The 72,089-nt window shown below is 40.1% G+C and overlaps 2 protein-coding genes and 1 long non-coding RNA gene across 5 annotated transcripts; 2 read left to right on the top strand and 1 right to left on the bottom strand.

The window, feature by feature from the left end:
• The first annotated feature begins 29,179 nt into the window (after nt 1–29,179).
• On the top strand, nt 29,180–42,417 carry BMT2 (base methyltransferase of 25S rRNA 2 homolog). Its single transcript, XM_048499575.1, has 5 exons — nt 29,180–29,455; nt 33,450–33,591; nt 37,141–37,308; nt 38,378–38,492; nt 39,025–42,417. Exons 1-5 carry the CDS (start codon nt 29,293–29,295, stop codon nt 39,652–39,654), a joined length of 1,218 nt encoding a protein of 405 aa, XP_048355532.1. The 5' UTR covers nt 29,180–29,292; the 3' UTR covers nt 39,655–42,417.
• Nucleotides 37,816–43,462, bottom strand: LOC125434345. Its single transcript, XR_007244770.1, has 2 exons — nt 43,209–43,462; nt 37,816–38,508 (listed from the first exon to the last, which is right to left on the bottom strand). It is a non-coding gene; the product is annotated as an uncharacterized LOC125434345 (long non-coding RNA).
• A 110-nt stretch (nt 43,463–43,572) lies between these two features.
• On the top strand, nt 43,573–59,523 carry TMEM168 (transmembrane protein 168). Of its 3 annotated transcripts, none has more exons than XM_048499573.1 (5): nt 43,573–43,853; nt 46,705–47,986; nt 50,315–50,457; nt 55,475–55,749; nt 58,666–59,523. In XM_048499573.1, exons 2-5 carry the CDS (start codon nt 46,850–46,852, stop codon nt 59,211–59,213), a joined length of 2,103 nt encoding a protein of 700 aa, XP_048355530.1. In that variant the 5' UTR covers nt 43,573–43,853; nt 46,705–46,849; the 3' UTR covers nt 59,214–59,523. The 3 variants fall into 3 exon arrangements, with proteins under 3 accessions (XP_048355530.1, XP_048355529.1, XP_048355531.1); XM_048499572.1 differs by having other exon boundaries at nt 43,573–44,343; XM_048499574.1 differs by having other exon boundaries at nt 43,573–44,949.
• The last annotated feature ends 12,566 nt before the right edge of the window (nt 59,524–72,089 follow it).

Here is a 72,089-nt window from a genome sequence, read left to right as displayed (position 1 = left end):
TAACAAAAGAGACTGGAATTTTTTTTTATTACAAGCCCAATCTCCAGATTTACTTGGGGCTGAGTTTGCAGGCCCACAGGATCAGGGGAAAAGGTGATGTGTTGCTGACTGGCCTCAAGGCAGTGGCACAGTCAAGAAATGGCCAGAGAAGCCTTCACACAGGTGTGGGCTCCCCTGTGCCTCTCCCTTTGTTCAGGTCAACCAGGAGCAGCCTGACATGTTGTTACTTCATTCTTAGTCACAACTTGTTGGTTGTGTCAGCATGGGGTTGCATCCACTTTCAGAAGAAACTTGGCTTGTGTGCTCTCCCCTCCAGGAAGGGATGCCCTTAAAGGATTTTGGGGTGAGGACTTGCAAAGGGACATGCTCAGCTCAGGGGCAATTGTGGCATCCTCACTCTGAGGCCCCTTCCGCACATGCAGAATAGTACACTTTCAATCCACTTTCACAATTGGGAGCGCAGCAAAAGAGCAGCAATTTATCATGTACTGTAGCAGTATGAGAATGATTCTTGGCCAGATTTGATGTTACAGTATCCATGGATCTGTTCAATGTATCTCAATGCCATTTTAGAGCTAAACGCAAGCATTCTGTTTCAGCACTTGAAAAGGTGTGGAGGGGGACACAATACCTAGTTCCAGCAAGCTGCAGGCCCAATCAAGATTTAACCCTTAAACATTTTTTAAAAGCCAAGGACAGTTATAAAACAGCATTGCCACCCATGGGTTGGACCCACAGATACCATAACATCTAGCTTGGCCCACGGTTCCAGAAAGTCCTATTAATTTCTTATATCTGATTCTAACCCGCTAACCCTGTAGTGCTAAACACATTTACTAAGGTAAGCAAATTGAATTCAATAGAACTTCCCAGTAAACATGTTTAGGATTGAACAGCAGCTTGGATAAAAGTCCAGTCCCTTTAACAGAGGCTCATTGTATGGAAATGGTCAGCTGAGGCTTTTCATGGCATGGAAGAAAATATTATCAAGTAAATAAGATCCCATTAAGTGTCTATTAAAGGAACAGGATCCTTCATTTTGACAACCATAACTGCATGTTGCCTTGGACAAAGCACTTTCTCTTGTAATCAGCACACAGTCCCTCCTATTTGCAATTGATATAATAATACTGCCTAGCTTAGAAGGCTAATTGTAATAATTTGTAAAAACTGATGAAGTTAATGCTTTGGACATTGAAATACTACATAAATTATTATTAACAATTCGGTTTATTGGTACATTTCTAGCATCATGGGGCTCCCATCTGGATTTTATGTTACAAGCCCCCAAATGATTAGGAGAATGTCTCTAATCGTTATTTTAAAAAGGGTCAAGGTTTATCCTACCTTGGTGCAATAGCATACCCTACTCTACCTGGGTATGGGCTCAGGAACTCCCTGAGGAATACACAGGCAAATCCCCACTGGGAAAATAAACCTTGTGCCCCCCCACCCCCGGGTTCCATAAGATACAGCACCTTTTCATCCTGGTCTCTGCCTTCCCACCTCAGCATGCGTCTGTTGGGGGGCTCAAAGTTAATCCCAGGATCAAAAACTATATTTCCACGAGCCCGCAATCTACTCTGAGGCTCTTTTCGATTGGCTGTTGTGTTGGGGTGGGAACACGACCCTGCAGCCCCACCCCTCTTCTTGAGGAAGTTTTTTAAAAATTTCTGGCTGCGCAGCTTTGTAGGAACACAGGAAGTTCTATTTTTTAACTTTTTGGCTGTGCAGCTTCATTGGTACACACACTTAGCGCTAGCTCTCCTTCCCTTTGTAGGGTCATGCCTACAAAGTCATGACCAGCACAAACCACCCCCCTTTGCGCACTCTGTGCTCAGCCTACTGCGCTCTGATTGGTACGTGACTCCTAAGGTGGAAAAACTGAACCGTATTGTTATTCTGTTGCCTCCCCACCAATGTGGCCTCAGCCCACATTTTTAAAAAAGGTGTACCTTCTTGCTGGTTTTTTAAAAATACGGGGTGAGGGGAAGAGCATGTGCCAGGGCCAGGATGGAGCCGAGTTGGGCATGAAAGCTGTGGGGACTCCTCGCCCAAACCAGGACTTTTACCGTGAGTATCACGCATTTTTTTGATCGAGGGGAATCACCCATCATAAAACAAAAGAAGACTTTATTGAAGAAATTTAAGAAAAATTATTAAAACAAGGCATATAGTTCAGTGGCAATGAAATGACAAAAATAAAAATTGACTAGCAATTTTAATTATTGGACCCCTAACACAACACAGCTGGTTCTTAAAACAAATAATTCCACAGCACATTACAAATAATACATCATACACATACCTTCTTGGCATCAAAGCAGGAGTAGGGAAGAAAGGGTAAAGAGATAAGGACTCTTTTCTCTAAGTATACCTGCAAAAAAACCCACTTTGGTCATAACCTCTTGACCTTAACTTACCAAAGGATTGCCACCATGGAACTTTTCATGAAGATCATGAGTTCCCCCTCCCATACCAGATTCACAGCTGAACTGAGTGAGCTAATTAACAGGTCTGACTAGTAACTGCCAATTTATGGTGTGGGGCTGGGGGACTAACACCTGCAGAGAATAGTGAAATTAACTGTAACTAACTGGAAAAATTCTTTTAAGATGGCTTCTCTCTTGATGAGAAATCCTTGTCAGTATATATGGTTTTGCAAACATGTTACAATTTTGCCAAATTAATTCTGCAGAATGCTGACTGTTATCTGCAGCTATACAAAGGAATAGAACTACCTTGTTATCTTTCCAAACCAGAACAGTTCATTCAATTCAAAGCCTATTAAGAATGTCATGGGCAAAATTCAAACTAATGAAAAATCATATAAAGTACTCAGTTTCAGAGGAAGACATTTGCATTCATTTTGACATGATAGGTCCAAATAGGGTTGCATGGGGGGACTAAATATTGAACTAGAAACAGATAGGCACCCACACACCCCAGCCCCACAGATACTATATGACCCTGTGCTAAACTCTCAGACTTACCTTCCTTTCATGATAGGTCCAAATAGGGTTGCATGGGGGGTCTAAATATTGAACTAGAAACAGATAGGCACCCACACACCCCAGCCCCACAGATACTATATGACCCTGTGCTAAACTCTCAGACTTACCTTCCTTTCAGAACTATGAGCTCATTACTCATGGAACACTTACCTCGGGCATTTAACTACACAGTGGGGCTGAAGTGTCATCTCCTTGAGTTTCTCTGTTTACATGCAAGGAGGCAGCCTAGTCATCTCCACAGCTAGTCTCAACATGTCTCTGTTTCCTGGTTCATTTAACTCCATACCAGAGATGGAGCTTCTATGGGGACATATGGGGATATATGCCCTGGGCGGACCACTGTTACGTCATGTGGGGCAGAAAATCGCCCCCAAACCCCTCCTCGTTCCCCCTCAGCCCACCTTGCCCCTGCCCCGCCAGACTGATAATTCAGCAGGCTGAGCTTCCCCTGGCTGAAGGAGCAGCATGGCGGGGCCACCATTGGGTGCCCCTCAGCCCCGCCCCGCTAAGCCTGGTCCACTGTCTAAGGCAGGGGTGGGCAATTATTTTTTCCATGGAGAGCCGGGCCCTCCTCCCGTCCAGAGGGGGCGTGCTCAGGTCAGCCCTTCCCGCTCCTTGCCCTTCTGCGGCAGTTTGCATAGCAACTGTCACTCACTCTCGCCACCCTCCCCACCTTTTCCTCTCACGGCACTTGCGCAATGTGGCAGGGCTCTGAGGGTGGGGAGAGAACTACAGCTTTTTAAAAACTCTCTCGCGATCCTCCCCATCTGTTCCTGACACTGCGCCGTAAGTACAGAAGCAGTGGGAGACTCCCAAGAGAGGGGAAGTCTCGCACGAGCGCGTGAATGACCAAGAGAGGCTTTTTAAAAATAATCCCAGTCTCGCTCCGTTTCTCCCGGCCGCCATTTTGATGACGGGTTTTTCTAAAGCAGGGGCCAGCCAGGGTCATCGGTGGGCCATATGTGGCCCGCGGGCCGTATAATGCCCAGGTCTAGTCTAAGGTAAGTGGAGGGGGGCACAGCCTGGGCCTGTGGGGGCCTAACAGAGGCCTTCCCATCTCCCAAAAAGCCAGCTGGGGCAAATGATCCCTGGGCAAACGAGCCCTCCCAACTTCACCCTCACCCCAGCAACCCTCCCTGGCCCAGGGATCCAAATATGCCTGGGCAAAGGAGCTTTTCTGCCCTCCCCCCACCCCAAGCAACCTTCCCTGGCCTAGGGATCCAAAGATCCCCAGGCAAAGGAGTTCTCCCCCCCCCCACACACACACACACCAGCAACTCCCAGAACCAAGATTAGTAATGGTCCATGCAACACAGCAGAAATACTTTCAAAATGTTTAGCAATTGTTATAACACTTTAAAGTGTTTTAAGTGTCATATGACTTAAAATGCTTTCAAAAGGTTTTATTACTGCTGTAAAAACGTTTTATGGTATTATATCCAGCACCCGCAATTGCCCCCCAGCATTAGAAACACAGCACAGAGTGTGTGTGTAGTAACCCATTAGCCGGAGTACCATCCTATGTAAGGATCTGTACCATCTGTAAGACACTTTCATTTATCATCTAAGCTTACAGAAACTGAACAATTTGAGCCTGTGCCTGAAAACAAATACTGCTTATCCGCCAAAGCTCTTTTTGTAAATATATATTTATATATATTTATCCATTATCCATTCCTCTTACCAAGTTATTCATCTCCTATTCCCATTATCTATTTATCCATTATCTATTTATCCATTATCCATTCCTTTTACCAAGTTATTCATCTCCTATTCCCATCTCCTCTCTCTGTTAAATAAATCATTTAATCTGTTCAAGTTTTGCATCTGTCTCAGTATTATTATTTGTGCCTTATAAAGGGGTTAGCCAAGAAAGGTTTTAAAATAATGGACCTCCTTCACCTTCTGGGTGTATAACAGGACTAAGGGAAAGTTCTTCTCATCACCCAACAATACCATTTTTGAAGCAGCTCAGTCCCTGAGGTGAAAAAGGCAGGAAAAACCTGACAAGCCTGGTCAATGAGTGGTTTCTCTGCCTTGGTGATTTTGGAAGGTATAGGGGTCTGTTTCACCAGTCTGGAAATGCTATTTTACCAGTAGGGTTTAATCACACATGCAAATCAAGCATGATCTGGAAACATAAATTGCCAGTCTAATGAATTGGGATAGAATACACATTCTGGCATAATCCCATTGCAATTTTAGGAAGAACCAAGCCTCAGGGTTTACAAAGCTGCAAACTTAAGCATGTAGACAGAGAAATAAATCCCACTGTGTTTAGTAGGACTAACTCCCTCATAACTGTGTTTGGGTTTGCACTGGAAGTTATATCAAGCAAACAATTTGTGATGTTGGACCCTTGATCTTCATCACTTTGATACTTTGAGTACCTTTCTATGGCCAGAACAGGCCTCACTCATATTTAATCCCTATGCCTTTTTAAAATTCGTTAACATCATGATTTTTATCTATGCTTACACATGCACCTTTCCCTTTACTTTATTCCAAAACATTACTTGTCCATCTTGTTTCTAAGGAAGTGAGATATTATCTGTACAAATCCACTTAAAATATTTCTACACGTATAAAGTCATACTTTCATTTTGAATTTCTTTTTGATGTAATGTAATCATTTTTCCTTTGTTCACTTCCAAATCCTAGCCAGAAAGGTATTTCCTTTGAAGTTACACTTCAGGTGGGTGTGCAGCAGACAACTATTCTTAGGTGCCACTCTAATGGCTTGCTTTCAGTAATAAGTATCTTAAACTTGGTGAAGGTAGCAAAGTAGCATACTTTCCAGTTTCCAGTATCTCTGTACCAAGAAAGAAAGAAAAAAACAGGTCTTACAGACATCAAACAACTTTCAGGTTAGTATATGCATGCTTTTATGGTCTAACTTGGTTTCTCTAAACACTGAATTGTATAGCATTAACTAAACCCTCTTTCAGAAGGAGTTTGATAGGACTATTTAAAAATTCACTTGCAAGGGTTCTTCATCATGTATGTTTCTAGAAGTTATTCTGATGGTCAAACCAAACATGTACTAGGCTTTCCATGTCTGGAGCTCCTAATGATTTTTAAAACTCACTTTTCAGGTGTGCTCCACATGCTCTGGACCTAGGAGTCTCAGCATGCATCTACATAAAGCCAAGTAGGATCCCAATTAATTTGTGTATTTTAATTATTGGTAATTTTGTATTGTTAGCTGCCCCCAGTCTGACCTTGGTTGGGAAGGGGGAGGATATAAATCTCATTAAATAAATTTTAAAAATGTGAAAAGACTATTTGGCTACAATATTTGTGTGTAACATATAGTTTGGTTCCAAGTTTATCTTAATTAGTAACATGGAAACAATACTTATAGGGCTGTTGTAAGGATAATGTATATTGAGCTCGTTGAACATTTGAAATATGCTACATAAATGCCAACTTGTATTCTAATAGCAAAGTATATTAGAATATTATTATTTGGACATTTATTTATTTGGATACTTAAATTTGGTGACTGGATCTGTAAACAGGCAATGCAGACTAGAAAAGGGCCCTAGGTTTGTAGAAAACTGTGAAATTAAAAAAAATAAACATTGGGGCATTTCAAAATCCAAAAATGATAAAAGGAGCACCTGCAGCTTTAAGCAATGGATTCCCTCAGTCACTGTTGCTACATAGTCACAGATTCTAGCTGTGACAGATCTAGCAGGCAGATACAGAAAAGTCCATTTTAAAACCCTCACAGAGCCTGAGAGTGTAAGTTGGTTTAGAAGCACTTAGAACTTCAGACAAATTGAAGAAGTTCAACTCTGATTCCATGGAGAAAGAGTTCAACTCTTAGTTCCAAAGAGAACAGACATGTCTTAGTGTCTGGGAGAGACTTAAGATTTTGGCAGGAAGAAAGTATTGGGAAAGAAAGAGTCCCTAACTCTAGCCAAGAAGGGAATTTACATCTAGGCTCTTGGAACAGAGCTAATCAGTCTTCTGTTCAGAGTGGGAAGAGCTGAGGGAGCTGAAAGGGAAAGAGCTTGTGTCAGAGAGGTACCTATTCTCTTGTCAGGAGGGTAAATCATGCCACGTGTGTGACAGAGATTTCCTGTCCCTAATTCTCTAGTAAGATGTATTTACAATGCTGTGAAGTAACTGTAAAATTTGAAATGTCTGAAGGGAAAGTGAGTGATGAAATATTTTGAAGTGAAACAGGGTCAACTAAAGAGAACACGCATATAACAAAGGTTTTATTTCTTAGGTAATTTAGGGAACGTCCATTGCTTTCAGGTATTGCAAGAAGGGAGAATTTTCCCCTCATGATCCTCAGCCTTCACACCAGCCTTGGAGTTTCTGAAATATAAAGGCAGGGGAGGAGGCAGGCCCTTGTCCAGCCCTATTTTGGCCTTTGAGGGAGAACTCATGGGGCTAGGCCTGGTTAATGTTGCCACCTCCAGGTTGGGAAATTCCTGGAGATTTGGGGATAGAGTCTGGGGAGGGCAGGGTTTGTGGAGGGTAGATTCCTCAGCAGGGTATAATGCCACAGAGTCTACTTTCCAAAGCATTCATTTTCTCCAAGAAGACAGACCTCTGTTGTCCGGAGTTCAGTTGTAATTCTGGAGGATCCAAGTTACTCTAAGGTCGAATTCTCACTTGAAATTTGCACGCAGATCCAAACCTGTTGTTGTGAAACCGTGTGCTCTTCATCGGAGTTTCTCCCTCCCCATCACAGCGAGCACACACCCCGTTGCAGAACTCTTAGCAATCCCCACTGCCAGGCGAGCTCGCTTCGCCCGTCTCCCTTGATTGGCTGGCATGCCTTGATGGGGCAGGACCTTTTCCCACTGCAGAAATGTTCATTGTAGGGGTGTGATCAAAAAACCAACATGTAAAAGTTTAACTGTGCAAACAGTTAATTGTTACCTGTGTAAAACATTAACGATTCAAAGTTACACATTTGGCTGTTTAACGTTTGCGTTCCCTTCTGCTGGACAATCGCAAAAGCGGAAACAAAACTAAGGAAAGGCTGTGTGTGCAATCGCTGATTGATTGCCCGAATTCCGTGTCACAGTCTAGGGTGGGAAACGAGTCAGGGTTTCAACCCTCATCCCTCCCCTTGGATCAGCTCTGAACTGTGTCAATGGGGTCTATGCCACTGGCAACCAGGTCCTGCCGGAACATGGATTAACGGGGAGAACGAGCGCCAGAAACGGCATCTGCCACGCAAGCAATGGGGAGGTCATTATTATTATTATTATTATTTATTGAGCTTTTATACCGCCCCATCCCCGAAGGGCTCTGGGCGGTGCACAGCATAGAAGGCGACAATGTAAGCAGTTAAAACATTTAAAAGCAGCGAAAACATAAAAACCTTTCTAATAAATATAACAAGTTACAATAAGATAGGTGGCGTTCAGCAATCTACCATTTTGTTCCCTCCCCTCCCCTGGGGGGGGGGGGAATCCCATGTTCCAGTCTAAAAATTCCCTGGTTAGTTTGTGTTCTGAAACCTGGCTAAGACGGTAGTGGGGATTCGACCTTTGGGGGAACTGAGCTCTGTATTTGGGAGAGCTGTGATTCCAAGAGAACTGCTGCCACTACAGCTGCTAGGGGCAGGAGGCAGGTGGGAGGGTGATGGGGCAAAAAGAAAATGATGGTGTGGATGCAGGCAGAAAGAGAAAGAGTGATTGGTTGGGGCAAAAAGCATTATGATATGGAGCAGAAAGGGAAATAAAGTGACCAGAATTGAGGAGAGTAAGAAAAGGAGTGACAGGAGTGAGAAACTGAGGGAAGTGGGGGACAGGGAAGGAGGCAGATTTGTGAGACATGGGATATGTGCTCTCACAAGTTTCTTGTGGTTCCCAGCTTGTTATCCATAATCTTTTGCCAACAACATTTTTGTAAAGAGTTTCTTTACAAATTTGCAAAAACTTTGTACATTATTTTACTTGTTAGTATTAGATTTCATAAATTTATACTGCTAAATTAACAATATACATTTTTAAGTCTTACATAGGAAACTATCCAACAGAGTCTAATTTTAGCATGATCTGATTTTTCTCTGGTTGCCTTTCCAAACACCTGGGCCAGCCACATGGGTAATTTAGATTGTACTAAAATGTGTAGTAATGAAGCTTCCCAAAGGGAAAGTAAAACTATATATAGATCTCTCTCTCTCTCTCTCTCTCTCTCTCTCTCTCATTCATACAGACTTGTGGTTAATATGTTGTCTAGCATGACTCCGTCCTAATAAAATCTATGCTAGCAAATGAATGAGGATTTGAGGAAGAATTCAACAAATGGTTGTATTTTGTTTAAATGTGCAAAGGTGGCATTATACCCTACTGAGGACTCTAACCTCCCCAAACCCTGCCCTCCCTAGATTCTATCCCCAAATCTCCAGGAATTTCCCAACCTGGAGTTGGCAACATTAACCATGAGTACCTTTGGATAAGAAGCAATTAGACACAGTAATTATTAACTGCTGTTTACTGTTACTGTTGTTTACTGTTCACTGCTTCAAGTGTTTCTGCCATCTCAGTCATGACACCAAAATTATGGAACTCCCTCCCCAGGTGATTCGTCCCCCCACCCCCTGACTGTCTTCCACCAGCAGCTGAAGACATTTTGCTTTTGTTTGGCATTCACTCAGTGACTTCATATTTCCTATTCATATATGTGTGCCTATGTGTTTGTGCTGCGTTGAATTGTTTTATATGTGTTGGGGAACCTGCGCTGGGTACAAAGGTGCACAGAGAGTTTTAAAATAAACAAATGTTTGAAGTGCAATAACTACTACTTTTCCCAGGAAGGTAACACTAAGTCACATTGGTGATATGGCTGTCCGACGCTCTCGCCAATGGTACGTCCTGAAATATGCCCATTTCCACTCACTCCATGGCCCTTTCCGCACGGGCCATTTACAGCGCCCTAGGGATGGCAAAAACGCCATCTCTAGGAAGCTGTTCACATGGGGGCACAGCTGCATCACAGCTGCACCTCCTCACTCCCCCGCAGCGGAGCGAAGCTGCTGTTTCCAAACCTCGCTCCCCGAGTGAGGTTTTCTGGAAACAGCGGCTGGAAGGCGCCATCCCCCCCTTTTCTGAATGACTTATCTTCCTTGTGACCTTCCGGCATGTTGCCCAGGCCTGGGGACATGCCCCCCCGCCCTGTGACTCCAGAGCTGTCGAGCAGGGGAGGGGGCGTGTCCCCTGGCCTGGCCGACGTGCCGGAAGCTCACAGGGAAGGTACGACGATCGGGCGACGGCGCAGCTCTGCACCGTCTTCCCTGCCTTTACCGGAACCGTTCGTGCAAACAGTCCCGGGGGGGGGGGGTGTTGGCATTGTATACGCCAACGCACCCCCCCAGTGTAACCATGCGGAAACGGCCCTTGATAAGGATGGAAGGGGCATGCTGCAGAGCTCAAGTAGCCCTTAATCTCCAGGAAGCCAATTCTTGCAAATGGCATTCTAGCAGGCACCATCCTGACCCCTCTGGTCAAAGAAGAAATCGGAATTTGATGAGCATGTTGCCCAAGGTAAAGGAACATTTACACTGTGACTGGGTGTGGCTTCACTTATGTAAGAACCCTGTCTTTGGAGTAATACTCAATGAACAATCTGAGTAGTTTTATGAGTAGACTGCTTAGGATTATTCTTACATTTACTCTAATATTGTAAAGGTACATGTAGAAGAGTGAATTTTTCAAACAAGTTTGCAAACAAGCTTGCAAAATATGTATCATACTTGTCAGGGAGACCAGGATTGGCATCAGATGTCTGAAAAGAGTACAATTATGCCACCTGTTTAAAATGAACCAGATAGGCAGCTAGCATGCAATAGCAAAGGACTGAAGAAAAGATAGGTGAGGAAAACCAGCTAAAATTCTTGCTGGGATTGACAACTGAAGATCTTTGGCCAAAAACAATATAACAAACACAATGTTTGTGTGTTTGGTTATGTTGTCTTCGTACCTTAAAGAACCTAGGAAGATAGCTGATATTTAAATATGTAGACCAACTGTTCTTTTTTTCCCTTCAGTGCCTTAAGAAGCCCAGAGGATAGAAGAAAATTAATCAGAAATAGAAGATGATCAGAATATATAACAGGGTACTGCCTCTTCATTCCTGTGTGTAAAAGCAATTAATGTGCCCAGAATGCCTATTAATTGGAGCACATTTTTATTACTACAGAGTGCAGCTACATACACCAACTTGACTTCCATGCCAGGCTGATGCTGTGCTGTTATTACACAGTGTAATGAAAGGGGAACAGCAGAAGTGAATTTAATACTGTAGGAGTGTAACAGCCCCAACTACACATCAAGTCAAGACACCCTTTACTGGCATATCAGCATAAAGATAGACAAGGGGGGGGGGTGTCATACATAATAAAACAGAGTTTGAGTATTGGCTGCAGTGCTATAGAACTCCTACTCTCTGTTTGAAGACACACTGCAATGATGAGACGTAGAAATCTGGCTGTTGTCTTGGTTATATTAGCAACCTCATTATTCAACAGGTATAAGATTTTTTTGTTGGTCTGACAAACTTTTTTTCTTTGCCAGAACCTGTTGCAAAAGATTTAATCTGGTTGTCTCAGAGGCCCGTTCCGCACCGCAACAGTGCGGGGGTGCGTCGGCATAAACAATGCCAATGCACCTCCCCCCCGGGACCATTCGCATGGACAGTCCCAGGAGAGTGGCAGGCGGCAGCACAGCCTTCGCAGAGGCTGCGCCGTTGCCAAACGCCTACCTTGTCTCCTGGCTTCCAGCTTGTCACAGAAGCCAGGGGACACGCCCCCGCAGCCTGGAGCAATGGCTCTGGAGTCGCAGGCCAGGGGGGCGTGTCCCCTGGCCTCTGCGACAAGCCAGAAGCCAGGAGACAAGGTAGGCATTTGGGAAAGGGGGGGAAATGGCGCCTTCCAGCTGCTGCCGTTCGCATGGCAGTGGTTGGAACCCACTGTTTCTGAAATATCTCGCTCAGGGAGCGAGGTTTGGAAACAGCGGCTTTGCGCTGCTCGGGGGTTGCAAGGCTGCCGCTACTGCGATGCAGCAGCGGCGGCCATGCGAACCCCTCCCCAGGGATGCTGTTTTTAGTGTCCCTGGGACGCTGTATTCCACCTGTGCGGAAACAGCCATAGACTGTCTGCCTTGCAACAAAGCTGATGGTAGTATGTTACATCTTGCATGAGTAAAGGCTTGGCACTGATTGGGCTCTTTTAGGTGTATTAAATGCTTCGCCATTACAAGCTACCTTGGGGTAGATTCCAAAGTAGAGCGGGGAACAGAATTTACTGGCTTCTCTGGTTAGGTACTCTTGGTCAATCTACCTCCTTTTCAAGCTCTGAAGGATTTCATTGGCTGCTTGGTAACATTGCCAAAGCCTTGAGTGACCAACCTAGAATAAGTATTTTGGCTTCTATGCAAGCCCACCACTCAGATCTTTGGAGGGCAGGCAAAGCTTCATACATTAGACTTGGGACCTCCAGGTTGAAGCATAAACATACCCAGAACCTGAAGGTCACTAACCATGCCCTGGTTTCAAGATGTTGACCAGCTTCCAAACACAAAGCAGCATACAGCACACAATGAGGAACACCTAGTGTTTTATATAAGAAGCAAGATTGAATCTGCTCAACCAAGTGGTTCCTGGCTCCTATCCATAGTGGTACCCCATAAAGCAGTTGCTATGCCACCTTGGTGTTGAAAAATTGGATGATGGAATAGAGGGCAAGCTAATCAAATTTGCAGATGACACCAAAATAGCAAAGATAGCTAATACCCCAGAGGACAGAGTCAGAATTCAATAGGACCTGGACAGATCAGAAAGCTGGCCAAGACAAACAAAATTAATTTCAACAGAAATAAATGTAAGATACTACACTTAGGCAGAAAAAATGAAATGCACAGATATAGAATGGGTGACATCTGGCTTGACAACACTACATGCAAAAGGAATCTGGGAGTCTTAGTAGACCACAAACTCAACATGAGTCTGCAGTGTGATGCAGCAGCCAAGAAAGCCAATGTGATTCTGGGCTATATCACTAGGAGTAGAGTGTCTAGATCGAGGGGTGTAATTGTATCTCTCTATTCTGCATTGGTTAGACGTCATCTGGAATATTTTTAACAGTTCTGGGCACCGCAATTCAAGAAGGGTACTGACAAGCTGGAACGAGTCTAGAGGAGGGTAATCAAAATGATAAAAGGTCTGGAATCCATGACCTTTGAGGAGAGACTTGGGGAGCTGGGTATGTTTAGTTTGGTGAAGAGAAAGTTAAGAGGTGACATGATAGCCATGTTTAGATATTTAAAGGGATGTCATGTTGGTGAGGGAGTAAGCTTGTTTTCTGCTGCTCCAGAGACGAGGACCAGGAGTAATGGGTTCAAGGTGAAGGACAAGAGATTCCACCTAAACATCAGGAAAAACTTCCTGACAGTAAGGGTTGTTCGACAGTGGAATGCACTACCTTGGAGTGTGGTGGAGTCTCCTTCTTTGGAGGATTTTTAAGAGAGGCTGGATGGCCATCTGTCAGGAGTGCTTTGATTGTGTGTTCTTGCATTGCAGGGGGTTGAACTTGATGGCCCTTGGGGTCTCCTCCAACTTTAAGATTCTATGAATGCCCAAGATGTATTGTTAAAGGCTTTCCCAGCCAGAATCAACTAGCTGTTGTGGGTTTTCCAGGCTTTTGGCAATGGTTTGGTAGTTTTTGCTGCTAATGTTTAACCTGCATCTATGGCTGGCATCTTCAGAGGTATGTCATGGTAAAATGTGTTTCTCTCTGTGACATCAATGTCCAAGATGTCTTATATACTCATAAATAACTCTATGCTTGCCTTGACATGTGTAGTAATAAGACTTGAACATTTAGTCTGTTAGGCTGATCAATTAAAAAGATGTTCCCTGATTAATTCCCCTTCTAAGAGGCACAACTTAACATGGTAAGGAGATCTCTGTGTGTCAGAGATGCTGAGAACTGTAATCATGAAACATTCGAACATCACAATCCTGGAAGTGAGTGAACTAAAGTGGAGTGGATTAGGACATTTTAAGTCAGAAAAGTACTAAGTCTTTTATTCTGGAAATGACAACACAGAAGAAATTGAGTTGCTCTAATAGTGAGGCAAGATATAGCAGAAGCAGTCAGGGTCTATAATGCAAAGTTTGACCAAACAATATCAGACTTCATGGAAAGCCTATCAACATAATTGTCATTCAAGTTTATGTCCTAACAACAGAAACTGATAAGGAAGAAATGGGAAGATTTATGAAAATGTTCAGGAAGAAACTAATCACACACCTAAACAAGATGTGCTGATAATCATAGGTAACACAAAAGAAGGAAAAAACCAGACTCAAATATTGCTGGATGATTTGGACTAGGAGCATGAAATGAAGCAGGAAAGCAACTCAATGCATTCTATGAACACTTTGCTCATTGCAAACACATGTTTCAGGCAACCAAATAGATTATTGTAAGCTTTGGCATCACTGAATATCCCATACAGAAAACAAATAGAGTACCTAATCAGCAACAGAAGATGAAAAAGCTCTGTTCTGTCTGCTAGAAGAAGGCTACAAGCAGATTGTGGTACAGACCAATAATTGTTACTATTGAAAATTAGAATAAAGATGAAGGAAAAACACAAAAACATTCATTCTGCCAAAATACAATCTAAACAACATTCCTGAAGCATTCAAAAACCACATAAAGAACAGATTTGCATTACTAAATTCAAGTGAACAGGTACCAGAAGAACTATGGATTGAAACCAGAGATATTACCAAAGAAGAATGAGCAAAGACTATTCTTGCAGCCAAAATAAGTGGATAGCCTTGATGGATGACTGATGAAACTGTTAAAATTGCTAAAGATAGATGAGAAGGAGATGTTAAAGATTGCAGCAGCTATCAGACCATCATATATGGAATGAGAAATACCAGATGTTCAAGCTGAATTCAGAAAAGGAAGAGGTATTAGAGATAATACTGAAAATTTACAATGGTTACCCTGCAATTTCCCCCTCTCTGAATCCAGTTCATGTAACACCTGCACAAGGCAGATCCCTAAGATGCTTCCTATACCACAGTGGCTTGCCTTGTTCCAAGCATGTCTGGCTAAGTGCAGCCCTCATTTGTTTGCTGACACAACAGTACCTTCACAGATAGAAATGGATTTTTTTCAGCACTTAGACCAAAGAAGATTGCCTGTCTGCGCCCTAGATCCTAAAAGACACTAATTCACCATCTATTCGTTTTTTAAAATAATACCTCCATTGACCCAAGCATGGGAATTTCTTGCAAACCATCCATTTAAAGTGGACAACTATAAGCAGTATTTATCGCATGCAGAAAGGGCTATTACCCTCCTTCCCACCTTTGATTATTCCTCAGGAGCACCTATATGTCTGTCCCTGATTGTACACAGCCAAGGAGCTATTTTTATAAACGCCAAGTTTATCAACAGCTACAACAGCAGGAGTTCCCATTTTGTACACGTCTGTCAAAACTGGTAGAGCCATAGCACATCTTGACAAAGAAAAACATCTCAGCACAAAGTCCTAATTACTAATCAGATCTGCATTTTCATTTTACCTCTTTCCCTTCAAGTACTAAGAATGTACTTTTACATTATTCATACCCTGTGCCATAACTCATTTTCTTCTCAGCTATTACTGCTTATTGAGGAAGGGTTTTTGAATATTGTACAGTAGTTTGCACAATACTATACAGTACGTTGTACAGTAAGTCAAAACAATTTTCAATTTAATTTGCAGTCCCCATAGGACACTGCAAGTATTTGCTTATTTCTTTTTATATACATGAAAAGATAAACTATACACTTGAGGCTATACAGTTATACTGCTCAGTTGGTTTTATAATATTGTTTATAAAGCATTCTTCACTGTATACATCATACGCATGTATGTATGCAGTGGTGGGATTCAAATAATTTAACAACTGGTTGTATACAAGCACCATTTTAACAACCGGTTCTGTCGAAGTGGTGTGAACCTGCTGAATCCCACCACTGTATGTATGGATTGGACAAGGTATATATTAATCAATGAAGTTACAGAAATTCGATCTGAAATAAAAAAAATTGAACAATTCATGGGTCACTAGCAGGTAAAAAAGGCACATTATAAAACTGCTGGGTTAATCATTTCCTTAGAAATTTTGTATTCTCAGCCCTTGCATTTTTATCAATTGCCTATATTATTCTAATGGAATGTAAGGAAAGTGGTCCCAATTCAGTATATCTTAGAGTATATTGAAATGAATAGGTGCTCCTCTTGGCTACTCCATTCAATACAACAGTGCTTGCACAAGAGAATGTTCCACTGGATTATGCTCAGGATTATAGCCTTATGTCACAAATTGTTTCAACAGCTCCCACGTGATCCTCTTGTGTTCAGAAATTAGAGTGGTTATACATACTGGCATTCCATGTGGAGATGCCAAATTACTCTCTTTTTGTTGTGAGTTTAACTTCCCATACAACACCAAGAGACAGCTCTGAAAGTAGACGGTATGGCATTATACTCTGCTGAAGTTACTCTTCCAAGCCCCACCACCTACAGGCTCCACCCCAAATCTCCAAGAATTTCTCAAACCAGAGTTGGTGCTCTTACAGCAGTAGTATTGTTCTCAATCGGTCCCTTCTTTGTATTGTCGAAGGCTTTCACGGCCGGAATCACTGCGGTGCTGTGTGGTTTCCGGGCTGTATGTCCGTGTTCTAGCAGCATTCTCTCCTGATGTTTCGCCTGCATCTGTGGCTGGCATCTTCAGAGGATCCTTCTTTCTTTTCTTTTTTCAAATAATTTTTATTTTATCAACAAAAAGTTACAGAAAAAGGAAAGTTAAAAAACAAAAAATAAATATGAGAAAATATAACAATTATAGCAATAATAACTGATTATTAATTTATTATTATTTACAGCTGACAAAAAATTCAAAATTAAACTATATCAGATACAACTTTTTTTACAGTTGCACTTCTTGTGCTCACAATAGCAAGAACATTAAACAAAATGGTATAGTGGCTTGGATGGTAGGCATATATATTATATATTTTTTTTCTGTGCCCCTCAAATTTGTGTTTCTGAGGCAGTGCCTCACTTGCCTCACCCTAGTTAACTCACTGAATAGAACAGATTTGATGTACCTGCATGCTTTTCTCTGTCCTATTGTTTCCAAAGTACAATATCTGCTTGACCAGGGTGAAAAGATTTTTTTAACCACTAAAAGTAGTGCCAGTAATCAAAAGAAATATGCCCCTAACCATTGCATTAACAATGCACTGGTTAATCAGAAACAAAGGCCTAAATCAGGCTATTTTTCTTATTTAGCTTGGAGGAGAATGAAAGGAAACCTGTTGAGCATATTGGTGTGTCACTGTATCATGGGTGGGTGTCATGTCCAGTGGGTTACTGTCTTTGATATTCCTCTCCACTGAGGTAGAGGGATTCGGTTTGATTTGGGAAATCCAATTATCTCAGCTTGAGCTGTAACTTACTTCTAGACCCAGAATCTAAAAAGGAACACAATATAGATGGGGCTGGTTGGGCAGGATGACATATGTTGTAAATCTGGTAATGCAAGGGCACTGGCTGTCTTTTACTGATGCTATCAATATGCATTTGGATGCTCAGAAAATGTACACCCTGCAGTTCCTTATCCGATATGTGATACAGACATGGAAGCCTGCTTATGCATTCACTAGGCTTGGGCACATGTACATAGTTTCTTCACAATGCAAAATTCCAGTTTATCCATTAGGCTATTGCTATATAAATATTGATACATAAAACCAATAAACAGAGTTCTGTTTGTATATATTTGCTGATGTTTGTATATGTATTCAACTAGGAATTCTAATTAGACATTTTTAACATGTCAGGAATGCTAAGGCTTGCAAGAAAGACTATTCTGAAGCCTTTATTTGTGCCCTGCAGATGGTGCATACTTGTTATAAGGCATTTTGCTTATGGAAGATAATTTGGGAGATAAAAAAAAAGAACTGCAATTAACATGACCTGGATGGATGTATAAGAGAAAGTAGAATGGTTCAAATAATTTATTTGGTACTCTCACGTCCTCCTTTAAATGGGTCCTTTATTTTCCAAAGTCATTATACCTGAAAGGAATGAATAGCAAGTTATGACATCAGCTCCAAAAACAGCTGCAATACCAACTGGATCCCCTTCCCCGAGGCACATATGACAGCAAGATTGCTAGGTTTCCTTTCAAAGATATATTTTTATTTCCTCCTGAGCATTTGCATTTTGCATTTGCAGATCACTTAGTGGCTCTGAACATTACTTTAACTTCCAACAAAACAAAATGCAAGCTGCATTATTCAGGGTATAACTTAAAAACAGTGCCTTCCATCAACAGGCTTGCACTGATGGCCCTTTGATCCCTTCCAGATTTAGGAGTCTTAATTGGTGAACTTTCCCCGCTGTATGTCACAACCATATAAGTAACACAGCTGCATGGTATGAAAATCAGAAGGGCAGTGTTTTATATCCATTTTGCCCCTACAAAATGTCCCAGATAGTTAAAGCAGGACAAGGAATCTGTCTTCTTGGCAGTGATTATGATGGGTCAATGCTGCATACCAACATGTATCAGTTTATACCAATGTAACTGTTAAAGAATCCTGGGAACTAAGGTTCCTTAAATAATCCTGGAAATTGTAGTTTGTTGTGGATAGTGGGATGGATCTGAAAGTCCTCCATAGGGCTGAATGGAGTTATGCCATCCTTTTGGGTGGCAGATTCTAAGGCCCGACTCTCGGCATTCACAGCTCTAAAGGCTGGATTGAAGCTGACTACAGTCGGCTCCACCCCTTGGAACACCTTCAGCCTGCCCACACTGTGCCAATGGTACTGGGTGTGGTGCGGGAGCATCCACCCACCAGTGTTTTTGTCCCTCTGCTGGGGAAAGTGCCCTGGAGAGGGAAAATCTGTTGATGTGGGTCCACACCTCATCTGGGAGGTGATTTGCTACCCCCACTCCCAGATTGGGCCATTAGACTCACAAACTCAATGAGGAAAAATATCTGGGCATCCTAGTGTTAACATGTACCAAAAGTGTTACATTCAGAAACATGGATTGCTAACATCTTTGCATATGTAGTAACCAATATGACGGCGAAGGCATTATTTGACTGTTCCTTTCTATCAACACTGACAGGCAAAGCTGAGTTGATTCACATACTTAAGTCAGTGAAGTGCCACCTAGACACAATGCAATGCTTTGGAGGAAACGTCCTTGGGAAAAACTCTGCAAATGGCGGGGGGCATGGAGAATCAAACTGTAGCGGCACAAAAAGGTGGGTATGAGCAGCAAAAATGAAAGTGAGAGCTCTTTACATTTGGATAAGAAAAATAAAACATTTCATGCTTGCCACACAGGAAACATTTTGAAAACATTCCAGGGGAAAATGTTGCTAGTTAAGCATTTTCAAAAATAAAATGTTTTCCAAATGTTTTGAGCAAAAAGCTGTGTGGACATTCGCAGGAAACATTTTATTTTCCAACCTTAAAACAACCTTAAAATATTTTATTTGTGTTGTGTGTAATGAATCAGAGGCTATTTCTGCACGGGTGGAATACAGCGTCCCAGGGATGCTAAAAACAGCGTCCCTGGGGAGGGGTTCGCACGGCCGCCACTGCTGCATTGCAGCAGCGGTGGCCTTGCAACCCCCCAGTGGCGCGAAGCCGCTGTTTCCGAACCTCACTCCCTGGCGAGGTATTTCAGAAATAGCGGCTTCCAACCGCTGCTGTGCGAATGGCAGCAGCTGGAAGGCACCATTCCCCCCCGCCCTTTCCCGAATGCCTTACTGTCCCTCTGACCTTCCGGCGCGTCGCCCAGGCCAGGGGACTCCAAAGCTTGTAGGGAGGAGCTACGAAGCCACCTGTTGGGTATTATCAATGGCTCTCTTGAGCAAAGAGCCTTCCTGGGTTGGCTGAAAGAGGCAGTGGTCCACCTACTTCTTAAAAGACCAAATGTAGATCTTCAGGACTTTGCCAATTACCACCCTGTATAGAACCTTCCGTTCCTGGGTAAGGTAATTAAGAGAGCAGTGGCGGGTCAGCTTCAGAAGTTTCTGGAAGATATCAAAGTGTTGGACCAGTCTGTTTTCTGCCCTGGTCATGGAACCAAGATGGTCCTGGTTGCTGTTGTGGATGAGCTCTGGTGCCAGTTAGACAGAGGTAGTTCGGCGCTGCTATGTTATTAGACCTCACTACAGCGTTTGACGTGCCAGGCTAGCATCTATTTTTTGGTCTCCGGGGGGGCGGGAGAGGAGGGAGCTGGATATATTTTTGTAAATTGCCATCTGAAGTCTGTTATTTTTAGTAATGATAGTTTAAGCTGGTTTTAAGTATTTATATGATTTATTGTGTTGTTTTAAAATGTTGTTGCCGCCCTGAGCCCCTCAGGGATGAGCGGGGTAAAAATCCAAAAATAAATTAAAATATTAAAATATTACTTTTAAGTGTTTTCTAGTCTCTCTTCATTTTGAAGCAGCAATTCAAAAATGTCTTAGTCTGCATTTCTGCTACCAACCCTTTTGGGATGGAGGGGGAGAGGGAAAACCTCTGCCGGACCCCAAGGCCCAAGCTAGTTTTTTGGGATGGGTAGAAGGGAGAGGGAAGGCCTCTGCCGGGGCCCCCAAGGGCCCACCTGGTTTTTGGGTGGGAGAAGAGAGGAGAGGGAAGGCCTTGGCCAGGCCCCCAAGGCCCCGCCTGGTCTTTTGGGATGGGGAGAGAGGGAAGGACTCTGCTGGGACCCCAATGTCTCAGCTGGCCTTTTAGGGTAGGTGTGGGGAGAGGGAAGGCTTCTTATCTCCACTGCTGCACATCTCCCCACTTGTCTCTCCCCTGAGGACGCAGCTGTCAGGCCAGGTCCCAGCCTTCTGCTGGCAGTAGCTGCCCATTTCAGCTCAGAGGGTATTAACCCTGTTTGAGCTGTAGGAGAACCCAGCTGCCTGGCAGGCCCACCAAGATCCCCCATCCAATCAAAGTGATCAAAGACAATTTTGTACTGTTTACATGTTCCAGTGAACATACATACTTCTTGCATGTACATGCAACAATTTGTTTATAAGAAAAAGTAAACATGCATTCAGTTTACAAGAAAAAGCCAGAAACCAATATGTGAACAAGGGTGTGGTTTCAATAACATGTTCAGCTGTACATGTGTTGAATGCAACATGAGAAAATAGTGAGGGTGTCTCTAGAGGCATGACAGTTATCAAAAGCTTTCATGGCCAGAATGTTGTGGGTTTTCACTGCAGTGTGGCTATGGCCTGGTCTGGGCTATGATTGGATGCTGATTTGGGGGTGACAGTGCAAAAATCATAAGGATCCATGAGGATCTGTGTTTTCCAAGCAGGTTTTTGCGACACTCCAGTGCCACAGAGTGTGGGATGTGTTATTGTTGTGTTTAGACATGTGGCCAGGGGCAGCAAACCGGTCATTAAATTATTTGAATCCCACCACCAGATGTTCGCAACCAGTTGTTAAATTATTTGAATCCCACCACTGCCTATTCCCCTATTTGTATATGCATTTCTTTTTCTTTTTTCAACATTCTCAGACCCCAGTGTGAATTAAAGCCAAGCAGAAAAAACAATTTCCATTGTTCACAAGAACACTTTTGATGTGAAACAAAAAATCTAATGGTTCAACAGGGCTTGAGAACAGCCTTTAGCCAGTGAATCAGATGTAATGTCCCTGCTAATGCCAACTTGACCTTTGTATTAACATAGCTCTGTAAGCATATTTGCAAGCTGCAGATTTGCAGAATTTGTTCCCTGTAAGTTGAGCTAGCAGACATGTTTAAATTAGAAAATGCTCTTGTCAGCCACTTTGCTGCTAGGCAGAATGAATTGATGGATCACTTCAAAGGATCACAGAAATCTGCAAAATAAATATATTTAGGCCCAATGAAGCAGCTGCTTAAAACAAGCAAAAGCAGCTGATACTAAACAGAAATACCCATATTGGATCAGACCAGTGGTTCATCAAGTTTAGCATCCTGTCTTATACAGTAGTCAACTACATTCTCTGGAGGTCCAACAAGAGGGCATAGAGGCTAAGGCCTTTCCTGATGTTGCCTCCTAGTACTGGAATTCAGATTTACTACCCTTCAGAGGTGGAGGGAAAACTGTGCCCAGGGCATGTGCCCGGCAATGCCCCCTCCACGGCCCGGCCACCGCTCTGCCACGGCTCCGCCTGAGGTGTCACACCCTCCCACCCCACTGGCAGTACACCACTGCTACTCTTTAGCTATCATGGCTAGTAGCCACTGTTAGATCTATCTTCCATTAATCTGTCCAATCCCCCTTTAAAGGCATTTATACCTGTGATCATCACTACACTCTCTGACAGTGACATTTTAATTACTCATTGTGTAAAGAAGTGTTTCCTTTTGTCTGTCCTGAATACTGTCTATCAGCTTCAATGGATGTCCTTGAGCTAGCATTTTGGGAGAAGGAGAAAAAGTTGTCTACTGTCTCCACTCCATGCATAATTTTATAAATCTCTACCATGTCACTCTTAGTTGTCTCTTTTCTAAACTGAAAAGTCACAGAGTCTTTAGCTGTTCCAGATAGGAGAGGTGCTTCAAACCCCTAACCTTCTTGGTTGCCTTCTTTTGTACTTTTTCCAGCTCTGCAATGTTTCAAGATATGGTGACCAGAACTGCACATGGTACTCCAAGTGAAGCTGCACCATAGATCCAACAGGAAAATAGGCCCTAATTTATTATAAAAGTTAGAATGGATACTTTAAAAGGAAGGAGCAGAAACATGCATACTATTGTTTCACATACTATATTACTAGGAAGTAGCCCTGGGCTTTCCAGTAAGTGTACACCTAGGAGAGAATGAAGGATGGTCCCATATAATACAATATGAGTGTTTGCAAGCACATTGGTCCATTTAGAGCAAACTAGACATGGCACTTCCAGTGAAGTTTTAAAATTAAATTTATCTTTAAACTTTGCACCTGGGGCCTGGGGTAAGAGCACCCTCTCACCCCGTCCCTGATTATTCCCTCCCTGGAGAATGCACACAATGGTAACAGGCCATGAAACAATGTAGAAAACCATTATTTAAATCAAATCTTACTGACTAGTGATTTAAATCATAATTTAAATCAATCTGATTCAAATCAAATCCACCCTGATTATTATTAATAATTATGTTATTACTATACATTCTGTACACTACTCACAGTCAGCTTCTTTTAATCTTTCTCTTCATAAGGTTTCACTTTAAAACATCTTTTCATAGACCCTTTCCACAATCTCACATTCTCTTAACTATTGTAACTTTTAAGTATAGAAAATTACAAACTTGTACAATCAAAGAGATTAGTGTAGCATTTTAATAACATGATATTTTCTATAACTGTTGGCAACTTCACTAGTTGCAGCCTGCTATAAGTCCATTTTAATTACACATGGATGCATAATGTTTTTTAAAAATCGGAAAAAGGACATTTGGGTTAAAAACCAATTTCAAAGAGCGAATATAAATTCGAAAAGGCTGGCTAATTATTTGAAAAAGAGGAAGGAGAAACAGAGAATAAAAGGTATAAAAGATGGTAGTAATCAATATATAACAGAAAATAAAGCAATAAAGAAGAAATTTGAAGAATTTTATAAAGAATTATTTAGTCTAGTCCAGAATGAAAAATATGATGAGAAACCAAAAAAGGTTTTAACTCAGGAAGAGAGAGATCAAATGCAAGAAGCTATTACACAAGAGGAAATAGCAAATGTTATTAAAGATTTGAAAAACAATAAATCCCCAGAATTAGATGGGTTTAATGCTGAGTATTATAAAGAAATGTCAGAAGTATTAATTCCAGAGATGCAGGTATTATTTAACCATATTTTAAGAGGGCAGAGGGTTCCAGAGACATGGAGGGAAACGGAAATAATAACAATTGAAAAACCAGGTCGGAATCCAGAGCAGGTAGAATCATATAAGCCAATAAGTTTATTAAACCAAGATTATAAGATTTTTGCGAAAGTATTTGCAAATAGTTTTAAAAACATCCTTCCGAAGTTAATTGGACAAGAGCAATATGGCTTTATTAGAGGTAGAGATATTTGTCACCCGTTAAGAAATGTATTAAATGTAACATTACATGGCAAATACAAAAAATATGCAATGATAAAGTTAGATGTATACAAAGCGTTTGATATAGTTAGTCATAATTATTTATTTCAAACTCTAGAAAATTTTCGGTTTGGAAAACAACTTATAAACATTATACAAGAGATTTACAAAGGAGGAAGGGCAAAAGTAAGAATTAACGACGGGTGGACAGGAATTGTAAATATTGAAAGGGGAGTGAAGCAAGGATGTCCATTATCACCACATCTGTTTATATTGGCAATGGAATTTTTGGCAGAAAGGATAAATAATAATGGAAGGATAAAAGGTTATAAAGTGAATCAAGAAGAAATAAGGTTAAACTTATTTGCAGATGATATTTTAGTAATAACAGTGAATCTGGCTGTTACAATGAAAGAATTAAAAATAATTCTAGAAGACTTTCAGAAATACTCAGGATTAAAAGTCAACATGGAGAAAACAAAAATAATGGGTGTTAATGTGGAAAAAAGACAATTAGAGAGAGGATTAGTAAAAAAGAAGATTAAATATTTGGGTATTATAATAACACATAGAAAAGAGAAGATGTTTAAATATAATTATGAAGCAAGGTGGAAAAAATATTAAAACAAATAAAAGAATGGGATAAGAAGACCTTATCGATCACAGGAAAAATCAAAGCATTAAAAATGTGTATAATGACGAAAATGTTTTATTTATTTCTAACTCTTCCATTGGAAATTAAGAAGAAACAATTTGAGGAATGGGATAGAAAGCTGAAAGCCTGGGTGTTTAATAATAAAAAACCAAGAATCATGAATAAGATTATATACATGATAAAAAATTCTTTAGGTTGGGGGATCCCAAAAATGTAAGAATATTATGAAGCATTCCAGATTAAGAGTCTGATGAGTATAAACGAGGATAATGTCGAAAAATGGGTTAAGTTTGAAAATGAAATAAATAAAGGAGTTGACGTACATGGTATCTTCAATAAAGAGTTGAAGAAAGGAAATAAAAAAGCAATAGGCCCAAGAAAGGTCTTGCTAGATATATGGGGAAAATTGAGAGGTAAATTGATGCCTGGCACCCTGGATGTGGCACCTTTGGGAAGTGTGGCTGGCAAAGAAGGAAAAAAAGGGATAAAAATATTGAAAAGAAAAGGAATTCAAATTGTGGCAAATTTGATTAGGGAAGGAGGAGAAATTATGACATTACAAAATTTTATAGAGATAGGAGGAAACGAGAACTGGTTGGTTTTGAGAGGCATTTGGGAAAGGATAATGGTTTCATGGATAAAAGGAGAATGTATAATGTCAAAATGTCTGGAACTATATGGAAAACACAAAGGGAAAATTTCAGGGCATATATACAAACATATGGCAGATGATAAGAACTCACGATAAGAACATTGAAACAAAAATGGGAGAAGGAAGGATTTCTAGACATTGGTAATACTGAAAAATTAATAGACAGTTGGAAAAATATAAAGATTGAGAAATATATGGAGTTAGAAAGAAAAGTGATATTAAAATGGTATAGAACACCAAAACAACTAGCATCTCTCTATATAAAAAGCTAACAGTGTTTTTGTTGATGACAGTATACCTCAGTAACTGCTGGGCCAATTCCTCTGAAAATTCCCAGCCACTATAGTCAGCCAGGCGAGAGTGTTTTTAGATGTTCACATACCTGAAATTTCACACCTGGCCCAGGTAAAACGCCTTTTTCCTGGCGCTCCCTGTGAAGGACAAGCAGCTGCCTGTGTGTAACTGTCACCCTTAGAATGTTCGTGCTGCTTAGAATGTTCAGATATGAGCATTGAAAACAGTACATAGGCAGTAACTCGAGTGGAAGTGAAACACATACACACACATACACATGAGGGACAGGGGAGGGAGGGAGAGGGAGGGGTGGCATGCAAGGGAAGAGAGGGAGGGAGAGGAAAGGGAAAGAGTGGGAGGCATGCAAGGGAAGAGAAGTGAGAGAGGGGAGACAGTGAAGGGTGGCATGCAAGGGAGGGGAGGCAGGGGGCCCAACATCTTGATATGACCCACCCACCCTAGCGGAGGAAAAGGGAAGGGAAGGAGGGGGAGGGGTGGCATGCAAGGGAAGAGAAGTGAGGGAAGGAAGAGAGTAAGGGGCGACATGCAAGGGACAGGAGGGAGGGCCCAGGCGCCCTAGATTCCCTGAATACTGCGGTTACAGTTAAGGAAACCAGGCACGCATTACTCAGGAGTAAGCTCAGTACAGCAACCGTGACATACTTTGAATGGTTGCGTCGCACCCCTCAGAAGGTTTCCACAGAAGCGACACCCATTGCCACCAACCAAACTTACTCCCAGGTAAAGTATCATGACCAGCCAGCCTAGATGTGTGGGAGGGGTGCCTTTCCATTCCCCCCCCAAGGAATGCGGGCACATACATAAATGACATCGCACAGTATCAGGCTGCGTGTTTGCATGAGCACGTACTGCTGGCCTCTGCAATTGATTTGCTGCTACTGTTCCTTTTCTATTTCACCACAATAAGCCACAGCAACGCGTGGCTGGGCCCCACTAGTATATGATAAAAGGACTTAGTTCTAAATGCTGGCACTGTGGAGACCAAGAGGCATATTATAGCCATATGTGGATAGAATGTGCAGAAGTGAAAAAATTTTTGACAACTGTATTAATATATATCGAGAAACTGGTGAAGATAAATATTGATTTAAATAATGACTTAATGTTCATGGGTGTAATGGAAGACAGAAGGGTGGATAAACAAGATAGTTATATGTGTAAAATAATAATTAAAGCAGCCCATGCAACAATAGCCTTGGGCTGGAAAGAAAAGAAAAAATGGACATTTCAGAAATGGTTAGAATATATCTGGGAACAAGTGACACTTGATATTTTCCATATACTAACCAAAAATAAGACATGGCAAGATCTCCCTAGATGTGTGCCTTATGCTGCGTTGTGCATAGAGATGGGCCAAACAACTCTCAAAACCTTGGCATGGATAAGGGCCATAAAATATTGGCTGCATATACATTTTCTAGTGGGATCCAATAGCTATATTCCCTCTCTGTTATCAGATCACTTTATTTCAGAATGGTATACTTTGATCTTTAGAAAGGTTGAAGCTATTGGTTTCCCCTTGGAATCACTCCTTATGCTCACAAAGGTGGAAGCCTTCAGACTAGTTAAGAATAGGCTCTTGGATCTTGATTTTCATAATTTGACTCTTGCTGCCAAGACAACCTGTTCTCTGACTACATTATTAATCCCATGCGAGCGTGGAATTATGACAGCATATCTTCGTCTGCTGATTAATCCTACCCAGAGGAGAGCCTTGGCTACTGCAAGATGTAATGTGCTGCCATCAGCTCTGCTGGAGGGAAGATTTAAGAATATGGAACATTCTAAAAGAGTTTGTTCATGTGATATGACTATGGTTGAAAAACTTGACCATTCTTTGTTTCTATGCCCTAAATACAATAAGATACGCATGAAATTCCATGAATTCCATTTTCTTGCAATGTTCTCAGTGGCATGAGTGTTATAAGATACCCAATCTCCTGAACAGCTCTGATGTGCTCTTTTGTGAAACTGTTGCAAATTTTATACTGGAAATTAGTAGTTTTAACTGCATTTCTTAACCTTGTTTTGTTTTAAAATTTTGTCCTGTTTTATATGCCAATAAAGGCTTGTGTTGTGTTGTGAGTGACATGGCAAGATAGAATGAAATTTTGAAGATATGGATAATATATGTGGACTGGATGAAAGAAGCTCGAGTCAATGAAGAAATATGGGAGAAGAGGCTACAGAGAATGAACTTACTGCTGTTTGTGTGACAAAACTATGAAGAAGAAGTAATGGGGGGAGGGAGAAAAGGGGGGGAAGTATTGTTTGAAAATGTATGAAGAAGGAAATTACTATAAACTGTAAAATTCAAATGAAACAATAAATTTTTTTAAGTTTTTAAAAAATCTATCCTTTCAATTATCTCTACAAACAATTCCTGCCCTCCAGTTATTTCCTGAAACACTCCTCTCTTCAGCATACTACGCATGAACTGACTAGTAAGCAGCATTAAATAGCAACTGACAAAGTAGTGATTCTGAACAAAACATGCATACTATTTTGAGTGGCAGCAAGACAGGGAGGACAGTTTGGACAGGGTGGGTGTTTGGAAAACGTGCTATTTTTTTATGTTCTGATAGATGAGCAAAACTTTCACACAATAGACATTTGCTGAAAATTGGTCATACCGGTAGCTTGTGGCTCAGGAATCATAAAATTATAAAAATAAAATTACAAGAAAAAAAACTTGGATAGCTGGATAAGGCGAGTTATGATGAACTTAAAACAGTAATTTGCAACAGAAAACCGTCAGTATGCCTTAAGAAAGTCGGAACCATAGACCGAAGAAGGGAAATTGCCACTCGTTTGTGTGTACCCTTCCCCCATCTTTCTTATTACTGCAGTATGGGAAAATAAGCTTGTGTCTGTTCAGATCCAGGCGTAAGTGATCTCATCTTTCTCTACTATCAGTTCTAATAGCTGATTCATTAATAATGACGAGATACACCCGAATTTGAAAGAGCATTAGATCCTAATCAGTCACATCCTTCTAAGTCTACTGATTTTAAACCACAAGTAACGTTGCAAAGAAATATTTCTTTGGAGCAAGCCTTCTTGATTCGGAACAAACTTACTAAGGATTGCTCTCTGTTTCCAAAAAAACCTTGAAAAAACCATTTCCTAGGAGTATCTACTATCAAATTACATTTTCTTAAACCCCACACTCTCTGAGGAATTCAGGATGGTGATGCACGTTCAGTCCTTTCTACTGCCCGTTTCTACGGAACTGTCACTTTGAGAAACACGCCAACAAGACTTGCGTCCAGGTTTAGATGAAAGCGAAAGGGAGAACCTCGAGTGATCTATCAACAACTGCTGCTGCTGCTGCTGAAGGCGACGAGCGGCTGAACTACATTTCCCAACAAGCCACAGGGAGAGGAGGTGGGTCACATGATCACGGCAGCAAACCTGAACCTTGTCTGCCATGCCGTAGAGAGAGAGCCCTGCGGCTGATGCCGCCGCCCCCTTTGGAGCAGCAGGACGGGAGCACGAAGGGGAGGAACAGAGGGGGCGGAGCACCATCGTCATGGAGTCCGAGCCTTGGAGCCGGCTTGGGGTCCCCGCTGAGGCCTCGACCCCTTTCCCAGCCCGGCCTCAGCCCCGAGAACAGGAGCGGAAACGGCAGCAGGAGAAGCTCTCCGGGGTGGTGAAGAGTGTCCATCGGCGCCTGCGCAAGAAATACCGCGAAGGTAAAGGGTGGGGGATGGGGTTGGCCTTTTCTGCCCCGGGGTGTAGGGAAGGGGTCGCCTCTGTGTCCTCCATCAGGTAGTTGGGACGGTGAGGTTAACCAGCCACTCCCCCCTCGCCTTCCTAGGGCTGGGGAAGGAAGCTGGGCCGGGCACCGCCTCCTTTCCGCTCTGGGGCTCCAGCTCTTCGGGATCTGTGACGGGGATGGCGGGTGTTGTGACCCTTGGGAGAAAGGCTTCTCAGGGGCGGACAAGTATGGCTGGTGGCCTGTTGAGGTTCCCCCAGCTGCTCCTCTTTCTCCTGTTTTGTAAGAGTATGTCTTACTCTTAAGGGCACTGGTTGTCTTAATTTGGCACTTGATGGGCTGCTTGGAGTGGAGACAGTTGACCACTTTTTCCTCCCCCTCCCAAAATGCTATCTCAAGGACATTCATTGAAGCTAGTAGACAATATGCTGGACGGGCAAAAGGAAATGCTTCTTTACACAATGAGTAATTAAAATGTCACTGTCAGAGGGTGTAGTGATGGTCAGAAAGGGAGATTGGACAGATTCGTGGAAGATAGGTCTAACAGTGGCTACTAGCCATGTCGACAAAAGGGAGCCATCACAGAAGCAGGTGATGCTGAGCCAGAGGCAAGAGTGTGGGGTAGACTGTGGGCAGAAATGTTGTAAGGAGGATCTGGAATTAGCATGACCCTCCCTTCAAACTCAACTGCCCTTCATTGAGTTCACTAGAATAACGTAGCCTAAGATTGCACTGTTAGAGAGTCGTTTTACCTTCCCCTGCCCCTGGGCTGCCTATCTGGCTATATGTGTTATTTTTGAACATCAATATGCAAAAGAAATATTTCATTTTTAGAGATATTTCACCCATGAATATATGCTGATGTGTACAAATGTGGCAACCATTAGTTTATTTTTTCACAGGGTTTGGTGCAGGTCTGCAGAAAAAGGCTTCCCTTCCTGCTGCTCCAAAGGGGAGGGGGTGGCATCAGCCGCAGGGCTCTAATGTCATGTGCCAAATATTAACAGCCTGTACTTGGTAAATATTAAAGGTGGTGATGGCTCCAGGGAAGAAAAATCCCTGCTTTTCCAATGATGACCAGGGATTTTCTGTTTGCAGTCCTGATGGTTTTTAAAATGATATGTAAATCATCATCCATTTGAATAAGGTATAAACATCTGCTTTGTTTGTGGTGTGTGGATCAAACAGGAGGGCTGCATTTTTCAGTGGACTGTGTTCAAGTACCTCACTGCTTTGGATAAAAGAAATTGCTCTCCTGTTTGAGTTTCTGTCTTGATGATCTTATTTCTGATCCTTGATAGTTGTGGCAATATATTCTCCAGCAGTGCCATTATAACTTTGCTCCTATGTCTACTCAAGGGTCTGTGATACTTTCCCCATATATATATGGAAAGATGATGGTTCTATAAATATTACAATTGCTCTATTCGAGAATCTGTTACTTACAATGAATCTCATGTTTCTGTGTTGTTGTCCCCCTCTTCACCATTTGGGGCAATAAGTGACTGTTTGAAATAAAAGATGTTCTGGAAACTCTAAAGGGCTTCAGCCTATATTATCTTAATTGAGTGGCTGTCTCTCAGTTAGAATTTTTCTGCATTTTTCTTGCAAAGTAGTAATACAATTTAGATACCCAGGTGGATAATAAGAAGCACTTGTTAGCAATATTTCCTATTTATTTTATTTTTCTGTGCAAGACAAATTATTTTAAGGTGCATGATCCTATCTGGAGCATTATGTTCAGCTGTGGGTATCATAGTTCAATCAGGATTCCAATAGGGCTGTTTTACTTGATAGTGAGATTTATGAAGAAAGGTTTATGGAAATATCTGTGTAGAACTTAGATATATATGGAGAAAATATTTATGTAGAAAGATGTGTCAATGATTTCCAGATTCTAACATGTCAGAAAATTTTGGATGTCTAAAATGTCAGAAAAGGGACGCCACTTGGGTCCATGATCCACTGTGTTATATCAAAATAGCAAAGGGCTTCAGAATCATTTGCAAAATCAAATGGCAATATGATGCAGACTTAAATTGAGTCCAGCTGTTGATCTATCTAGTGGCTCTCCAAAGTCTTAAATGGAGGCACTGTATAGCATCACTGCCTGATGCTGGATAGCCTTGCCTGCAGAGCTTCAGTAGCCTACTTAGGAACTGCTGTACTAGAGTTTAGTGAGGAAAGGCTGGACTGGCATCTGTCAGATTGAATCCAGGACTGCAGGACATCCTACACCAGGGCTGTCAAACATGTGTTCCAGAGTCTGGATCTGGCCCACGAACCAGCTGAAGCAAACTGCGCCCCTCTTGATCTGGCCTGATAAGTCCACTACAGGCTTGCTGATTGGTTGTAATTTTCCTCTTAAGTGCTTGATGTATTGTATGTTTCTCTAGCTTAATCTCTATTATGTATTTCTGGTATACCATAAAATCTGTTAATAAACCCTTAATATCCGTGCTGCTTATTTTGAGTATTTTGTTGGATGCCTCGAGGAAGGGGAATATGGGATTAAACCTGTCAAATTCTTGCATTCAAAGTTCTCAGAGTCTAGCAACCATTCTTTTATCATTCAGTGTCATATCATTCTTTTATCATTTATCAATATCATTCTTTTATCATTTACTGACTCCTACCACTTATGAGAAAAGCAAGTTGCTTAAGTAATTACTGCTGCTGTCTGATTCACTGTAAACCAAGCTTAAATGAACCAAAATTAAATTAAACCTAAAATAAAAGTAAAAAAACAGTAGATGATGGCTGACATCTGAGAAGAGTATACATAGTAGGCAGTAATACTGTAGTTTAAGTGCCATGGATTTAGCTTGTTTCTGTTATGTAAAATAAATTGTGATTGCCAAGGTTTTAAAAATTAGTATCTTTCTGTTGGTGCAGTCATGTGTACTAGACTTGAACTGGGCAGAATATCAGTAAGTTATTCAGAAGAAATTGTGCTGCTTTCCAGTATCAATTACATCAGCATAAATTTTAGAAGATTCAGGAAACATGGCTAGAACAAACTTTAAACTTGGAAAGTAAACAGTTTCTTCTTAGTAACTTGATATTGTCTGCCTAATAAGAAAAACAAGCAAAATTTTCCGTGTGTGGAGAAGGCTCTGGGAAGAAACAAGAATGAACATGAACTATTTCTACAAGTGGGTATCTTCACTTCAACAGAATTATTGAGTATGTGGTTTTTCTTGCATGAACTTAAAAGCCAAGAACAGAAATGAATATAACATGGGGAGCTCTCTACCTGCCTTCTCCTTTAGATTATTCTCCTTTGCTCCCATTCTCAAGAGAGTCTTGGGGCAACAGCCTCTGGGCAGGAGTGATAAGAGTTCTGTTATGTGCAGTGTAGAGCAGTTGTCATTTAGTTAAGTGGTATTTTACTTTCATATCCCAAATTACTTTACTCTGTATTTACCTGTAAGTCTGAATACATTGTCTAAAAATATTCAAAATGTGCCAGGCAGAAAGAAGTTCACCAAAATTTTTCTCTGAATTTCTTTTGTGGGAAAGGCTGCTTTGAAAGTCAGTTTCAAAAGCTGTAACCATTTATAGTCTTTGGTGAACTGGTATCCAAGGTTATCTTACTACTCAAAAAGAAGTGGAGGAAAGCAGTATTTTTGGAAACAAATTCATATAACAGCATGGTTAGGACTTCAGCATTCATTAACTTTTATAATATGTTCAAATGGGATTTCTAGTAAATGTTTCATACCATCCTTCTTTCTTCATGATTAAACTATGACCCAAACTGTATTTTTCTAGGGGCAATGTGAATGTGACATATGTTAAGTAGATAACTTATGTTATCTCAGTTGCAGTTCAGTTAAATTATCTGCATTGGGAAGAATTACTTGCTCTTCCTCCATTGACGTGAATTCTTGTGGCATAGCCCTGTCTCTGGGTTTGATCACCACACTCATTATTAATCTCCATCTCTTGCTTGCCATCTTTTTGTTTAGTGGGAGACTTTAATAAAATCTGGCGAGAACATTGTGAGGATGAGGAAACTCTCTGTGAATATGCAGAAGCAATGAAAAGCCTCGCAGATAATCATTGGACTAAAACCTATGAAGGAGAGGGGCGAATTGAATGGTGTTGCAGGTAAGGCTTTTCATTGTCTTCATGGGATAATATATGAACTTTTTGGTGTGATCCTGCAGCCCCAATCTATATTTGTGAACTGTTTATGCTTGCTGAGCTACACACGTTTTGGTGTATAGCAGATTTCAGAGTTCAAGTATCTGACTTTTACTGAAACAATATTTGCATCTCAGCATCTAAAATGTACAGCCCATAAAAAGGCGTAGAAGCTAAGATTTTTTGTACATTTCTTTTCCTGCTGAATTTTGTTTGGACTATGAGGCAAGCGGTAGGTTCAAGCATGGATTACAAGTGTGCCTGAATATGTGGCACATAAACAATCTTGGTTCTATTCATGTAGCAGGGAAAATAGATCTCGTTTACAGTTTCTGGAGCAGATGTGGCCAGCAGTGCTATATACTTGGATTTGTGGATATCATTGTAAAGTAGTGTAGAAGGGTGCTATACTGAATGCAGTTTACTATACAGTTTACTATACAGTTTACACTTACTATACTGAATGCAGTTTAATTTAAAGCATCTGCATTTCAGAATCAACTGTTTAACTGTTGATTCTGGCTAATGAATGAAATGAGGAATAATATTGAATGGGAGGCTTATAGAAGTGTAAATAGGAAGTTGCTTCAGAAAAACCCACTGAGGACACAAGTTCCAGGAAAAAAATAGAACAGAGATGGGCAGGAAGAGAACATTGAAAACCCAACAGAGCCAGAAGCATTCTACAAGGAAGCATACTTTTTAAAATTAGGGACACTGCATGAATTGCATGGTACAGGTAACATAGGAATCCAGCATCCTTGATTGCTATATAAATCCATGTTGCAGTATTGATGCATTATGCATAGTTCTGATGATATCCACAGATATGGTAGTACATAACCTGAAATTCATACTCTGGTTTGTGGATGAACCTAATTGGAATTTAACTCCTCTCCAGCTTGTCCCCTTTCTCCTGGAACTGCAGAAGGATTTAATACCGCGTGTCATTTTAGTCATGTTTGTTACTTCCATCATTTTCTATATTTAAGCAGCATTCTAGAGAAATGGCTTCTGCTTAACATATCTCTTCTCAGCCCTTGAATTGCAGAAAGTCTTGGAATTTGAATTCACCATGTAGAATCATTTATTTTTGAGTACACTGATCTGAATTTTGGATTTCAAAATGTTGTGTGTCTTTCTAAGGAATGTGATGGAAGTCAATTAAGGAAAGAATATATGTGTTGCAGGATAACATTTCTCTGTACAAAGCACAAACTGTAGTCCACAGAGACCTGCTCAAAGCCTCTCTTGATTTCTAAACTTTTAGCAGATGATTCTTGTTCCATGTGTTCTGCAAGAGACATAAAGTTCCCTTAAGTGAACAGACTGTGCTAGGATTGAAAAGATCATCTGTAGAGCTGAAATTAGCAGTCCAACCCAGATATGGGGAGGGTAAATTCACTTTTCAATCTAACACAGTTGCTGGCGCAAGTGGTAGCAACTGGTGGAAGGGTAGATACATTAAGCAGCTGGGAGCTGCATGGCTCTCTGTCACCCAACCCCCAGAAACAGTTGCCATTTCCCAGTCCTGCCAGCACAGGACAATACTCCATTCCACCAGCCTTTCAACCCAAGTACATCCCCACCAGAGGGGACACATTTGGCATAAGTCCATTTAAGGCTATGAGGAATTCTCAGGTGTCTGGGGTTTTTCTTCTTCTTGGCGCCTTCCTGTGCTACCTGCATGCTCTGGAGGTGGTCCTGCAGCAGCGCTGCCTCAACCACCTGGAGATCAGAATTGGGCTGTATCACTGATCTTGACACTGGAAACAAAGGGGAAGCACCAGTAATAGGAAAACACCACTCAGTACCTCCAAGATGCAATTAAACTTCAATAATTTCTGGTGTGTTTCAGCTCTCTTCCCTAAAAGCATGTATTAAGAAGTCTAAAGAAACACAAAGCTTCATGTCTAACTGTACATTATCGTATGTACTCAGGACAACACATATAAACTTCCTTGAATGTGTGAACAGGATTTAAGTCCAGGTTCAAACAGAGGAGATTGAATACTGCATACCCAGTGATTTGGGATTAGAACAGATGTCTCTACACAACAAGCTTAGGAAAGAAAACAGATGATATAATTGGTCAAAATTATCAGTGATGGTTTAGAGGAGAACCTGAGTTACAGTCAGAACAGTAGTTTAGTACCATGCAGCACAAAATGTCAGAATGGCATCAACGCATATTTACCATTATGAAACAGTGCATACCTCAGAATCAGGAAACAGCAATAAATAATTAGCAGTAAGAAAGCTGATAGAGAAAGGAAAATGTTACCTAAACATTTTCTGGTTGGGGATCACTGGGGTGTCTTAGTTTCATTGGTCCCCTGACTGGTACTGTGGCCTGAAGGGAGGTCTGAGGATAGGTGCTTGCATGGGCCAAGCAAGCAATCCAGAAGCAATTCCAGGTAATAAATTCAGAGGGAATGAAGTTGTGTCTGATCAGCATCTGAGCTATCAGGGCAGTGGCGTATCTTCAATGGAAATACAATAGGTATGTGTACTACGTACTAAATTGGTATACAAAAAAACGCGCAGTACACTGGCTGGCAATTACTGGAACTCAAATATATTGAATCACTTGTTTAAACTAGGGAGCCCAGATTCTCTTTTTAATCCACCTTAAAGGGAAAATCTGGGGTCCCCAGTTTAAATAACATTGAAAGTGATGCTATTTCTCCCAACTGGAGGGACTGGATACAACACCATTAAATGTTTTCACAGCAGTAATGAAACATTTTGAAAGCATTTTCAAGTTGTTTTCAAAAAAATTATTTTGAAAGCATTTTAAAATCTTTTTCAAAAAAATTATTTGTGTGGCATGGCCCATTGCTGTGTTCAGATCTGTGAGTTGGGGCATGTTCTATAATGTGATGGTGACTTTGAAATGATCTGGTGTAAAAAATCATTGTTTGGTCACAGTGGAGGAGGGCGACTGCCCATGGGGGGGCGCAAAACTCAGATTTTCTCCCCAGGCTCCATTTTCTCTAGATACGCCTCTGTATCAGAGCACACAAGTAGGAAGCAAGCAAGCTTGCAGGCACATACATATGTATGAGGAGAGTATAGTGTACCATTTGGTATTGGGGAGGAGATCAGTTACAATGATCAAGTACAATAGAAAAACTTGATTTTGCTGCAAGCTTGCCATGAAGATGGAAAGTCTTCTGATTCGTGCAGAAGGAAGGAAAGTATGAAGCTGAGGCTAGTTTCTTTAGTCAGAGGAGCAGGTGAGAGATTAGAGAGAGATTTGGGTAATCCAAACAAGAACTGGCCAGTCATTGTCACAGATTTAATCATCCAGAGTGGCTCTATTCTTTCCTCATAACTCCTGGCAGACCATTTCAAATCTGACCAGGTACTATTCAGAATGTTAGTGTGTGATGTCAACAAAAGAGTCATATCAGTATTGGCAACCGTATCCATACATCATTTAGAATGTTGTAGTCTTTAGAAAATAGAGTAAATATTGTATGAAAATTGTTATATCTCCAACTTTTTTAGTGTGTGTCGAGAATATTTTCAAAATGGCGGTAAAAGGAAAGCTCTTGAAAAAGATGAGAGACGAGCAGCTCTTGCTACGCAAAGTACTCAAACCACAAGTGTTCACCTGACTTCAAAAACAGAGAATTCTTCAGAAAACTCCATAAATTCAACATCTTTAGTGGATGAGTATGTGTTTTGTACTGGTTGGGATTGAAGTTGTGTATATCATTATTTGAATTTAGCATTACAGCCAAACAGTGGGTATGATCCTTCAAAAGCCAATTTTAAGTCCTATTGATTTCAAGGCAAAACAAAGCATTGTAACCAATAGAACTTTTAAAAGTTTCACTTAAACTGGCTTAATAGCCACACCCTCTGTCCAGCAAACTGTGCAGTTATTTGATATGTGCTGAGTGGTTTAACTGAATTCATAACACAGGCACTAAACTACTTTGCCCAGAATTTTTGTGGAAGAACCCATGGCAACGAAAACTTGTATTTTACATATTCCTTGGGCATGACATTGGGTCGGACTTAAAATGTTTCTCTACTCAGCATTTAAATGCTGAATAGTACTATTGATAAATTACATATAAGCTAATATCGAATACTTCTAATGTATTTTATAGTAATACACAAATGTCCATTAAACTAAATCACAATTTGCAATATAACATGGTCTTAAACTTGATATTTCTGTACCAACCATGTGATAAATTTATTCAGATGCTGTACTTCTGAATGATACTTGAAGAGTCTTAAATTTAAGAATGTGCTGAACAGCCTGAAGGAATTAATTTTTGAATAGAATAAAACTACAGTTGATAGGAAAAAATGTCCTCTGAACTGTGTTGGTATCTTTAAAGTTCAGCTGTATTATTGACATTGTTTCAAGCATAGAAATTCTGGTGGCCCCATAAAGTTTGAAGGTTGGGTCTGATTAACTAGTTTTATTCATTCTTGTCCAATTCTCTTCCTTTTTACAGCTCCCAACCTTGTGTGGCTTTTGTGCAAGTAATTCCCATTTTAGGGTTGTCAAACGGGACCCCATCTTCCTTTTTCTCCAGAAGAAATGTTGGTTGGATTCAAACTAACAACTTTTTAAAAAACTGACAAAGAGTAGCACACAATTCAAATAAAATTGATGTCACTTCATACAACTGCAGTTAAAACATGTGTCCTACATTGCGCAAACCACATATCTACAATGTGCTTTAAAAAGGTGACTTCATAAACTGAATTGTTTTCTGTTTAGGTTGCTGCATCCTTCAGGGAAGATCAGGTTACTTGATGTTGGCAGCTGTTTTAATCCATTTCTGAAGTTTGAAGAATTTTTGACTGTTGGCATTGACATAATTCCTGCAGTTGAGGTATGAAATATTGACACTGTATGCAAACAAAAAAAAATCAGAAATCAGGGTTGACCTGTGCACAGAGTGTTAGGTTGCAGTACTGTAGTCCAAGCTCCGCCCACAACCTGAGTTCAATCCTGATGAAACTTGGTTTCAGGTAGCCAGCTCAAGGTTCACTCAGCCTTCCAGCCTTCTGAAGTAAGTAAAATGAGTACTCAACTTGCTAGGGGTAAAATGGCAATGGCTGAGGAAGGCAATGGCAAACCACTCTGTAAATGTAGTCTGCCTAGTAAACATCATGAGGTGATGTTTCCCTGTGGGTCAGTAATGGTAAAGTAACCTTTACCTAAAGTAAAGTAACCTTTACCTTTTTTCCTGTTGTTACTCAGAAAAGACCATTACATTTCACAGTTCAGTGATCTTTTGTTAAATCCCTACAATGCTCATGTGTTCTGTGACACTTTATGCTTCAAATGTATGCCTTTTATGTATCCAGCTTGTATCCTGAAAACACATAATTACATAACCACCTCTGTGCTTCTCCCTCTAGAGTGTCTACAAGTGTGACTTCTTAAACCTTCAGATTCAACAGCCTCTTCAGCTGGCACAAGATGCCATAGATGCTTTTTTGAAGCAACTGAAAAATCCTATAGATTCTCTCCCTGGGGAATTATTCCATGTTGTTGTCTTCTCCCTCCTTCTCTCTTACTTCCCATCACCTTATCAACGATGGATATGTTGCAAAAAGGCCCATGAACTTCTTGGATTGAATGGTTTGCTGCTTATTATCACTCCTGACTCTTCCCATCAAAATCGCCATGCTATGATGATGAAAAGTTGGAAAATTGCAATAGAATCCCTGGGCTTTAAACGTTTCAAGTATTCAAAGTTTTCTCATATGCATCTCATGGCATTTAGAAAGATCTCACTTAAAACTACTAGTGACTTAGTAAGCAGAAACTACCCTGGGATGTTGTATATCCCTCAGGATTTCAACAGTATTGAGAAAGAAGAATTTTCTGACCATTCTTGTTATGTCCGATCAGATGCTGAAGATGAACAACTTGCGTACAGCTTCATGGAACTTCCAGATGCTCCTTATGATTCTGACTCTGGGGAGAGCCAGGCTAGCTCAGTCCCTTTTTATGAGCTAGAAGATCCGGTTTTACTTTTAAGTTAACATTAAAAAATCTGCTTCAAAGTCTAAATTCCCTTTACTATAAAACTAAATTTGGCATACTGACATCTACTCCCAGACAAAAAAGGAAATGCAGAATGTGTTATTTTTTTCTACTGAGATATTTTAAAATTTATTCTTGTATTGAGAATTTGAAGTATGTGTGTCATGCAGAATGGCTCATGTCATAGCATAAACAGGGTTTACTCTAGTGTTTGTATCACTGATAGGTGCAGGTTTTTTTCTTCCAATGCTGTGATTTTACAAAATATGCTGTCTTGATGATATTTTTAACCTGTTGATAAGGTTGTGATCACTCTGGCCTTTTCAGAAGACTATACAGAAAAAGCTAATAGGCACTGGTAATGAATATCAAAGTAAAATATTTGAAAAGCTTGGCTGGCTTTTTAAAAACTTGAATGAAAGACAAAGATTCTTAAATTAACTAATCTGGTAAAAGAAAAATGTCTGCAAATTAGCTCTACTTTGTTTCTTTGGATTGGAGATTATCCTCTTTCCATTGGGGTGCTTCAAATGATGCAGAAAACACACATAGTGGTTGGGCTTAAATAGTTTGATAACTTCAGAGCTAGAATATTTTTGCCCCTTTATGTTTGCAGTGATACCGCTTATCCACTCTATGGATTTTCAAGCTATTTTATATTTTTTATTGTTGCATAGTGTTCTGTCCAAATATATATATATAGGGAACTAAAATGTGAAATCTACATATTACTGGAGTCTTAATCCTGTAAATAGTTACCAATGAAAAGTCAAAAGTGCTCCAATGCGTAAAAAATAAACCACTCTGCATTATATTTCTTATACAGCATGCTCTAAAATTTGGATGCTAAGAATTCCTTGAAACAATTTTGTTTAAACTGAATTTAATTTTTAATAATGCACTTCTTTACTTAATTAATACAAGTGAATCAGTTCACAGGTCTAAATTCAGACCAAGAGCTGAAAGAGAGAAATTAGCTTCATAGTATCCAGAACAGCAAAATTATGTTAGCCAGATGTTGATGCACAGTCAATTGCCATTTCAGAAGTGCCACTACAGTTTTTTTAAAAAAACTTTTTATACTCCTACCAAAACTGCACTGAAATTTCACAATTAATTTCTTAATTTGCTTTTTCATACTTTATTCTTGGTTTTATACACGATTTCATATATTATAGGGTCACTTTATATTTAAGCATAGTTTTTGTACCTCTTGCATGTAACAGGTTTTTTAAATAGCCCCTGAATAACCAAATTTGATTACTGCCTTAGCTATTAATACAATTGTATTTGAAAACAAATCATAACTATAACATTTCTATCATTCTGACAAGGGCAGGCTGATCCAGCCATATATTTGAGCACACAGTAAGCAGAACAGCATCCAGTACTTGGAAAGTAAAGTGAAGCTGTCCCACAGTGTAATCCTGTGCAGAGGAACTCTTCATAGATTTATTTGTACTGCCAATCTGCCTGTTTTTCCCTTTTTTCCATTCTACCATTTTCTGCAACCACAGCTGTTCATAGGCACTAGACCACCTGTAGCATTAAGTAATGGCTCTTGCAAATAGCCTTGCTAGGCAGCTATGAAAACTTTTTTATACAACAATTCTGTTCGCAGTAATTATTCTGGTGCAAGGTGGAGCTGCTCCTTCAAAGGTACTCATGTTGACTTCCAGTGCAATAGAGTGAGTTTTCTCCCTTTCTCTAGTAGTGGGAGTCCAGCGTCTTATCCTGTAGTTTATTATATATTACAAGGTGATAGGCCTTTAGTCTTGCATAAAAAACTGTCACTGAAATAAATTTTATTTTGCTGTCACTTTAAATGAAATGTTGCAATATGAGCTAAATAGACTAGGTGGTATCAGCAGCTGGTAGTCCTCTGAGGAGGACCATCTTTGCCATCCCACCATTGCCAACTCCACAGGCAAAAGGATGGTAGATGAGCTTGTGCCCTTGAGAATAGCACTAGCGGCCAATCTTGCAGGGCTAGGTTTGGCTCCTTGACCCATCATGTCCACTGTATTATCAACTGGACTTCCAACAACAAAAAGTAGTTGCTGACCAGGTAAATAGATGGTCTACATTTAATGTGAAAGACTTTTTACTGAACTAAACTTTTTAAAAAATGCTGAAATAATTAAAGTTAATGTGTGCTACCTCTCTCATTTGAAAAAAAAATACCGTTTACTCATTCTCCAAAATGTGTATGATGTGCTTTTATTAATATTAGAGAAAACTTGCCAAGACCCCTTGGCATTAATGCGTTTGTTATGTGTGTGCTAACATTTGTTTTCCTGTTCATTCAAATTATCTTATACCGGACTCCATGTCATGGTTAAATGTAGGTGAAATAGTTTAAAATTTGAACGGTAGAAGTCTACCAGTAATATCACCAGTGGGTTGATGAAATTGTTGTGGGTCCTTCACAAGGGGAGTAACTTCTTTTTTTTCTGTTTTGAAATGTAGATATTTCTTCCAGAGTGGGCCCCCCCCCCCCCCGCCCGAATATTATGTAAGGCTGTAATTACTTAAATAAGGGACTTCCTGCTATGCTTTATTGGATTGTTACTATGATCTTGCTTGTAGTGTTTTCAGGATGGCTGACTAGGTCTGGAAGACTTCTCAAGCTCCACCTTGGGCAAAGGAAGATACACCCAGTTCCATACAAGGAAGAAAGAATACTACCAACTTTTGCATTTGTTTTTCATTTGTTTTCCTAAGGGTTTTTTGTGAAAAAGCTCATTAAAAGTATGAACAACTTTGTGTGTTAGTGATGTGAAGTGCATTTTATCATGTGGCACTACATAGTCTTGCAGAAGGGAATACTTTGTACAGAGTACTATCATTCCCAGAGCTGTTTCCCATATTATGGATGGTTGGCCACTCCAGGTTTATATACAACTTTTTGGATAAGCTTTAACCACCAGCTTATCAACCACCAACATTACATTGTTTGGCTCCTTTTGTTTTGAAGGATTCATTTCAAGGCTTTACAAAATGTTATTTTTTTCCTATGTTGTGCATTAATACAGGAGAACACTAATTTTGCACCATGAATGGAAATGTGCATTCTTAACTGGATTCAGATGCCACCAGTTTTTATAAGGACTTCCACTGTCCCATTGCTTAATTGAACAAATTTAAGAGGCATAGTTGAGCATCTGCCTCAGTTGTCACCTGGTGCATTGCTACTGTCAATTTCAGTCAAACTTTTCAGTAGAAGCTTTTAAAAGAAACTTTTGGTCTCTGTATCTTAAAGAAAAAAAGCTTAATGAATGCTGGAGTAGCTATAACGTTCTGAGGAGTCGTTTTCATTTAGTTAAAAATAAAACTTGCTCTGCCAACCTAGCAAGGAAACTGTACAATGCTCCAAGTCGATGATCTTGATCAGCTTTGCTTCCCTGAACAGCCAAATAGGAAAGCATTAAGTGTTTTGTTTTTTAAAGATGTTTATTTGGAAAGGAAATCTGCGTTCTCAGCGGTTGCTGACGCTTAGTAGTTACGATGTCATGAAAAGCCACAGATGGTAAAAAATTTTCTCGACCCTTACTTTGCCCTCCAATGAAAGAACTTGGTCCACGCTCGGAATCACTGCCTCTGGAAGGATGCGATGCTTCGAAACGTCAAGAACAGCAGCACTAACGCCCGCCTGCCTTCCGTACGAAAAGTGGGCCAGTTTGTAAAGCGAAAATCGCGCCGAAAATCGTGGCAAAGTTTGTAAAGCGAAAATCGCGCCGAAAATCGTGGCAAAGTTTGTAAAGCGAAAATCGCGCCGCCGACCGTTAGAGCCAACTGCAGAGGAGCGCATCATATTCGACCTGAAACGGAGCCTTTGTAACCCCAGGCCCAGCTTTCCTGCTGGGACCCTAGGTAGTTTCTGCCTTCCCGAGGAGAACGAAGGCAGCGTCCGAAGAACAGAAGACCCACCCCTCTACGTCGCGAAGTTAGCCTGGTTCCTCGCGCCGGGCCTCCGGCGCCTCGAGGCCAGCTGAGCTGCGCTATTTGAGCCCTCGCGCTCCCCGTATCGGGCGCTGCTGGGAAGGGAGGGCTAAAATGGCGGCGGGATGGGAACTTTTTTTTAAGAACGAGTGAGGCAGGGCAGCGACCGCCGAACACAGCGCCAACCGTAGAAAAAGTTGAGAGAAGCTGCGACTTCTTCCACCCTCGGCTTTCGTTGGCAATCTGAGGGGATGATGTAGGATGTCGTTTCGGGGGGGGGGGGGGGGGTCTGTCTGTCTCCCGGATCCTTTCGAGAGAAAAGCTTCTACCTGTGTCGAATGGTTTCTTTTTTAATGTACCCGAGAGAGTGAGCGGAGCAGACCTTTGCTTTCTCCTCTGTCTCCTTCGCTTTTCGGGGGTGGGGGGTGTCTGTCTCCCGTCCCCGGTGCGGCAGTTTTTGAAGGAACGAGCCTTAATGGCAACTCTTCAAGAGGCGACTGGACACGGGAAATTCTGCTCTGCTCTTTTCTCACGCTGTCTCTTTGACACGTGACAGTCCCGGTCGGATGTGCGTATCCTAAGCAGGCCGGTGGCTCTAAATTTCCTGTTCCGTATCCTTTTTAATTCTTTCATTTTGAGGCAGTATTATTAGCATCGACGTGACTCTCAGTGTCTTCGGTGTCGCTTTGGGAGAGCAGCAGGAGCAGTCGCAAAACGACTCCGAGCTCACACGTACATTTGCAAGCGTAAGTTCTCGTTTATAGGAGCAACAGGAAAATCCTGGCTCCTCTCAGCTTGGGGTGAACTCCCACCGCAGGAGCTGCCGTGTTTCAGATCATCCTTGAAGTCATTGGTGCAGTACTGACCGTTCGAAGCGGAAACGGTTTCAGCAGGAAACCACCTGATGATCTTAATTGCTTATATACCCTTCTAACAGTTTGATAGTATAGTTTGTTACCTATTTGTTCCAGTCTAAACCCACTGAAATCAACAGGTTTGGAGCGGAATTGGCTGTTGAAGCTGCTTTGGAGCAAATTTAAGGAGTGTGAGTCCAGCCCAGAGCTCATGCTTGGTATGCCAGAGATGTTTCTGTTTAAAAGCATCCAATAGCAGATGATATGAAAAGCTATCTGGAACCCTGGAGAGTCCCTACAGTTACAGTAGACAGTACTGACTATATTAGACCAATTGTCTTATTCAGTGATCTGAGCAGCGTTAGTGTGCTGGGGCTGCTTGGCTGTTACCAATCCAGCCAGTGCCATTGGGACTCAGCTTGCTATAGATGCCAGCACCCTCCAGAGCAGTGACCCATTTGATTATTTTCTGGTAATCTAAATGACCAGTCTGCCTCTGTAAGTCATCCATTACCTACTTCTTTATTAAACATTGTGCAATGCTGTTAGTGGCTTTGTGTCAGTTATGGTGGCTGTTGTTAAAGATGAAACTTCATCTCCCCAAGAAATATTAAAAGATATATTTCCTCACTTTTCAATCACTGATTATTAAAAACGGATGCCATGCTCTCAGCACCATGATTCCTGGACTGAGACTGTCTCCCGTCCCTGGTGCGGCAGTTTTTGAAGGAACGAGCCTTAATGACAGCTCTTTGGGAGGCGACAGGACACAGGAAAGTCTGCTCTGCTCTTTTCCCACCTTGTCTCTTTGACACATGACCGTCCCGGTCGGATGTGCGTTTCCTAAACAGGCCGGTGGCTCTACATTTCCTGTTCATGTCCTTTTAAATTCTTTCATTTTGAGAATTAAATGAATTCTCCAAATGGCTAGCCATTCTGTAGTTTAACTCAAGGAGACTGCATTCAAGGCTCTTTCTGCTAATTCTGGTTCTGTCAGCGCTAACCATTTTGCAGTCAGTCTCACATCAAAAAACCACACTCATCTCACGGGCGGTGGGATGGGGAGGAGCAATGTGACAGAAATGATGTTGGGCTATGTGCCAATATCATGTTCGGGGGTGAGCAACATTTATAGACTGTTGGTCAGTGTAGTGCCATCACAACTGTATTTTTGCCCAGATTTGATGTTGGCATCTAACTCAATGTATTGGCATTACTTTGATATTTTGTATTGCATATTGTTAGTTTCCTTGGGAGAAGGTATTCTGAAAAATAATTGCAGGATATAAATAATATTTAAGATTTTATAATATCTACTGCTTGTGGAAATCCTCAAAATATTAAAGAAGTAATGGACAAAGCTGCAGAATTAACTTTCTGTTGCATTTTTTTGTAATCTTCTCGATGAACTTTCATGTTTTTGAGAAGTTTAAAAAATAAACTTTTGTAGGATATAAAGAAAATTGCCATAACCTGGGTAGCCCAGACTAACCCAATCTTGTCAGATCTTAGAAGGTAAGCAGGGTTGACCCTGCTCAGTATTTGTATGGGAGACCACCAAGGAATGCCAGGTTCATGACACAGAGGCAGGAAATGGTAAGGTACCTCTGAGCGTCTCTTGCCTTGAAAACTCTACTGAGTTGCCATAATTGGACTGTGAATTGATGGCAAAAATAAAATGAAGAAAATTAAATGTTCACAATTAGTTATCTTCTGTATTACTTATTGTCACCATAAATCATCTATAATTAATATAAATGAGATTACACATCTAAATGTACTCCCCTCTGCAGTTCTCCATGGCAAATTTCTTCAGGTCCCATTACAACCAAGAACTTGTCAATGTTCGCCCAACCAAGTGGAAACAACTCAAATACTACTCGCTATACAGAATTCAGGAATCATTACACTGAATCCCGTATTAATTCAAGTCTTGCCACTTCTGACCAAGACAAGATACGTCTGTTTTTGAATGATTGCTGTACTAAAAGAACTGTGGACATAGCAAAGTTTTTGGCAACAGTTTTATCAAAAACTGCTCACTCCTGTTGATCACCTATTAACCTTTTTCTTTTGTTTGCTTGATTGTTGTTTAATCTATGCCTAATAAAGGTGTGAAGGTGAAGGAAGGTATAAATGAGATTTTTTTATAACATATCTTTATGTTCATGTTTAGCTTTGTAAATATGCATCTTTATTGTACCTGTAAATTTAGTTAAAACTTCTAACTTTAAATTGTGTTTGTTCTTCCAGAGCTTCAGTAATCCTTGGCTGTTATTGATGAAACAACACTACAGAAAGTTACTTCTGCATCATATTTCTTAGATGAAACTCAAGCACTTGTGTTGTATATATATTTATTTTTGTGGTGTGATACAGTCTTGACTAGTCAGCTTACATGTGTAAATCATTACGTTACTTCATCAGCCACTGCCTCTATGCAGCAATGACAAGACTAGAAGAAGCAAACCGAGAAGTGAATATGCATTCCTCTGTTCGGTATCTGGGCTATTTAGCCAGAATGAATTTACTAGTTGCAGTATGCCTGGGCCTTTATGTCAGATGGGAGAAGAATGCAGATGCATTAATACTCGTGATTTTTATCCTGGCTCTTTTTGTCCTTGGAATTGCCAGTATACTTTATTACTATTTTTCCATGGAAACAGCAAGTTTAAGTCTTTCTAATCTTTGGTTTGGTTTTTTACTTGGCCTTCTCTGTTTTCTTGATAATGGTGCTTTTAAAAAGGATGTGAAAGAAGAAGCAACTCAATACCTGCTTCTCTCCTCAATCATTATAAGGATATTGCATGCTTTGGTGCAGCGGATATGTGGCTGCATCCATCAGCGACCTACTTTGCTAACAACAGTTGAGTTCCTGGAACTGGTTGGGTTTGCAATTGCCAGTACAACTATGCTGGTACAAAAATCCATGAGTGTTATTTTGTTGGTTGTGGCTTTAGCAATGCTCATTATTGATTTGCGGATGAAGTCTTTCCTTGCTATTCCAAATTTGGCAATCTTTGGGATCCTAGCCTCAGTATTATTTTTTCCTTCCCTAGCAATACCCACAAATCCTTTTGCCTTGGGATGCTTTTTTAGTTGTCTAATCACAGACCCTCTTCTTGACGTGTACTTCAGTGGATTTTCAGTTATAGAACGTTGGAAACCCTATCTGTTTCGTGGGAAAGCCTGTCGAAGATTTTCTGTCATCTTTGTTGGACTTGTTGAACTTATTTCTTTTATACTATCAGCCTTGAAGCTGGGTGATTTGGATCGTTGGTATTTTGTGATACCAGGGTTTTCTATTTTTGGAATTTTTTGGATGATCTGCCATATCATTTTTCTTATAACACTTTGGGGATTTCATACAAAATTGAATGACTGTCACAAAATCTATTATACACACAGGGCAGAGAAGAACAGCCTTGATAGAGTCATGGCATCTAAAGGAATGCGTCATTTTTGTTTAATTTCTGAGCAACTTGTGTTTTTCAGCCTTCTTGCAACAGCGATTTTGGGTGCTGTGTGTTGGCAGGTATGCTATAAATGTGTTTCATCGTTTATTGCCCTTATATTTAGGGCATTAAGTATTACAGTTCATAGTGTATAACAGGTTAGTCTATCAGAGGTGTTTGTCAGGGCTCCAGTCCTATCAAACAGTCATTATTCTCCTTGAAGACCTTGTTCTGCCTCATGTGACTTATTTCATCCACAGAATAGTGGCATGTTATTACAAGTGTGGAGAAGTCATCAGACAGCCTCAATACAACATTGTAAACAATCTGTATTTTAGCTTGGAAACTAATTTCATTACCATAACATACTGTAGCAGACTATTGCACCATTTTCTAAAATACAGCAATGTATTGCAAAACACCTTGTGATAAAAATGGGAAGGATGTGAGTGAATGGAGTGGTGGCTTTTTATTACAGCATGCCTTGAACTGGATTTCAGTGCGCCTCTCTATGTTACTCACACAGATAAAATATAGCTCTTTTCTATGTGATCCCTGTCATTACTTTCAGGGGTATTGGGCAGGTTTATTCCCACTGCAGCACTATATTTTGTTTTCTCTGGGGAAAATGTCAGCTTTTTAGTTGGGTGCTAAACTGTTCCTTGTCCCATGTGAACTGTGGGTTTTTCTGCATGGGTTTCCTCTGTCAGTTCTGGCCCCATACTGCTTTGGTTTATCACCTAATGTCCAGACCTATTTTTGTGCCTTTAGTTTTCACTTCTTTTGTTGGTGGTGGTAGTTGTAGGGTTTTTTCCTTCAGTTCTTTTGAGACTACTTTTACCTCAATCTTTTTGGAAGCCAATTTTGAATTGTCTTTTCCTTTTTGTGCGTAGTGTTTCTGTTGGGCTTCTTTGTCCTGCCCACTTCCACCCACCTCCAGCCCATTTTCTGTGACTGGACTGTAATCATTGCAAAATCGCTCCCTCTTCTCCCATCCTTGATTTTGTTTTAGATTTTTTTCTCTTTAAAAAAACAAACTTTGCATCAATAAATCAATATAAGCATGCATGAACACACATAAAAATTGGGTTTAGTAGGTTAACTGAATTATCAAAGATGCTATCCTCTTTCCTTGCAGAGATAAGCTTTTTTGACTGTTGTGAGTTTTCTGGACTGTGTGGCCATGATTCTGTGCCACACAGAGAAATGCAGCTCATCATGACATACCTCTGAAGGTGCCAGCCATAGACATAGGTAAAAAATTAGGAGCAAAAACTACTATACCATGGCCACACAGCCTGGAAAATCCACAACATCCAATTGATTCTGGACATGAAAGCCTTTGACAATACATAGGTCTTTATCCTTATTTCTCTGCGATGGAAGGGACTAGGGCCTTACTTTCTTTTTAAAATGAAAGCTGAAAATTCAGAGAACCTGCCAAACCTTTCCTGACAATGATATGCTGATATATGCAGCCATTATATTGATATTTTGACATAAAAGTGTGCACAAACTAAAGAGGGTGCTGTTATGCCACTAGTGATGCCACCAATTATGACAAAACCCTCCCTTGAAAATCCTGATTATTTAAGGCATATGCAGAAGAAAATAGACTGACACTGCAACTTTGAGAATGGGGTGGGGGGGGGGGGGCTGTGAAAGAGCCAGGCCCAAATTTATGCCAATGCTTGTGAATTAGCTGCCAAGAAAATCAGGCATAAGTTGAGCATTCAGAAAAGCTCTGTGCCTTAGATCAGAGAGTAAACTCAGCATCCCATAAAGCGCAGTGAGAGTTGCTGAGAATTGATCTATTTACTTGACCCCTGCTTCACGTTCTGTCACTTGGTGAGCCTACAATATGGCCAGTGTAAATCTACAAACATACTGGCATCTTCAGAGACATGGAGGGAAACACATTCTGTGACATTCTTTTGAAGATGCCAACCATAGATGCAGATGAAATGTTAGGAGCTAAAACCAGCAGACCACAGCCACACAGCTTGGTAGCTGATTCCGACTGTGAAAGCCTTTGACAAATACATTGAACAAGTAACTCTTTTTAAAATCTGTTTTAATCTCTATTCATGGCAATTCTTCACATACTTTCGTATTAATAAACCTGTTAACAGCATTGGAGCAGAATGAAGAATTCAGGATTCCTTCCCAAGCCGGAGTTGATGGACAGTAGCATTTCAGATTTTGATTAAACCAATATTGAATTTTGTTATTAGCTTGTCTTCATCAAATTGTGCTGACAATTCTGATTTTCATGGTTCCTTTGTTTCCTGAATAAAATTTGAGTGAATTGTATCTATTAAAGGTGACTAAGGAAAAATTCTGAAGTAGGACTTTTCATTTAGATAAGCAAACTGATGATGTCTAAACATCTCTCTCTTTTTTTGTAGAAATCCAATGGAATCTTCATGAGTGTATTTCTGATTGTCTTACCTCTTGAATCCATGGCTCATGGCTTATTTCATGAACTAGGAAATTGTTTGGGAGGAACGTGTGTAGGATATGCAGTTGTAATTCCTACAAATTTCTGCAGGTATGATATTGGTTAACACTTTTCAGTTGATACGGATGTTATAAGGATTGTTAGAACACTCATTGTACCAGTATCGTTTTCTGACAAAACGAATTTTAATTTGTTAACCAAGTTTGTATAAACTTTCTCTTTTTCCCTCTTCCCTTTTTAAACAACATACGGATAATAGTTGCTTGCATGAGTGATGAATGTATAATTGCCTTCGACAATACAATGTATAATTGCCTTACATTTACTCTATGGCAGCACACCAGAATAATTTTGACTATATTAAGACAGGATTGCCAGCAGGCCAGGAGAAAAATGTGTAGAGGCTTAATGTATAGAAATGAGCAAGTGCACTTTTTCCTGGCAGGGAGATAAATAACATCATTCCATTCCATTAAATCTTTATTAAATGGACAAGACTCTTTTTCTTTAGGCAGTTGGCAACTTCAAAGAGGATTCTTTCTGCAGTGGCAAAAGATTTCAGTGTTAGAGAGGGAAAGTAGGGGAGCAGTCTTTCAACTGGTCTCTGTTCTAAAACATTTTATCAAATAAATCTGACTGGTGGGAGAGAAGAAAAATTATTGCTTCTATTCATGGTAGTTTGAACCTGACCTTTTGTTTGTTAAGGGATAGGCACATCCAGCACAGAGTTCTTAAAAAAACAAGATTCAGCATCTGAAAATGCACATTTATTTATTAATTGGATTTGTATCTTGCCCTGTCCCCGCAGGGGATATTACCTTTAGCTGAAACTTGCATTCTGTTATATTCTGTTTTAAAAGTAACTGTGCACACAATGTCCACTGCCTGTTCATTTCAGTGCAGCAGACTTTATTACTTACTGCATTAAGAGAACTAATTGGCACCAGCATTTCTACTGAACTGTTTAAATTATACTACCAAAATATCCCATTAGGAATATTAAAAGCTCTTCCAAACTTGTTAAACTCGATATGTTTCCTTCTATTCCTTCTGAATTCTATTTTGTTTATGCATCTTGAATTATTCACTGAAGAATGAATTTCAGTTTTTCAAACTAGCACATTTTGATACACCTAAATTAGTGTTGACAAGAAGCCACTTGTCTCTATGGAGGGTGGGTGAGCATAGATCCAGGCTCAGAATTGGAGCCTGCAGAAAATGATCATGCCCTGAACTGTTGTGTAGAAGACAGTGTCGAATAGCCAAGTAGGTTGATGGAGAATGGAGAGAAGTGTGTTCTTTTAGACTGTAGAATAATTAATCTAAAGTGCTCCAATGAGCTTGGTATTCATTAAAGTGTTCAAGAGGTCTTTTCTGTGCAGATAATAGGTTTGCTCTACGCAAAATGATTTTACAAACCTGCATGGCTAAATTATTAAGGATTATGGTCTATACTGCTGTGTTTATCTTAGGTAGGATCCTATTTATGTATTTTTGGTTCTGCTTACTGTGTTATGTGAATACTTACGCTATACTTCATTTTTTATGGTGGCTCCGGGCTTCAAAAATCACAATAAGTTGGTTATTGAATATCCCATTTTTGTGATTGTACTAACTCGCTATTTGTAATCTTCCTTGAGTCCCTGTGAGAATGGCAGACTATAAATAATAAATATGCAGTCGCATTGTTGGGCAAAATTAGAAATATAAATATCTTTGTTTTCTACAAGCAAAATTGTGAATATTCCAACTCATGAGAACAAGTGCTAGAAACTGCTACACCCTCTTTTACCGGAGTATGTGTCGTAGTTTTTTGCCATCTGAGAGGCAAGAAAAATAAAATTTGAAATTTGAAAACATCTTTGGTGGTAAATAAAATAAAGTGTATTATTTGGATAGAACCAGTCTTATGTAATCACAATAGGACCAGCTTCACATTAGGATATTTGCTGTGCTTTTATAATACTGGAAAACCAAACTATTCAATAGTGTATTCTCATCTTACGTTTTACAGCATATTAAAGTAAAGTTTCCCCTTCAGTCGTGTCCGACCCTGGGGTACCACTGCAAGCAGTGATTTCATAGGCAAGCCGTTTTTGAGGGGTAGTTTGCCATTGCTTTCCCTGGCTATTCTTTACCCCCTAGCTATGTGCTAGGTACTCATCTACTGACCAAGGAATTGATGGGTGGCTGAGTTGACCATGAGCCAGCTGCCAGGATATGTGACCCACAGGGGGCTTGAACTCCTGACCGTGTGAGTGGCAGTACAAGCACTTAACCACTACGCCACACAGCTCCTCTCTTTACAGCATATTACTTGTGGACAAATTAGTTGTATTTAAATTATCAACATATTTTTCAAAATATTTTGTATATTGTTACAGTATATGCAGGAATTATTATCTAAAGTTGTAGATTATCATACATAGAAATCTTCATATTAAACTTCATATTGCACATTTTGAATAATGCTTAATCTTTAACAACATTTCACTCATTTAAAAAAAATTCAAAGGAACTTGTTTTCTGGGGGAAGGGATTTTCAAAATATCCCGTGATTCTGTTGGGAGCATCACTCCATGGAAGTGAAGGGAAATAATATTTTAGTCTGTGCAAAATTTTCTTGGTTTTTTTTCTGAGCTTTCCCTACCTGCTTATGGCAACAGAATAGAGTTGAGCTACAAAATGACCAACATCAAAAGATACGGTGTGTACAAACAGTAGAGCACAACAGGAACCACCGTATCAAGGTTGCTTACACACATATACAAGAAAACAGTGTAAGTGTTTTAATAAAGAAAGATAAATAGTGATCAAAATTCACAACACAATAGTATATATATATTTAGACAAATCACAATAGCAGCTATGTCTCTATATCAGCAAGAAGCTGGCAACCAGTAATATACCACACCTCAAAGTCCACTTATTATAAATTCTGAAATGGGTATAGATTTATGACCCAAACAGTTCACAAGGATATCCAGCTTTTCAATGGCATATAATAATTAACACACTTTTTATAAGTGGAAGACGACTAAAGAATCCAATCTTCCAGTTTAATACAGGTCAGCAGAGAAATTAATCTACTGGCTACTTGGCAACCACGTAGAATAACCATATCAAAGATCTGTAAATAAATTTATATCCCAGTTCATTGACAACCACATGAAGCAATCACAAGAACACCATTTGTGATAAAACAGCGTTTTTGTAATCTTCAGTTCAACTGGTAAAACTAGCTTCATTTATAGGGATCTATTAATACAAATATAATACAATAATAGATACTATATAGCTTAATGAATGCTGATAAATATCAATACCGTATATACTCGTGTATAAGTCGACCCGCATATAAGTTGAGGGACCTAATTTTACCACAGAAAACTGGGAAAACTTATTTTCCTAGGGTGCGAAATGCAACAGCTAATGGTAAATTTCAAGAATAAAAATAGATACTAATAAAAATGTTTTTAAATATTTATTTCAAAGAAAAACAGTATGGTATCAACAATAACTTTAAAAGTTCTGAAGTGGAATATATAACTCTCACAGACAGTATTGCTTCAGAGTTTCATAGGGAAGATGCTTAACAAGATCCCCCTTTTAAAAAGTCCCTACAGGTTCTCCTTTGACACGGATAGCTTATCATTACACAGTGAAGATGCTTGCGTGGTGATGGCAGCTGCTGCCCCAAAGCAAGTCTTTTTTGCAGGTCTGCAAGCTCAGCTGGACAGAAGTCCCACCCTGCTTTCCAAAAACACTTGGGTGGGGGGGCCAAGAAGGTGCTGGCAGTGGCTGCACCACAGGTACCAATTGTGATGTTATTATTGTTATTGTGGGGAGGGGGGATTCCTGCCACCATGGGCTCCAATGGTGCGGATTTCCCAATGGATATGGCTCCCTAGCATTCATGGAGCTTCCTATCCTTAACAAAAATTCTGTAACATATAAATTTAATATTTAATATTCACACCTATTCACTGAATAGTCATTGTGAATGAAGCTACTGGCCACCTGTAGTGCAGTGAAGCAACAGCCCAAGGCTTACCTGGGAGCTGCCTTTGTGTCCACATAGCAGGGAGCAGGTGCAGAAAAACACCCTCAGCTCCCAGCTTTTTTTCGCTCGCCACCCATTCCCCCCACCTGCTCGCCACCCGTTCACTCGTGTATAAGTTGAGGGGGGCTTTTTTCAGCACAAAAAATATGCTGAAAAAGTAGACTTAAACGTGAGTATATAAGGTAGATATAATATAAAATGTATAAAAGATCTTAAATTCCATTCAATCATATAAATATATTAAAATAGACTTAATGCAGATTTAACTGAAACATTCCCCATCATGCTTAGATGCACATATTCATCAGAGTGTTGCTGACTACATATACAAGAATCTATAAGGGAGAAAGGTTAATTGGCTGCAGCTGTGTAGTCAGTGCTGTTACTAAAACCTTAAAAGTACCATTTTATTGTTGTCATGTAATTACAGTCACTTTATATTACAAGAACACTGCACAGATTGTCTCTCAAATATTTACATGATTGTTTATAAAAAGCATGCAAGACCCAGTTCAGAATTGAGACCCCATGGTAAACTGCGTGTCTTGAGTCTGTGAATCCATCTGACTCCTTGCAACACAATAAGGTTTTCAAGGCAAGGGACTAACAGGGGTGGCATGTCATTGCCTTCCTCTGTATAGCAACCAAGGTATTCCTTCCTAGTATCCCATCCAAGTATTAATCAGGGCTCATCATTCTTAATTTCTGAGATCTGACAAGATGAGGTGATCCAGATCAGGCCTTTAAACACACATCCATAAAACAAGGAATTATGCGGGTCGGTGTTCAGTTGAAAAATATATCACTAATGCAGAGTTACCACCTCAGTGAAAATTTGGTTATGTTAGAAATGACATCTATTGCATCTGCAATATTTAAACTACAGGGTTTGTCAGTGTTTCACAAATACCTGTTCATTTGCAAAATGTTTATGTTTAAATGAATTACCAGCACAGTGGTAAAATAGTTCAATTGTATCATAATGCAAAGTTAATGGCAGAAGAATCCTGATTGTAACTTTCCTTTTTCTATCCCCTCACGCAGTCCTGATGGTCAACCAACCCTGCTTCCACCTGAGCATGTGCAAGAGCTGAACTTGAGATCAACAGGCATGCTAAATACCATTCAAAGATTCTTTGCATATCATATGATTGAGACTTATGGCTGTGACTATTCTACAAGTGGACTTTCTTTTGATACCCTTCATTCCAAGCTGAAATCATTTCTTGAACTTCGGACACCTGATGGACCCAGACATGACACTTATGTTTTGTATTACAGCGGCCATACTCATGGAACTGGGGAATGGGCATTAGCAGGTAACTGGCATTTGCAGCCTTTTCTTGCACTTATGAATCTTTAGTTTAATGATTGATTTTTGTGAAGTAATAAATACATATATTTTATTTATTTTATTTCTCATTGCTAAATAAACAAGAACTAATTCTGGCTTTATTGTGCTGGGGGGGTGATCAGTTGATGAATAGGCTTTTGTAGTGCACTCTTTTTCTTTTGTTCCGCATAGAAAGCAGGCATCAGTACGTGCTTGAGAAGATACTTCTATGCTAGATAAAAATCTATGTGACTTAGATGCTCCAAATCAGAGGCATACCAGCAGAAAATGGTGCCCAGGGCAAGACCATAGTTTTCCACCACCTCCCATGGCACCCAGGGTTTTCCGCCCCCTCCCCATGCCCTCCCGCCCAGCCCCACTTACAGCCTCCCTGTGCCCCAAGGAGAAAAGGGTGGGACCCTTACAGCCCAGTGTTCCTCCCCCTGTTGCCCCCTGGCGGTTCCAGCCCACATTACGTTTGTTTTCCAGGCTGTTCAATGACTAGAAATTCTTTAAGGCAGATAGGACCACATTGGTACATGTATGAATCTAAAGTGCAAGATTATTCCAACAAATTTATGCAATTCAACCTCAATTTAAAAATAAAGACTACCAACAAGTAATTAAACCTGTTATATTTTGTCATTGCTAATTAAAAATACTACATGAAAAGACATTCCCAAATTCAGAAGAAGAAGAGGAGGAGGAGTTTGGATTTATATCCCCCCTTTCTCTCCTGCAGGAGACTCAAAGGGGCTTACAATCTCCTTGCCCTTGCCCCCTCACAACAAACACCCTGTGAGGTAGGTGGGGCTGAGAGAGCTCCGAGAAGCTGTGACTAGCCCAAGGTCACCCAGCTGGCGTGTGTGGGAGTGCACAGGCTAATCTGAATTCCCCAGATAAGCCTCCACAGCTCAGGCGGCAGAGCTGGGAATCAAACACAGTTCCTCCAGATTAGATACACGAGCTCTTAACCTCCTACGCCACTGCTGCTCCTGCTGTAATACAACAGAGTGGTTGTATTACAAGTGTCTCATTGAAACTAATGACAAGGGAACTGTAGGGAGTTCCAAATGGTTGTCCTGTGAGGACATACTAAGAAGAAATATGGCTCAAGAAGGAAAGAGATGATAGTCACATGTTTCTTTGAGAAGTTTGCTTAGCTTTTATGGTAGAAATGCAGTGTGTAGTTTGGTCCTGCTTATCAAATATACCTAGAATACAAAACTAAAGAGTTCCTCATAATAAAGCCCTGTCTCATGTTCTCCATGATTTTGCTTGTGCTAAATAAATTTAAATGAAATGGTTGAGATTTGAAGCTCTTCTGAGTTGACCTTCTGAGTTTCAAAAATTGGAAAAGTTTATGGTACTGTACTTCTGTTAACCCCCGAACCTTAACATTTTGAAAGAATTGTATTAAGCTTGCAGTCATGAACTCTGAAAGTTGGTTCAAACCCTGAGTTGCCAAAGGGAAATAAAAGGTGATTTGCGATTCTTTGTATTTTGTTACTAATTAAACAGTAAAATTATTTTGTTAATATAAGTCTCTAAACATTGGTTTTCACCAGCCTCTCTTAGATTATTTAACTTAAAAAAACTCCATTAGCATGGACATTCTTTAAGAACAACATTTGTGTTTGTAATAGTTGTTTTCCGACTTCTTCCTGTCTCCTAAAAATTGGAGGAAAACCTGAAGCAAACCTCTCTTCTCATAAAAAGCCAGCTGCTTCCAACAATACAATTTCTGATGGTTTGACTGGCAGATCCTGTTCTTACATAGCATGTTGTTTCTTAGCATGTTCTTAGCATGTTCATAGCATGTTTTCACAATACTAGAACCAGGAGGTATACATTGAAAATGCTGGGAGGAAGAATAAGGACTAATAAAAGGAAACATTTTTTCACGCAATGTGTGATTGGTGTTTGGAATATGCTGCCCAGGAGGTGGTGATGGCCACTAACCTGGATAGCTTTAAAAGGGGCTTGGACAGATTTATGGAGGAGAAGTCGATCTATGACTACCAATCTTGATCCTCCTTGATCTGAGATTGCAAATGCCTTAACAGACCAGGTGCTCAGGAGCAACAGCCACAGAAGGCCATTGCTTTCACATCCTGCATGTGAAATCCCAAAGGCACCTGGTGGGCCACTGCAAGTAGCAGAGAGCTGGACTAGATGGACTCTGGTCTGATCCAGCTGGCTTGTTCTTATGTTCTTTTAGAACCAAAATGGAAGTTCTCATAGGAGCCTACAAGTCCTACTCCAAATTTTATACTTATCCATTTTAGGTGCTTTTTTCTCAGTTGAGGAACATGTTTTTCAACTTTTACAACTGAAAAAATGTAACTAACAGCTTTCTCCTGAAACAGTTGCCTATTAACCTCTATTCTGGTTTGAACTGAAAAAATGTTTTGCTGTTAAATGTATGTTTCAGGGTCAGTCCAGTACATATATTTAAGAATGAGAAATTGGATTAAAATTGTTCTTGAATATATTTACCATGTGTTTAAGACCCTTGATCCAGAGAAATATTTACATAACAATTGGCTACATGTCTGAATATTCCTGTCATAGTCTTGTCATAGTCACCTGATGGGGATTCCAAATTCAGTTTCTTTGACTGAGTACTAGTTCATGCCCTGTATTCCATGGTTAAACATAGTGCCTCACTCCAACAAGCACAGCACCCTTCCATGTGGGAAACATCTGGTCTGAAATGCAATGTGAACATGACATCATTGTGGAAATGCAGTGCAGATATGTAACTTTTAAATAGAATGGTCCCCAGTCAAGTTCTCAATATATTTTGCTATTGGCCTGGATATAACTTCACTCTCAAACTATTACTGATGTAAAATATAGCTATTTTTGTGTAATAATGATGTCTTCCATTTCCCCTCAGGTGGCAGTGCATTACGGCTAGACACACTTTTAGAATGGTGGCGAGAGAAGAATGACTCTTTTTGTTCACGGCTTATTATAGTCTTAGATTGTGAGAATTCTCAGCCTTGGATTAAAGAAGTAAGAAAAGTCCGTGACCAGTATGTGGCAGTACAAGGAGCAGAGCTGGCCAAAGTGGTGGATATTGATGAAGCAGACCCTCCTCACCTTGGTGACTTTACTAGAGAATGGGTAGAATACAATTGTAACCCTGACAATGACATCAGTTGGTTTGACAAGGGGCGAACTGTCAAAGCCAGGTATGGAGTGTCAAAACGATGGAGTGATTATACTTTACACTTGCCAACAGAAAGTGATGTTGCCAAACACTGGATGATGTATTTTCCTCGTATCACCTACCCTCTGATTCATCTCGCAAACTGGTTCTGTGGTCTTAACCTTTTTTGGATCTGCAAGGCTTGTTTTAGGTGTTTGAAAAGGTTAAAAATGAGTTGGTTCCTTCCTACAGTATTAGACACAGGACAGGGCTTCAAACTTGTCAGATCTTAAATTAAGAACCAAAGGTGAGCAAAAGCACTTAACATACAAATGACTTGTAACAGTTTATGTTGTTGAAGGAAACTTGCTACATTTTGTAGCAGCATCCACTTTGTTCATTATCTTGAGCAATAGTATATGTAAAGAATCAGATTCTGTTAGGAAACCGAGAACAGCATTGGCATCAGGTGAACTGTGTTCCTGAGTTTGATTTGAGTTCTATAAAAGCCATTAAGTATGACCATGTTTCAGAGACGACTTTGTATGTCTATTTGCATTAATGCTGACAGAGGGCTAAATAAACCCTATAGTCCTAATCCTAGATCAGGGGTAGGGAACCTGCGGCTCTCCAGATGTTCAGGAACTACAATTCCCATCAGCCCCTACCAGCATGGCCAATTGGCCATGCTGACAGAAAACTGATAGGGTATGGATAATTCTATCGTTCCTGAACATCTGGAGAGCCGCAGGTTCCCTACCCCTGTCCTAGATGTACACACTGGGGAGTCAGTGCTATTAGCAGAATTAATTTCAAGGTAGGTATGATTAGGACTGCAACTACAGTGAATTAATTTTGGAAACAATAACCTGATCACCTGAGGCAGTATCAGAGTACACAACAGCCTAGACCATGGCTTTGGTAGTCTAGCTATTTAATTTGGAGTTGTAAAAGGTGGCTACCTCTCAAATTGTGGTGGTATCTTGAGTTGCTGTCATGGAGTGATAGCAATGTGCTGAACCATGTTTCAGTTTCTAAAGCAAAGCAAATTATCTTTATTTGTATGTATTGAGGCATTAAAAAGTGGTATCCCTTATGAGGCTTCAAAATCTTTGTCTAGTTAATTACAAATTTTGTGGTAGAATAGTCTAAATTATTAGCTGAGAAACAGAGGTTTCAATGATACTCTGCCTGTTGAACATTCCTAGTGGTTGAATTTTTAACTAAATGAGGGTCTATTTATAAAATAAATGTTCACACTCCACTGATGTTAGGACACTGCTCAGTGCCATTGATTTAAATTACTGTAAATTAGAAACCCCGTTACTTAATTTCTTGTTGCAGAAGTCAAATTGGCAAGTTACAGGTTTTTTTCCCCTTCTCTTTTTGAAAATTCTATTGAAATATTGCATGTTGAAAGCATAACTCAGTTATAATATTCAATTCATGTTCTATTTAAATAAGAATTTGTTTTCCAATTTCTGTATTTCAGCTTGAAAATTTTGGTTATCCTTTGTAAAATATATATTCATCTATTTGGATTTGAGAATTGCTGTTGCTGCAGTAAATTACCTTGCATTGCTTATTTTAAAAGGCTTTTTAAAAATAATGCTGAAACTAAAATCTGAATTAAGATAACCTTGCAAATCAAGAAGCGCTTCTCTCCAGTAGATCATGGCTTCCATAGATTCAGGAATCAGTGGTAGCTTTCCCTCACCTTTTCTTGCTGCACACCCTTATAAGGGTACTGCTCTTCCAGGATGTATGGTTCTGAAATATCTGTTTGTATACAGGGATAATCAGAGGTACATATTAAATCAACCTCAGGTTATGGAATTCATAGAGATTCATAAATTGTACCTCCTGATACTGAATCAATTGTACTAGAGGTCTGGCCAAATGTTGGACTTGAAATAAAAATCAAAACGTGTAGTGTGAATCTTGGTTGACAAGCGCCAGAATTTGAACCCAGCTTTCACCAATATGTAATGCTCTCAGTCATGAGGCTCCTTTGTAGTCTGTTGAATGTTCATTATTGCTGCATTCAGCTTATAGAAAGCTGAAAATGTTGTTCAAATTCTTGTGTATTTTCAGGCAACATGTTTGTCCAAATGGTTAGTTTTAAGGACCTAAGAATGCTGCAAAAGCCCTAAGATTAAAAGGTTTTTCTGCTGTTCACACAATATCACTTCAGAATGAAGTGTTGTGTGCAGAGATTATTTTGATTATTTGGGTGCTGTGTGGTTTCCGGGCTGTATGGCTGTGTTCTAGCAGCATTCTCTCCTGACGTTTCGCCTGCATCTGTGGCTGGCATCTTCAGAGGATGCCAGCCACAGATGCAAATATAACAGAACTAACTAGATCGGCCATTAATCGACAATATTTTGATTATATTTCATTTGGTCTCTTCTGTACTCATTTTGCTTTAATGTGCTAATGCCAATGTCTCACAATAGCTTACACTTAATTGGAATGCAGATTGATAAAGAATTCCCTGAAAACAAGCAAGCCATTTCCTTTCTCCTGCAATTACATTTCATGCATTCTCATTTCTTTAGCTGTGTATTGAAGTCCTATCTCAGCCTCAAAAAGTGGGTCTTTTTGTAACTTTCATTATGCTTCCTTTGGGATGTAAAGTGCTAAACTGACTGACACTGAACTCAGCTTGGGTACTTAAAGGGTTTATTGCCTGTGTTGGATGATGTTACTCTGGAAAATGTTACCATTCAAGCTTTTTTCACTGAATTTATGCTATAAAGGGATTATTTAAATATATATGCCTTTACTGTGTGATGATCCTTAGATGTTGGTTTCTGTAGTTGACTTTTACATTAACTAATCTGTTATAATATTCAGTTTTTTAAGAACACAATTTTAACCTATTGAATGTAAAACCATTATAAGCAGTCTGGAATGTTACATAAGATGGCTGACCTGACCATTATTTTCATTTTGCTCTTGGGAACTGGGCTGCTTATAAGCAGGAGTTTTTGTAGAGCCAATTGGACTCAGGTAGAAGTGAAAAGAAGGTAGTTCCACTGAAATTAACAGAAACCAATATCCCTGGAAAAGTTAAAAAAGTTATTGACATGCTGGTTGGGACTTACTTAATGCTATCTTGATGAAATACCATCAGCCTCCTACTGTTGCCTGTGGGTTGGGCCCTGATGGGAAGATCCACTAATGGAAAGTGTTTAGCAGAACAGAGCTCCCCTGTCTCCTCCCCAACCATGCAGCTCACTCATCTCTGCTAAAATGTTATTTCAGGTTAGATGGGATCTCAAGAACAGCATGAGATATTTGCATCATCAGATATTTGCAACAAGAGGCAGAGTTTGGTGGAAAATATCCACACATGTGCACTGTGTATACTAGTGGAAATTTAGTTGGGATCCAGCCCTATGTGTCCTGACACAGGAGTAGCAATGGGAATAATGTAATAGATATAATCACCATAACAAGGTTTTTAAAATTTCACTTTGCAATGTTATGGTGGCTGTATATGTGATTCTCCTGCTTCAAGCCTTAAAAATGAAATAAATTGGATTTGGTAAAAGGGAAAGGATGCATCTGTTTGGTACTCTTATTAAAATGCTTTTCTACAGTTTGTTCTGATCTGATATTTTTATGCAATGCAGCATTTATTCAATAGTTTCTCCAGAAATTGCAGATTTGGGGTAATATGTTATGGTTATGTGTATACAATTTGCCTTTTGGACTAGCACATTTTGTTTTAGCCACTTTGCTTAGATAGGACAATTGAGCAATATTTTGGTACCTCAAAGTGATATGCAAAGAAATCCTAAACTACTCAGAAGTTCCAGGAAAGGAGTCTTAGAATTTCAACCAGTGTGACTTACAATTGGATATATTCTGAGTTCCATCAAAATTTAAATTTTTAACTCCTTTAAACTTTTGGGGGCCAATGAAATGCAGCCCCAGCAGAGCATGCTACCTGCTCCCCACTGCCCAGCCCAGTGCACCCTAGCCAGCTTGCCTGCTATCCATCCGCCAGGGGAGGGGGAGGGGAGGGAAGATGCTGGGCGAGTGTCTTTCACAGGCACATGTGAGCAGAGCATCACAGGGACTGAGGCCTGGAGGGGGAGCGCCAGGCGGGAGGACTTCTCCACTGGAGGGGTGGGGGTGATTTTGCGCCCCCACGTGATTAAATAAGTGGCACCCGGGGACATGTGACCCCCCATGTCCCTCTGGCAGGTAGGTATCTGCTGAATAGATTTTAACTTTTGAAGAAAAAACTCGATTGTGGTAGGAAGTGAGAGTTGATGTAAGATGATCTTTTTTTAACTTGCATATTTGCATCATTATAGAATGCCTAGCTAGAAATGCCAAAGCATAAACAGCATGCCTTTGCATCAAGAAATGACTTATAAAAGAATTGGGAAACCATTTCCACTTGAAGTAATAAGCCAGCTGTTGATTAGCAACCTAATTTTCCTGCAAGCGACAGCATAAATGTGCACTCTGACTTGCCCTCTGTTTCTTCTTTGTGCCTTTTCCCTCTCCAGACAGGGCTTTTCCGGTTGGCAACAACACAACTGCTCTTCCTGTTTGTTTCAGAATGTTTCATCCCGTCAGTGCAAGCTCTAATGTTAACCTCTCTGCTTCTCAACCACTAGGACAAAGAGAATACCTGTGCATATTTTACTTGCACTAAAACCACCAATTGTAATAGACAGATGGGCTTGGATGCCCTCAAAAATATGATATTGCTCTCCTATAAGGCACATTTCAGTAAATCTAAGTACCAATTTTGCTAAAATTGAGTTTGCTAAAGTTTGCTAAAATTGGTCAGTATTTTCTTATTTATTTATTTCATTCCATTATGGAACCTTAATCAAATAGAATAGCTCATCAGTAGGATTAATTCAGTGGAAAACAACTTGGTTTCCTTTCTACCTTATGCAGCATTTCCCAGTGTGCTGATTGTTTCTGAATTATGCACCGTTCCTACAAACAAAAAGCCTTAGTTTCAAATTTCTGTCCTTAAGAGTCCCTCACTCTTCTATCTTTTTGTGTAAGCCATGGCAATGTTTATACCTCTTGAGTAGAAGAAAGCAAGTGTGATTCATTCATTCGGTGATACCACCAGGTAGCCATCTCTGAGGGTAGGTAAGGCTCCTGCATTCCTATAGCAGAAGTTACTGAATGACCATGTCAGCCTGAATTGACCTCACAGAAATTAGAAGGCTGAAGTAGGCAGTTAGACTTTGGGCATCCTTTGCAATGGATGGGTATGCTTGTCTCCTGGGATCAATTTTGTATTAATTGTGTTTTTTTCCTATGGCACCAAGTTTGGGAATGGTGCCCCCCTATATGATTTTTTTCTAAGGCACATGAATATTAAGGCTTTACACTACATTATGTCCTAAGTGTCTCTGAGTTGTAACTGAAAATAAACTTAATTTTGCTCACAGGAAAGTAGAGCAAGTCTCCATTGGGTGTAAATACACTCTAAATTTACAGACACTAAAATCAATCCAATGGCATTCCTATTCTACCACAGCCCTTTTAATTAGAATAGTACTGAATAACCAGAGATATGCTCACTGAGTCAGTGCTTTAACATCATTCCTTTTTTTAAATTTATGCTCAGACTTAACTTGCCCTGATATTGTTGGCCCAGACTGGTCAATATTTGGATGGTAGACCATCAATAATGTCCAGGGTTCCTATGCAGAGGCAGGCAATGGCAACTACCTCTGCTCATCTCTTACTTTAAAACCCCTACAGGGTTATAATAAATCAGCAGCTACTTGATGATACTTTTTAACACCAGACTTAACTCCACTGTATGATTTTCTAAGTTCTAAAAATATTACAAGTCTTTGTCTCCATGTTTACTGTGTGTATTACAACTGCAAGCTTGAAAAGGATCCCAAAATCCAAGTTGCAGTAAAAAACAAAGTTTGATATGGGAATAATACAGACAAATTAGGCAGATGAATTAACAAATATTAAGTAGATAAATAATACTTTAGTAATGCTGGACTAGATCTTGTGTAAGGAACATGTGAGGTCCATGATCTTTGTTTGTGGGTCCTGTCACCACAAACAGGATTGGGGAAGGGTATTTCAGGGTGCTACTGCAGGGAGGAAAATTGCATTACCTAGGCAGAAGTCCTTGCACTCCCAGAAACATTAGTCTGGATTCAAATCAGTGTCTCTAAATGTAGATGCTAGTTGGTAATCTGTCACAATCAAAATGGCTTCAACCTCATTCCTAGATTGTGTGCTTTGCAACTGAAAAGATTAACTGGCCTAGGGTTACTAGCAGAGGTAGGATCCAACCAATTCTCACCACTTCACTAGAAGTGGTTACTAATTTTTTCTGAGTGCCGAGAAGGGGTTATTAAAGCAACCTCCCTGCCCAGTAGGGACTGGAGGTGCGTGTTTGAATCTACTGTTTGAATCCCATCACCATCGGAACCTGTTATTAAAATTTTTGGATCCCACCACTAGACATCTTTTTTTTTTCTAAGAGGGTTGTTTTATTCAAGAATTATTATATTGGATGCTAAATAGCTGTCTGAGCATCACAGTTTTTGTGGCTGCATCTATTGTCTGCATCCTTTCAATTTAATGTCAACAATTCCAGGCAGCTGGCTCTCATCCTTGCACCATCTACTGCCTATGCACACACAATCACAATCACAATAACCTTTATTGGCATTAGGTATGAGACAGTGGTTATACACTATTATTAAATTATTAAATTTAAAATCATATGTTACATCTGTGGATTTTGCTTTCCAACTTGACAGTTCATTAGTAGAAATATAAAATGGATTAAAAGGGTTTGGCCATTCAATTTAAAAACAAATTTGTAAAACAGATACCATTTGACTACATTTAAGATCCAACACCAGGAAATATCTGGCACTTCCCGGTTTAGTTCCACTTGCTAAAGGGCCACATCCACTCCTCAGGCTCTAGAAAATTACCAATTAAAACAACTGGACAACCAGCCTAATATTAAAATAAGTAAATAAATAACAATGAGCATACACATATGCATCTTAGAATCACCCAAGGTGCCATGGACGAGAAGCATTACCCATCTATATAAGGTTTATGTTAGCATGATACTGATTTCATTCAACTTTGCGTTCAGCATCCTTGGCTGGAAATTATCATTTTGAATTTCAATGCAAAACGTTACACTCATACAGTTACACATCTCTTAGGTACATGACCTTCAACAAGTAGCTGGCTAATCTCCCAAGCATATCAGGATCACTACTACCTAGTAATTTTACCATTGATATTTTGGACGGCTTTCCACCCCTCATCGATGGCAATAGGGCTTCTCTCTGTGCGCTGTATTTTGGACAATAGTATAAAATGTGATCCATTGTTTCGACTATGGAGAGACAGAATGGACATACTCTATGTGTTAGGGGCCACTTCTCAAACCGACCTTGCAAGAGAGCAGGTGAAAAAACATTACATCTGGCTCTGGTCAGTATCCGTCTTTGGTTGGGATCAGGGATTAGTAATAAATAGCTGGCCATCTTACCAGGTTCCGGAGTTATACCAAAATACAGTGGGGAGCATGTGGTTGTTGCTTTATTAGTTAAGTGTTGAAGCTCCTGATCATATAATCTGAGTTTAATTAGACTATATATTTGTTGGGGGTCCTTCATCGCCAGCTCTTCCAAAGAAAAGCCCAGTCGGGTAAGTTTACCATTAATTGTGTTCCACCAATCAAAGTTTTTGACTTCAGCTAAGGCCTTATGCAGTAAACTGCCCGAATGTAACTGGAAGCATATCTTTATCCAAAACTTGAAGGTGAGCAGCCAAGCCCTGGTATTTAATAGGTGCATGCCCGCTTCTAAACATAGCACCGCATATGGTACACAATGCGGGACTCCGAATATTTTGTATAGAAACGCAGATTGTATCTTTTCTGCCGCATTGCACCAGGCAGTTATCCAAATCGGGACCCCATAGAGGAGTTGCTGCAAAACTTTGGCTTGAAAAACCTTTAAGGCCGAGGGGATGTGTTGTTGTCCTTTAGCGTAAAAAAATTTACACACTGCGTTTATTACAGCTGTACATCCCTTCACTGCTGCATTTCTGTGCTGTACCCATTTGGTGTTATAGTGGAGGTGGATCCCTAGATATTTAAAGGATTTAACCTGTTCAATTTCCTTTCCATCTATGAACCATTTGAATGGTTTAAATCTATTAGAAAAGACCATGGTTTTAGTTTTGGCGATATTTATGGTTAAGCTGTTAATTTTACAGTAGTCTGCACATTTTAACATAAGATGATTCAGGCCTGCTCTAGTTCTTGATAGGAGGAGTGCGTCGTCCGCATATATACTGCCTATGCATTTAAACTACACATATTACTGTTTGTGTCTGCAAACTCAAAGAACAGCTTGGGGATCCACTGAAAAGAGAGGAGAGAAAAGTCTTAACACAGCAAGCATCCTGACCCTTGGATAGACTTGGAGCTGGCAGGCAGGTGTATATGCAAGAGCACATTTTCTATCATTTCTTTCTAAATAGAAAGGATTGGGAAAGATGATCCAGGTCCCATTGATTTCAAGTGGGAGAGTTTAAACACATTGTCAGCTCTGAAATCAGCAGATCTTTAAAGTACTTATTTCTGCTAAATCAGGAACAATATATACATTTGACTTGGAATCAGGGCCTGCAGGGGACATCTTATTTTCACTTCAGTGATTTCCTCGCTGGCGATTAATCCTGGGATAGTCACTCAAAATATCCAGGTTCCCTCGAGATCTCCTCACAGCCAAACTGTGGAACACAGATCAGTCCAGTTTCTGGCACTCCTCCCCCCACTTATCACGGGATTTTCCTGGGCCTGCTTGTATATGCACCTTTTTGAAAAAACACTCCAATGGGAGCTAATAGGAGATGGGGGCTGCATATTTGAGGGTCCATAGCTTTGGCCCCCATGAATCAAACTTCACCAAATCTGGGTGGTATCATCAGGAGAGTCTCCTACTGATACCACCCAGGTTTTGTGAAGTTTGGTCCAGGGGGTCCAAAGCTATTATGCTGCTCCAGTATTATTTGTCAAGAAAAAGGATGGCTCTCTCCGCTTGCGTACTGACTATGGTGATTTCAATGCGATTTCCACTTGTAACAAATACCCTCTTCCTCTGATCAAAGACTTGTTAGCCAATCTGGGAAAGGGGTGCATTTTCACCAAACTACACCCGAGGGAAGCATATTACTTTGTCAGAATAGCAGGAGGCTTTGAACATTTAACAGCTATTAATACCCGCTATGGTCAGTTTGAATATCAAGTAATGCCCTTTGGGAGACGGGGTGCTTTCCCTTTAAGAGCCTGGATTTTAAGGGAGGGGCAGAGAGGCCAGGCTGGTAACAACCAGTTCTGCAAACTAGAAAAAAATTAGCTACAGGTTCTAGCGAACCATTGCGAACCGTCTGAATCCCACCTCTGAGCAGCAGTAGTCTAAAACAATATCTTTCAGGATCAGTCCCAAAGTTGACAGAATACGTACTTCCAATCATGCTTTGTCCACTACTTTTTCATGAGCTCCACTGTCTGTTTTTTGTTTGAATACGTAATGTTTTGGTATGTCACTGTATAAGATAAATTGTGCATTTTTATTGCACAAATTCAGTTTGAACCATGCTGTAAGCATTGTATCTCTTTGGGCATTTATAGCAACTGTTTTTGGATTGGTGTTAAAACAGTCACTATTAAATGTAATGTTTTGTTCTTCAGGAAGATGAACAGGTAATCTTACAGGAGTATCATGCGTATCATAACTAAGTATTCACCACTTTGCTTCAGGTGCGCTAATATATCTGGAATCCACATGCTTTTTGTATTTAATCATATTGGATGTTGTGCTCGATTATGTGCACATTAGTACAGTCAGGTCCTTTACATATGTACTTGAACAGGTATTTCACACTTTTCACAGTGGCGTACACCTCGACATTAATATGACAATTGAACTTTAACAGTAGGCATGGATTGTAAGGAACAATCCAGTTGTTATCAATAATTTTTCCATGCACAGCTGTTGTGTTACCATTGTTCCTATGGCAGCATCAAAGAAATGCATCTTTGGTAGCTACTGTTTCATTTTGGAAAGCCTTAGGAAATTGCTTGGTACATTTACCATTCTTCATACAAGGTGACTATGTATTACTTTCATCACATGGACCATGAACCACGTGTTTTGCTACAGCTGCATGCCAAGCTGGGAAAAGCTCTATTTGTGAATGTTCTGCTAATACAATTTGGCCAATATTCTCAGGCAATTTTGGTTTATGTTCTTTTAAAATGAGGAGGATATGAGCATGGGGAGTTTCTTTTCTGAAATTCAATTACATGGACTTTAGACTCTGGAACTCCAAAAATATGCTTCTTATTTATATCATCCATTAATTCTTTTAGTTTTAGGTGGAAGACTCTGGCAACCAAATCTGGACAATATTGGACAGGTTGGCCATAAATGTTTTCTGTAATTTCTTCCCATTTTGGGTTGCGAGTCATAGTGATTAAAAGGTCAGGCTTGTCATAATTCCTGACTATTGCCATAGCATCTTGATATACCCTTTTTAACAAAAAGAACTAAGTAGTATTGTAACTTCATCCACCACATCTTTGTTTTAGAATGCTCTGCTTGGGTCCTAGTGACTTACTGCTGCTGCCCTGCCAGGTGCCAGCTTTCTCTTTGGAGTGGGGGAAGGGTTGAAGAGGGCTTTGGAGGACTGGTGCCAGGTGGCAAGCTGTTACTGCCCCACCAGGGCAGCAGGTGGCAAGCTGTTGCTGCCCCACTGGGCCCAACTTGGTATTTGGGATGAGGGGAGGGCAGATGAGGGAATGGGGAGGCTAGTGCCAGAACTCGTGGGGCAGCGGGCAGAAGCCACCACTGTCCTAGTGGGCCCAGCTTGCACTTTGTGGTGGGGAGAGGGCAGGTGGGGGAATGGGGATGCTGGAGCTGGGTCATGAAGGGCAGCCTGCTGCTGCTATCCTGGTGAGGCCAGCTTGCTCCTTGGTCATGGGGGAAAGTGCAGGGGACTGGTTGGGCAGTGAAAGACACACTGCCAACTGATTGCTGTGCAGAACTCACTTCCATGACTGGAAGTGAGTCCTGCATTCCGATTGGTTGGAATTACACTGTCATATCATTCCAACCTATAACTCATTATGTCTAAGGATTACACAATGCAAAAAAATTGTATATGTACAAAATAGGTCTATATCTGGACAGAAAACGTTAGAATGGAGGCTATACTTGATTCACAAAGACACATTAGTCTTCATACAGGCAAAAAGAACAATTTACAGTGCAGTCTATGCGGAAACGGGAATAGTTTTGTGGTGAATTATTTATGAATCCAAATACAGTATCTGTTTTATAATATGTCATATCCTATACAGCCTAGAAATGTTAGAATAGTAATCAAGATGATTTACTATGCAATGCTATGCAAAATTGCTTGTGATCTTATTGGGCTCAGATTGGTGTAACCACACCATAAAACACTTAAAATGGTCCTGCACTTATTTATTTTATGTGTTTCTTATATTTATAACCAAGTAACTGAAGCATCAGCCTCTTAAAATAGTTTATTACAATAGAAACAAAAAACTAGTACAAACAGTCCAATCAAAGTACCCTTCATTTTAATGCAAAAGTTAAGCACACTCTTAAAGCTTTTCCAGTAAAATCAGTGGAAGTTTGAAGAGATAATTTCCTGTTGTTTTAAAAATCCAACATGTGATTCTTCTCTGCTGCTACTAGAAAAGAGATGAGAAATTATTATGTGTGATGAAAACTGGCTGGATCCCTGACTGCCTTTGAGCTTATGCCGTTGTCTAGCCAATCTTCATAAGCCCTAGTCATGACTGCCAGAAATACTTGATGGATAGAGTCATGCCTATTAGCAATGAATACCGGTCTTGGGACAAGCTGCCTAAGAAATTTCTGACAGTCTCCTCATGAGTGTCGACAAATATTTGGCTGCCAAAAAATAATACAGGGAATCATTTCTCATCCAGGAAAAGGCATTCTTGACATCTCAGCCAGTTCCAACATTCCACTTGACTTGACCAAAATAAGTAAACAAAAAAAGTCAAGAAGTTTGCAGAACTCCACATGGGCTTGCAGACTGGCGGTCTTGGAGCTACCCTGTTTCCCCGAATATAAGACATCCTCTAAAAATAAGACATAGTAGAGGTTTTGCTGAAGTGCAAAATATAAGGCATCCCCCGAAAGTAAGACGTAGCAAAGTTTTTGTTTGGAAGCATGCCCGATGAACAGAACACAGAAAAATAAGACATCCCCTGAAAATAAGACATAGCGCATCTTTGGGAGCAAAAATTAATATAAGACACTGTCTTATTTTCGGGGAAACACGGTACAATATTGGCCATGGCAAATGACAATGTTATCCTGGCTTTGCAGCAGTGCTCCAGAGGTATTTTGTCATTGTGGTACCACCAATTTTTGGCATTGTGGTGTGATTAGGGCTTCTATTAATAATTCCCAACATAGTGAATTAATGAAAGCAACTCACTAATGTTATTTCAGACCAATTTAATTGGGATACGGAATTTTAGGCTCAGTATTATGAGTCCTCATTGAGGGACAAGGTGAGTCAGGAAGGGCAGGATATAAATTCAATATAAATTTAATCAATCAATAAATAGAATAAAAAATAAAAAGCATCTTTTTATATATATTAAAAAAGGAAATACTAGGAAAAGAAAAAGATATTAGAAGAATTAATGAAAGTAGAAAAGGAAATTAGAGAAAAACTAACAAATGAACATCTAAAACAAAAGGGGAGAGACCTCCAGAGACAATTTCTATGTTGACCATTTCTGATTTGAAGAAAAAACTGAGATATATTGAAAGAAAAAACTTTGCATTTGCTATTAAGCCAGGTAGATAGCCTATAAATTAAGACAGGAAAGAGCTAAAAGAAGAATAACTAACTTAAAAGAAAGTCAAATAGTTAACAACAAACAAGGAGAAAATCCAAAAGACATTTTAAAATTATTTCTCAAGATTATATAGACAACAAAATATAAATGAAAAATTCATTCGGGAATATTTAATGCAACAAAATAAGATACTGATAACAGAATACATAAAATTACTAAACAATATCATTACAGTCTGTGA

The sequence above is a fragment of the Sphaerodactylus townsendi genome, linkage group LG06, assembly GCF_021028975.2.
Source record: "Sphaerodactylus townsendi isolate TG3544 linkage group LG06, MPM_Stown_v2.3, whole genome shotgun sequence".
Lineage (NCBI taxonomy): Eukaryota > Metazoa > Chordata > Lepidosauria > Squamata > Sphaerodactylidae > Sphaerodactylus > Sphaerodactylus townsendi.
The sequence above is the reverse complement of the archived record's forward strand: the minus strand, read 5'-3'. Positions and strand labels throughout refer to the sequence as shown.

Bases quoted from the DNA above. Each gene is read 5' to 3' on its own strand.
- BMT2 (XM_048499575.1), top strand. From the start codon at position 29,293: ATGGAGTCCGAGCCTTGGAGCCGGCTTGGGGTCCCCGCTGAGGCCTCG. The intron at 33,592-37,140 runs GTAAGGCTTTTC...CAACTTTTTTAG, and splicing joins CGAATTGAATGGTGTTGCAG to TGTGTGTCGAGAATATTTTC. The intron at 38,493-39,024 runs GTATGAAATATT...TTCTCCCTCTAG, and splicing joins ACATAATTCCTGCAGTTGAG to AGTGTCTACAAGTGTGACTT.
- TMEM168 (XM_048499573.1), top strand. From the start codon at position 46,850: ATGTGTAAATCATTACGTTACTTCATCAGCCACTGCCTCTATGCAGCA. The intron at 47,987-50,314 runs GTATGCTATAAA...CTTTTTTTGTAG, and splicing joins TGGGTGCTGTGTGTTGGCAG to AAATCCAATGGAATCTTCAT. The intron at 55,750-58,665 runs GTAACTGGCATT...ATTTCCCCTCAG, and splicing joins TGGGGAATGGGCATTAGCAG to GTGGCAGTGCATTACGGCTA.